This window comes from Symphalangus syndactylus, chromosome 5 (genome assembly GCF_028878055.3).
Source record: "Symphalangus syndactylus isolate Jambi chromosome 5, NHGRI_mSymSyn1-v2.1_pri, whole genome shotgun sequence".
NCBI classification, from domain to species: Eukaryota; Metazoa; Chordata; class Mammalia; order Primates; family Hylobatidae; genus Symphalangus; species Symphalangus syndactylus.
Window position 1 is genome coordinate 76239496 of NC_072427.2, and position 72089 is coordinate 76311584.

Genomic DNA, 72089 nt, shown 5'->3' on the forward strand with positions numbered 1-72089 from the left:
AGTACTGATGTTATAAGTAGGAAAAGCAATCCAGGGAACTGAATCCTAAACACTTACAATCTGCCCTGTTACAGAGATAAGTCTGCAGAGGCAATGTATGCATGCTGGATACTATACAGACAGGTAGGGTGGGGATAGGCAAAGTAACAAGTTAAGGGGATGTGGAAAGAAGATGGACACTAGAAAAAGCTGCAAGAAATGGGCAGAGGAAAGTATGGGGGAATATGCCTATCACTTTTATTTCAAGAGAATCATTCAAGTGTATACCCAGTAGTTGAATAAAAGACTACAAAACTGAGTGATTTTACTCCTTGCAACAAGAGAGAGGGCCCTCTCAGTGATCTATAAAGAACTGCAGAAAATATATTTAAAAACATTTTAGAGTACAGGTCTCACTCTGTCACCCAGGCTAGAGTGCAGTGGCACAATCATAGCTCACTGCAACCTCAAACTCCTCTAGAGACTGGGCATTGATATATTGCTCAGGCTGGTCTCGAACTCTTGGAGTCAAGTGATCCTCCCTTTTTGGCCTCTTGAAGTGCGGAGATTACAGTTGTGGGCCACTGTACTTGCCTGTAGGAAGTATTTTATAAAGGGAGTCAGCACAATATTCTTTTGCCTCACATTTTTATTCCAATATTCTTCTCATATTACTCTCAAGTTTAATAATTTATTATGTTGGGAAAATACACCAAAAAAATTTCAAGCACTGGGCATAGGCAGATCAAAACTTCAAACAGAGGTAGCATAATATGAATAAAAGATCTGGATAGGAAAACTAACCTCCAGAAATTGTCATTAACCATTGTCATTAATCACTGTCACTGATATTTGGACAATTGATTTTTTCTGTCTCCAAAACTTCTGATAGATAAGAAAGAGAGTTGAGTCATGTCATCTTCAGGAGCAAATAAAGATTGATGTAAAATTATGTGCTCCAAATTTCTTTATAAATGAGAAAAAATAAATCCAAGAAAACACCCATTTCTGGCAATGATGCTGAGAAACTCACTCATATGTTGTGCTTGGTGATGTAAATTTGTTCAAACTTTTTGGGAATAGTGTATAGTATGTTCTAGGAGCCTTAAAAATGTATCATTGAATACATGATGCTATATTTTGAAACGTACTTTAAGAAAATAATTTTTAAAACATGGGAACACTAGATGACAAAAGTATCCGTCACATTATTTTCAGTATTATAGAATAATACAACTTAAATATTAAAAATAAGATACTTACGTCAATATAATAAGTTTAAAGGAGTGTTATTTAGAGATTAAAATTATCTTCCAAAGACACCGTAGAAACATAGAATTGTGTATTCTGCAATATTAAATAAAAAGGCAAATACAAAATTAAATATATACAATAACTATGTAAAAAATGGCCACAAAAAGTTTTCTAGGAAAAAAAATTTTATAACCTTATCTTCCTATTGAATTTAAATATCCTAGTTTCAAAGCAGCACCTCCACCATCAAACAAGATCTCTAGAGGAGGCCGGACACGGTGGCTCATGCTTGTCATCCTAGCACTTTGGGAGGCCATGGTGGGCAGATCACCTGAGGTCAGGGATTTGAGACTAGCCTGGCCAACATGGCAAAACCCTGTCTCTACTTAAAAATACAAAAACTAACCGGACATGGTGGTGCTTGCCTGCAATCCCAGCTACTCAGGAGGCTGAGGTACTTGAACCCAGGAGGCCAAGGTTGCAGTGAGCCGAGATTGTGCCACTGCACTCCAGCCTAGGCAACAGAGAGAGTCTCTGTCTCAAAAAAAAAAAAAAAAAAAGAAAGAAAAAAAATTTCCCGAGGAGAACATCCCTGGGCTAGGCCCACTGATGTCTTATTCTTCTCACTGTGCATCCTTCATTAATGAAAGAAGTGTCCCCAGGGCCCTTCCCGTTGAATATAGCTGGCTGGTGGGTTTGCTAACCTTGCTTAGTTGATCCAATCTATGATGCCCACCTAGTCGAGCTTTCTATTCCCTTCTTATTGCCAGGCACTTTCAACTTCACCTCATTTACTACAGGGCAGTGTCATCACCAGTCCTTCAAGCAACTATCCCATAAATGAGTTATACAAGCTCAGATATCCTTGCCAGCAGGTTAAATCTGATGCTACTAAAAAATACGCAATGATAACAACCACTCCTCTATCCAGCCTTGTATTTTGGGTCTCCTGTGTCAACACCTTTATTCATTCTCATATATACTCTCTCTGTCCCTGTTAGTTCATATTGACCAGGACCCGGTGATGAATTTGGTGAATATTCCATTTCTTCCCATCCCATGCAAAAAGGGTACCTTCCCACTAAAGCCATGCTGCAAACAGATCCTAGTTATTGGACTAGAAATAATAAGAGGAGAAGGGGCAAGTTGTGAAGAGAAAGATAATTTATTTTGTGAGGCATCTACTTCATGTGAACTCTCTGTAGACACTCTAGGCACAGGGAGGCTGTTCTTTCTTAGTAGGCAGAAAGTGTCATTTCTTTCACCTTGGAGGATTCAGGTGATTTCTGGGGATACAGGTTCTCATGTGCATGACCTAATTGTCTTTATCTTGGGTCTCAGAGTCCCTTTCCTTCACTATTAGACCCAACTTTAACATGGACAACTTGCTGGAGCTGTAAACTGAGTATCCTTGTTAACACCACAATCATATTGATCTAATTTTAGGCCTAACTTCATTATAGTTTTGCCTCTAAGTGCAGGAGATGAGGGTCTCTTTAACCCTACCATGGAGGTCTTCTGACTTTCACAGTGTATTCTTTTTTTTTTTTTTTTGAGACAGAGTCTTGCTCCGTCACCGGGCTGGAGTGCAGTGGTGCGATCTTGGCTCACTGCAACCTCCGCTTCCCAGGTTCAAGCAATTCTCCTGCCTCAGCCTCCCAAGTTGCTGGGATTACAGGCACGTGCCACCATGCCCAGTTAATTTTTCTATTTTTAGTAGAGACAGGGTTTCACCATGTTGGTAAGGCTGGTCTCGATCTCGTGACCTCGTGATCCACCCGCTTCGGCCTCCCAAAGTGCTGGGATTACAGGCATGAGCCACCGTGCCCGGACCACAGTGTATTCTAAGGTGAAACCTGGATGAGCCTATCATTATCTTTATCAAGATTTTTATAGCAACTAGAAAAACTCAAACTCCATAATTCTTATAATAACCATTTGTCACCCTATTTTTCAAGCATCTGTGCTTCTCTTCCACCTGTATTCTATCATATTCCAGCACAGGTGAGAGTTAGTAATTGACACCCAAGTGTTATCACCACCCTACTTATCACCAGGAGAAGGCAGTTGCTGCCATCATTTTTCAGAATGCGATCACAGTGGTCTGCTTTCCAGGGTATTAATTGCATGAGTTTAGATTCCCCCAAAGGCAGATGCTAAGACAAGATTTTGGCCCATGTGTTTCTTTGAGAGGTGGACAGGAAGCACAATGCAGTAGTGAAAAGGAGAGGAAGGGAATGAGGTAAGAATAAGGGGGTTAACACTATGGGGAACTTAGTGGGAAGCTCAGCCCCACCAAAGACTGTCTCAGAGGTGAAGTAGAACATATCTTAATATCTCAGACTTATCCCACTGAAGTGCAAAGAAGCTGGCATACTTATTCACCAACTCCCATTTCTTATTGTTGAGGACCGTTCCTGGGACTTTAACTCCCTGGTACTTCTGATTGCTACCACTGCTGGGTAATTCTTGGAGGCAGAATAATGCAGAAAGCCACTGGCCTTGAATATGACCATCTGCAATTGCTTTTGTGGGTGAACTAAAAGGATATGGGTGGAGTAATAAACATATCTCTTATAGTTAGGGAACATCTTCAATGAAGAAACATTATAGTCTCATTTAACTCATATTTATGAGCACTCTGGGGTGCTTCACAGTATTTAACACCATAGAAATTGCTTAGCGATGGACTAAAAACATGTGACATAATCCTAGGAACCCCTGCAAGACCATTCTTTGAGAAATGAACAACATTAAGAAGGTATCTGAATTGCAGCTCTGAATCGCTCTCAAGATGTGAGGATGGTCTGTTGCTCAGACACCATATAATCGCTGAGAAATATTTGAGCTGGAAAAAGGTAAGTAGGTAAGCAAAAAAGAATGGATGAAAGTAAACAAAAGGAAGCATTTCAATACACTGTTTAGACTTCTACTCTCTAATACAGACATCTTTAGCATATGCATGTATTTATACGTGTGTTTATGTCAAATATATAAAACATACAAGCATAGATAATGCATATCTTTATCATAAAATCTTATATATATGCGCATTTGTGTACTTAAAAAAATTAACTTTGCATGCCTTTTGTTAGATTATAACATCTTATTTAAGACTCAAAGCCAACATGTGACCTTAACTGTGTCTCCTGAAGATTTATGAACTACATAAGGAAATTAACTGAATGGATAGATAGACACATAGATAGATAGACAGATGATAGATGATAGATAGATAGATAGATAGATAGATGATAGATAGATAGATACATAGATAGATACATAGATACATAGATACATAGATAGACAGCTAGATAAATAGATGATAGATAGGCAGAAGGTCTATAGTTATAGATCATTAAAATATAGAAAGGTGTTATGGCAGGTCAAAAGATAGCGTACATGGATTTTAAAGGATCATGTAAGTCTTTATTAAGACTGCATTTAAGCTGAGCCTTAAACAACAATTAGAACTTGGGTATGCAGAGAGGGGAGGAAACGGGGAGCAGCTACAGACTAGACAGTCTACGTGGAGGAAACTGCTTCAGCAAAACGTTCAAATAATATACCAACTAAAATAATAATAATAACAAGAAGCTTTGTATTTCAGAATTTATTGTCCTAGGAATTACTGCACAAAATCGGAGCTGAATTATGTCCTATGGTAAAATGCCCACCTCTGGTGTTTCTCTGCGTCTAGGACTAGGACAATTTAACAGATAATGTGTATAATTTCACATAATTACAGTAAAAGGTTAGTGCCGGTGAAATGGCCACAAGGGGTATTAAAATAACAAACGGCTAAGTGATGCTTCTTTGCTCCTTCTTCCTGGTGCACCCTGTTAGCTAATGGGGTAAAAAATCAGGAACAAAATGTTGTCCTTTGCTGGTTCTCCCCTCTTTGGCTGATTTCCCCTTTGACCTTTTGGGGTTCAGGCTGTTTCCAGACTTCATTTGCACGCTCTTTTCTCCTCCTTCCCTGGCTTAGCACTCAGTGTTTCCACAGCAGATTAATGACAGCTAATAATATCTGATATATCTGGACATTGCCACATAATGAGTTGCAGTCCCACTGGGTCCCAGAAGTGTCACCACTAACAAATTCGCCAGACCTGCACATAATTAGCATGTAAAGGGAGTGATCGTGCAGTAAATCTGTAGGGGAAGATGGATAGCCCAGGAGAGAAAATATAAGGGGAGAAAAATCCCTTCTTATCATGCCTTACTAAATATATGTTTCTTGGCAAGAATATTTTCTTTATAACAAACGGTGGACAGGTTATCTTAACAGTAACATTATTCCTTTCATGGCTGATAGGCAGAATTTCATTATGTCACTGCTAATGTTTCAATATTTCTGCAAAATGTCACCCTATGTAAATTAGGAGAGGTTAGGGTTTCCTTTGTAGTTTTCTTTAAAGATGCACGACCCCCTTTCCATTGCGGCCTGGTGCTCACTTCTCTCCTCTTTGACAGGCTAGAATTTAGTGAAGAGACCTATAGAAACTTTGCCCTTAGCTTACAAAAGCTAAATGAAATGTTATATATACTCAGAGACAGTGCCTGGAAAACTACAAATGGAATTTATACTAGAAAGCGAAAATAAAAACAGAGAAGGAATCCAGAAACCACAGTGTGTGTAGTATGATTACCAACTTGGAGGCATGTTTCGCACATGATACTGAGCATTTAGACCCACATGGTAATTTTAGGATTTGTCTCTTGCAATCAGAACAAAAATGGAAATGTTTCTGATTGTGTTTAGTGGGGCATGAGAGCTTTGCCCTGATCCTTCAAACCCAACACAGTAATCCACGCCAGAATAAGGCCTGCTACTTGAAATCCCCCAAAAATGACTATGAAAATAAACCTGTCGAAGGGGACACTTGCGAAATGTGGATGAACCCTTTTCCTGCAAGAGATAGGAAACTGAGCCAGAGCGCCCAGGTGAAAGTATGAAGAAGTTTTAACAACCAAGCCAGAAAAAGAGCGTTCATGCACTGGGCCTTGGGAAGACATGCTGTGGAGGCTGTTTACCTCTCTTTGACCTTTGACTTGTGATGTGTGGCCAGTGTCAGCCTCCTATTTTATACCTCACAATTATTCCAATAAACATAGGGATTGGGGGAAGAGGATCATTCCTTGAAGCAGGATTTTGAGAAGTTAGTCCCGGATGCTCAGGGCAATCTAGTAGACAGTCAGCGCTTGCAGCCTGATAATTACCCTGTAAGGTGATCAATAAAAACCCTGAGGGCAAAGACTCTTCTTCACCCCTCAATTCACTGCACTCAGATTTCTGCCCCCTCAATGCCCCTGAAAAGTGACATTGGTGACCTCCAAAACTGTCCCTTGTAGGTCTTTTTTTATTTGAATGGTCTATGTCTTCAATGGGCAATTCCATTCACACACATGATCTCCAATGTCCTTACACCAGCTGATTCCTAAATGCACACTCCCAAGACCCGTTCAACCAGTGCTTTACTGAGCAACTACTCCTAAATGGCCCAAAAGCTTTCTAGTCTTAATATGTCTAAAATTCAACTTCTGTGTCAGCCAACACAGCCCAACCTCAACTCTGTCTTCCTATATTGAAAAATGTGATGGTGTCGCAACTCATCCAGTGTCCAAAGGCCTTCAAGAAGTCATTCTTCCCTCACCCTCCTATTCAGTGATGCAATTTTCTTAAATGCCTTTCATATTCACCCCCTTTTCTTTGAGTCTTCACTTCTTTACGCTTTATTTATCTCCTAGATTATAGAACACATGCTGGCAGGTCCTCTGATTCAAGTCTTATCCTTTCCCATCCTGCTACCAGAATGATCTTTCTAAAACACAAATGCAACCACATTACTCATTTCTTGTAAGCCCTCCAATGAGTCCCCATTGCCAAAATAATCGAGGTCAAATCCCTAAATTCCTTAAAGTAGCAGACACAATTCTTTGCCTGGCTTCTGACTGACTGCCTTGCTTGCTTTATCTTGCTTGTTTGCTTGTTTTTGTTGTCAGATGTAGCATCTCAGTCCTACATCTGCATCTGCATTTTAAGAAGATTCCCAAGTGTTTTGAATTCACATTTAAAATCTGAGAAGCACTGATCTAGCACACTGGTTCTCAAGCCTGACTACATGTGAACTCAGCTGAGAAGCTTTTAAAACTTATGATATCTGAGTCCCATTCCCAGAGATTCTAATTGAAAGATTTGTTAGATATATCACAAGCTTGATTACCAAGGACAAGAAAAAATAATTGATACAACTGAATTTTATCAAAGCTAAAATTTTTTGGTATTTGAAAGATGCTATTAAGAGAATGAATAAAGGTGATATTTCTACCTTCATCAAATGAAAAGGTGATCAACATCATTATTTATTAGAGAAATGCAAGTTAAAACCATGATAAGATACCACTGTACCACTATTAGAATGATTAAAAGTAAAAAATACACATTTCACCAATTGTTGGCATGGATGTAGAAGAACCAGAATGTTTGTATATGGCTGGTGGAAATATAAAATGCTGCCACGATTATGCAAACAGTTCAGCAATTTCTTAAAACATTAAGCATACACCTACTATGAGACACAGCCGTTCTGCTTCTAGGTATTTACTCAAGAGAAAAGGAAATGCATGTACCTTCAAAGACTCATACATGGAGGATCATAGTAGCTTTATTTGTAATAGTTCAAAACCAGGGAAAACAAAACAAAACAAAATGTCAATCAGATGAAAGGATAAACAAGTTGTGGTATTTATGGAACACTCCACAGCACTGAAAAAAGAATGGACCATTGGTACAAACAACATAAATGGATCTCAAAGTAATCATGCTGAGTGAAATAAGCCAAACAGAAAAGAGTATACCATATGATATCACTTATGTAAAACTTTAGAAAATCGAAACTAATATATTGTGATATAAAGCAGATCGGTGGTTGCTTGGTGATGGGAAACAAAGAGAGCTGGGAGAACCTACAGAGACCTGATTAAACTTTTGGGGGTATCACCCAAAAGCTTCACCCACATGTAGTGAAGCTAGATGTTCACTAGCTTGATTCTGAGGATGGTTTGAACGGGGTACACATGTGTCAAAACTTACTAAATTTGTACACTTTAAATATGTGCATTGTCCTGCGCATCAATTACATCTCAGTAAAGCTGTTAAATCAGTGCTCATGGGCCCGGAGAGGTGGCTCACACCTGAAATCCCAGCACTTTGGGAGGCCGAGGAGAGCGGATCATGAGGTCAGGAGATGGAGACCATCCCGGCCAACATGGTGAAACGCCGCCTCTATTGAAATCACACAAAAAAATTAGCTGGGTATGGTGGCACGCACCTGTAGTCCCAGCTACTTGAGAGGCTGAGGCAGGAGAATTGCTTGAACCCAGGAGGCGGAGGTTGCAGTGAGCCAAGATCATACCACTGCACTCCAGCCTGGCAAAAGAGTGAGACTCCATTAAAAAAAAAAAAAAAAAAAGAGTGCTCATGTTACAGCCTAGAAAAATTAAATCAGCTATATCTTTTGCTCTAAGTATACATTGTTTTCCAGCAATAGAAAAATACATATTACATGTCTCCTTGAATTTCTGTCTAGGAAACTGCCCACGGGTAAAGATTTCAATCAGTTGTCACTCCCTATGTGAAGTCTTCCCAGGTCCTCCTTCAGTAGCTTGGATGGTTCTGTTCCTTATACCCTCCTGTATTTCTAACCGTTAAGCCACTTTATTAAGACGTTCATACATCTGCATTTGGTATTAGATAATGATCTTTTTGTGGAACAGACTTAGAATGATTCATGTAGGAATCAACATTTGCCAAGTGCTAAAAAATGTCAGTGCACAGAAAGAACTCAGTGACTTTGGCCTGGGCTACCCCATCTGTGAGTAAATAAACTCCAGTTATGTCAAAGGACAAAGAGTTGGTGGGTCAGTTTCAGGATATCATAGGGTCCCCTAAGTATTGGTGGTCATTAAGAAGACACATTTTATTGTGTTTTTTTAGGCAGCCTCCTTGCCTCAAAAATCAGTAAGATAACTAAATAATAGAGATTACTTATAGAGTAGTAGACTGTATAAGGACTTTTGTCTCTAGCTCAGTTCCCTATTCACTGTTCTTGAATAAATGAATACTGGCCTAGGCAGCCTTTATAATAAAAAGGCTCCCTATGTACCGTAATGTCTATATTCCTCCTATTTGTGAAGCTGAATGCCCTCCTTAGTTTTCTCTGCATATTTAAGTTTCAAGCATCTTTCAAGACTCAAGCCAAAGTCTACCTAGTCCATAAAGCCTCCCTCGGCCAGATATGGTGGCTCACACCTGTAATCCCAGCACTATAGGAGGCCAAGGTGGGCGGATCACCTGAGACTGGGAGCTTGAGACCAGCCTAGCCAATATGGTGAAACCCTGCCTCTACTAAAAATACAAAAAATTAGCTGGGCATGGTGGCATGCACCTAGAGTCCCAGCAACTTAGGAGACTGAGGTGGGAGAATCACTTGAGTCCGGGAGGCTGAGGTTGCAGTGAGCTGAGATTGCACCATTGTTCTTCAGCCTGGATGACAGAGCAAGACTCAGTCTCAAAAAAAAAAAAAAGCCTCTCTACTGCTGCCCATAATGATTTTCTTACTACTCTTGATTCTTTGGAGTAATAATTAATGTATAGGTTGATACTTATAAGCCACTTTTTTTAAAAAAGTTAGCCAGTCATACATGACAATAAATGATTCCTTTAGCAAGAAGGTTGAAAGCAATTTGAGATCAGGAAGTATGCATTACTGCATCTTCTGTCAAACCATGATGGCATCAAATGCAATGCCCTGCACATAGTGTTTTTGAGGAAATTTTAAATTTCCTTGCTGGTTTCTTAATTACATGTTCAAATAAATAAGCTGCTTAAAAATATTCAAAAGAGACAAAGACTGATGAAAAAGTCTGGATTAAAAAGCTATTCATTTTCTTATAATAAACAGATAGATATATAAACAATTTAGTAAGTGCATCAGTTATAAGGTGAAATCACCCTTCTTTGACTCTCAGTTTAAGAAAATAGCCAGGGGCGGTGGCTCATGCCCAATCCCAGCACTTTGGGAGGCTGAGGCGGCCGGATCACCTAAGGTCGGGAGTTCGAGACCAGCCTGACCAACATGGTGAAACCCCGTCTCTACTAAAAATACAAAAATTAGCCGTGCATGGTGGCTGGCACCTGTAGTCCCAGCTACACGGGAGGCTGAGGCAGGAGAATTGCTTGAACCTGGGAGGCGGAGGTTGCAGTGAGCCGAGATGGCGTCATTGCACTCCAGCCTAGGTGACAGAGCGAGACTTCATCTCAAAAAAAAAAAAAAAAAAAAGAAAAGAAAATAGGCAAGTATCCATCATATTCTTTCTGGTGGAGAAGAGAAACATTCATAGGAACTTCATAAACTAGAAAAATTCTCAAATCTTGAAATTGTTTCAAATTATTTGTAAAGTATTACCTGTTATCTGGTCTCTGTTGCCTAGGCAGGAGTGCAGTGGCACGATCTTGGCTCACCATAACCTCTGCCTCCCAGGCTCAAGCAATTCTCCCGCCTCAGCCTCCCAAGTAGCTGGGATTACAGGCGCATGCCACTACCACCTGGGTAATTTTTTGTATTTCTAGTGGAGACAGGGTTACACCATGTCAGCCAGGCTGGTCTTGAACTCCTGACCTCAAATTATCTACCCACGTCGGCTTCCCAAAGTGCTGGGATTACAGGCGTGAGCCACCGAACCTGGCCCTTTGTGATTATTTTCTAATAAAAATAGCCACCATTCATTGAATACTTATTTGTGCCAAACGCTGTAATAACCACTATGCATTTCTAAGCTTATTTATTCCTCGCACAATCCTATGAGAAGACTTCTATTACTATTCCCATTTCTCAGGAGGCATATTTATACTTGCAGTCTGAATTTGAATCAGTTTACCCATACTTGCTCTTTTTTTTTCATTATTTCCTATTCAGCTAGATTTGAAATTTGGGGTTGAACTTGACAGTCCCTTCTACCTCATACCTTACCCAAATTAATCCATTGCGAAATCCTGTCACTTTTATTTTCTGTTTTCAATATCTCTCAAGAACAGACATTCCTCTCCAGGCCCCCACAACCCCACGGGAGCCAGGCCGCCGCCGTGTCTCATCTGGATTGCTTTTCCCTACATCTGCTGGTATGCACTTCTTACTTCCAATCAGTTCTCAAAGCTGCATCCAAAGTAGCTTTTTTTTCCCCTCCAATCATACATTTGTTGATGAAAAGGCAAATTCAAATGTTTGTAAAATATTTGAAGTGATTTATTCTGCGCCATGTATGAGTGATGACTGGTCTGTAACACAGCCCCAGGAGATCCTGAGAACATGTTCCCAGATGGTTGGGATACAGCATGGTTTTCTACATGACATCAATCAATACATGAAAGATGTACATTTATTTGGTCCAGAAAGTTAGGACAATTTGAAGGGGTTGGAGAGCTTGGGCTTCTGGGTCATAGGTGCATTCAGAGATTTTCTGATTGGCAATTGGTTGAAAGAGTTATTATCTGAAGGCCTAGAATCAATAGAAAGGAAGGTCTGAGTTAACATAAGGGGTTGTAGAGACCTAAGTGTTGTCATGCAGATGAAACCTCCAGGCAGCAGGCTTCAGAGCTCTTATCAGACCCAAAAAGGTTGGAGACTCTTAGTTAATCCTCTCCTGAATCAGGAAAAAGACCTGGAATGAGAAGGGAATTCTCTGCAGAACATAGATTTTCCCTATAAGAGACAACCTTGCAGGACCATTTCAAAATTTGTCAAAGAAATGTATTTTGGGTTAAAATACTTTGATTTCTTTCAGGTCCTGCTAGGTGTCATGTTGGTGTCTTATTGCTACAAAGAGTTTGCTTCGTCGGTCTTAATGTCCGCTTTAATGTTAAGATTGGTCGGCTTCCTTCCAAAGGGTGGAAGGTATAATGAGGCATGTCTGGCCACCCATTCTCATCGTGGCTTGAACTAGTTTCAAGTTTACTATAGCATGCCCTCGGCCCAGAGGAGGGGTCCATTCAGTTGGTTAGGGAGCTTAGAATTTTATTTTTGGTTTATAAATGTGACAACATACCCCTTCTCTAACCTAGAGATGAAAGTTTGGAATGGGAAAAATATCTAGCAGCTTTCATGAAGCTCATTATTTTCATCATGATCATTACTATGGCCTCAAGAAAACTATATTACATAGATCATTTTGAAGCAAAAAAACAAACAAACAAACAAAACCAAACACTGCTATTCATCTTAGCATATAATGAGTTAAAAATTCCCATGATTGGACGGGCATGGTGGGTCATGCCTGTAATCCTGACACTTTGGGAGCCTGAGGCAGGTGGATCACCTGAGATCAGGAGTTCAAGACCAGCTGGCCAACCTGGTGAAACCCCATCTCTACTAAAAACACAAAAATTAGCCAGGTGTGGTGGCACGAGCCTGTAATCCCAGCTACCAGGGAGGCTGAGGCAGGAGAATCGCTTGAACCCGGGAGGCAGAGATTGCAGTGAACAGAGATCTCGCCACTGTACTCCAGCCTGAGCAACAAGAGTGAAACTTGGTCTAAAAAAACAAAACAAAACAAAATACCATGATTGAGGACAATTGAGTCCTCACTCATGGTAAAAAACAAGTGTTTTTTAAACACTTAGGACACATCAGCTCTTAACGCACAAAGTCTTCTCAATAATCATCTAAGACCTAAGACAAGTCCTTAATCCTGTTTTGCAGGTGAGGCCACAGTAGTTCTGCCTTGTTAAAGAACTTGTCTCTGATCACATAGCTAGCAAGTGGCAGAACTCAAGTAGAACTCAGAATGTCACTCAGTCTGGAGTCTGAATTCTAGATCACTATATGCATGGTCCTCAGCCCCACCTGACTCTGCATTCTGTTTAATAATAGATAATGTGAAGTCCCTGCTTTATCATCATGAAATAAAATTTATAGATAATATAAGTTGTCAAAAATGAAATTAAAATTAGTATTAGCTGTGAGTGAAATGTAAAAAAACAATAAAAGGAAAACATTGACAATAAAACAATGTGCACATTATTATGTAAATGTTCGGGCACAAGCTCGCTAGAAGACGGAACAAGGAAGTCAGATATTTGCCGCTGAAATTCCCTAAACATGACAGCTTTAAATAAGAATGACACAGAAGGGCTTTATTCGTAGCGTTATGGTCAGTGATGTGATATTCGAAAATAGTGAGAAAAACCTTGGTACTTTTCCAAATGAAACAAAGTGACCTCCTTTCTCAATTTTTGGGGCAAATGTGTTCCAAGAAACTTCAGTGTAAATTAAAACTGAGTAAAAGCAACAACAGCACCAACTTTTGGTTCATGTGTTACCCAAATTAGGATCTAGTTTCAGATAAACAGATGTTCATCTACATGAATTTTCAGCAAGACAAACGGAAGTCATGGGATACACAGGCACGTCCTTCTAGGGCTAGACTGAATCACACTGTGTCTTTTTTTTTTTTTTTTTTTTTTTTGAGACAGAGTCTCGCTCTGTGGCCCAGGCTGGAGTGCAGTGGCGCAGTCTCGGCTCACTGCAAGCTCCGCCTCCCGGGTTCACGCTATTCTCCTGCCTCAGCCTCTCCGAGCAGCTGGGACTACAGGCGCCCGCCACCACGCCCGGCTAATTTTTTTGTATTTTTAGTAGAGACGGGGTTTCACCGTGGTCTCGATCTCCTGACCTCGTGATCCGCCCGCCTCGGCCTCCCAAAGTGCTGGGATTACAAGCGTGAGCCACCGCGCCCGGCCCACACTGTGTCTTTGTAACTAAATCCTCTTGCTTCTGCTCACGAAACCCTACAGGTTGAGTATCCCTTATCTGAAATGCTTGGGACCAGAAGTGTTTCAAATTTCAGCTATTTTCAGATTTGGGATGCTCAACCATGTCAGCATCACTCCAATCATTGTGACAACCAATAACTCCCCCACAAATATCCTAAAAGTCTTGGGGCAGTGCCACCTCCATAGTCACTCTCATATGACCCTCATGAAGCATTTGTCCCTCTTGATAAAAAATAATCAAATTTCTTACTTTTTAACTCAGAACCACAGGCTCATCAATCATACAAACAGTATTGTATTATTTAAAATCATGATCATTTATTGTACAAATAGGACTAAGAAGGGATTCAAGTTTAACTAGAAATTGATATTATTAATACAAGAAAATGTACCTCTTTTTCAGAGACCACTATTACCTTTTATCGTCTAAGCAGCCTCTTTGGAAAAGGGTAAAGTCTAATACTCAACAGGCATACACAGCTTATAGAGACAGATAAGTTACTTAGAACTTTTAAAATGTTTTATGTTTTCTATTAAATATAGTTTTTGAGTAAATATATAATGTTGAAAGGTTGATTATTCGAGGGTGCTCTGCCACGCTTGACTGAATCAGTATCATTTGGTTTGATCCACAGAAAATTTCTTTTAGCAAAGTCATTCTTTCACAGATCATGTCTCTTTATATTTCCTAGCATGAAAAGCCATGTATCCATTGCTTTGAAAAATGATGTTGTCTATTGTTTCTGTTTTATATTTATAAGCATGTGTATGTTTATGTATGTATACTTCTACATCCATGTATAGCAAAACAAACTATGTAAATAATTGTGATTTTAGTGTATAGTGAAGAAATGTCAAAAACTTTATATAATCATTTTGAAGTAGAAAAGGCGGCCGGACACGGTGGCTCACGCCTGTAATCCCAGCACTTTGGGAGGCCGAGGCGGGCCATTCTCGACACCATCCTGGCTAACACGGTGAAACCTTGTCTCTATTAAAAATATGAAAACAAAATTAGCCAGGCGTGGTGGCGGGCGCTTGTAGTCACAGCTACTTGGGAGGCTGAGGCAGGAGAATGGCGTGAACCCGGGAGGCAGAGCTTGCAGTGAGCCGAGATCACGCCACTGCGCTCCAGCCTGGGCGACAGAGCGAGATTCCATCTCAGAAAAAACATAAAAAATAGCCAGGTAGGATGCATCTCTGGACGGGGTTGAATGATGGGGTTGAAACTGGGAAGAGGCAGGGAAAGCACCTTTATAAGACACGCCCACCAGCGCCATGACAATTGACGATTGCCAAAGCAACACCAGGAAATTACCACCCCTTGCAATGGCAACACCCAGAAATTAGCGTCTATTTTCTAGCTATTTCTGAATAACCTTCCCCTTAATCAGCGTGTCATTAAAAGGGAGTATGACTGCAAAAACTGCTCCTAGGCTGCTACTCTCAGTGCACTGCCTGTGGTGTAGCCCTGCTCTGCAGGAGCAGTCATGGAGCTATAACACTGCCATCCCCTCAGTAAAGCTGTTTTCTTTTGTACCTGGTTACCTCTTGAATCCCTTCCCAGTGAAGCCAAGACCTGCCCTGAATCAGCTTCATTTGATCCATACAACAGTCCTAAAACGTGAATATTAGTAACCTCCTGCTACCAACGAGAAACTGATACTCAGAGAAGATAGGCAGTTCCTCCAGGTCCTTCAGCCAGGACACAGGCAAACCACCTTTCCAAGCCAGCTACTGCTGGCTTTGCAGCATGTGGCTTTTCCATTAGGTTTCACAAATAAATTTAATAAGGTCAATTGGACTAGGGATACTAATTCATCTCACCAAAGGTAAATTAGAAGAAATAGAACTCTTACACTGGACCTTGAAACTCATGAAAGCACACCTGCTTGGATAATGTTCAACCACCCATTTCAAACTACCTGTAACGTACCTCTGAAGAACCAGAATGCTCCAAGCAAACAATTTTCAAACCAGTATTCTAGAGCTCAAAAGAGAAGCTAAGATGAATGATCTTATCTTTGGAAGTAAAAAAAATAAGCTCTTCACTTGTTAGAACTTTAAAAACTATAGTTATAAAGACTTTAAAATACAGAAAAAAACTCATTTAATAGAAAACATTAGGATTCCAACTTACATGTATTCAATGATTAAAAAAATACAAACTCATAGAAAGAAGAAGGATAAAAAGGTAAAACTCAAATTGCCAGTGTTTATGTTTCAAAAACTAGAGTAGTGTTAGTATCTATTACGTTCCATCCTCTCTTTACACTTTAAACTGACTTACATCTCATAGGAGTGCTCAGAAATTGATGCTATTTTGTTCATTTTGCAGATCCAGAATTTAAGACAAGGCTACTTATTTGTGCAAATATTACACAATGTAACAGAACTAGGGCATAAATCCAATTCTGCCACCCAAAAGTCTGTGCTCAAAATAACTTGAATTGTGAGCAATTGTCTTACCCTTCACTATTGTCCTGTATTTAAAGGAGATTATATTATATTTCTAATAAAAAATGACTTATAACAATGGGTTTATTTTAGATAAAATAAAAAAGAAACTCTGCATCCCATAACTGACTTGCAGGTGTGAATTACTTAGGTTCTATATGAAATGCAAAATAGAAGAGCATACATTCATCCATTGAATTTGTTTCATGGAGAAAATTTAGTTTAGTTAATTCTTGACAAAAAGTAGAATTGAAAAGAAACACCTGTTCATAGGTTGGCTAATAAGAAAACCATTTTTTACAAGTGCTAATTAATTAATGCAAGGTAGTTAGATAGTGCCTAGCACATCATAAGTGCTTATAAGTGTACTTTGCTATGACTGATTATAATTATATAATGGGAGCTCAATCAGTGGTTCTTGTTTTGAGGATGACTTTTCTGTGGTTGAACAGCTGTTGCCTATTTCTTCCCATCTGAAGAAACCATCTGTGTCCTAAATAAAACAATGATCCTTTAACAGATCCTAAATAGTTTTAAGCTCAAGCGATAAACTCATGGGAAAATTATAAGTCCAAAAGTTTAATTTGTATTCTATAGACAAAATGACTGATTGGCAGAATATTTTGCAGAATTTTGGCAAGTAGCAAATTCTTTGAAAAGAATTTCAAGATGGCTATGCCATCACATGGTTCTTAAAATACAAATGCACACAAGTGGGTCTTTCTTCTGGTAAAAGCCACACATAAGAAATAGACATATGATAATATGCTTGGAATGTGACCTTACAGTAAAAATGCCTTCTTTTTATCACCAGTTTGTAATTTTGAAAACAAAATGCACCATTTCACAACAGGAAACCACTGGGGATGATGAGGAGCATAAAATATGTTCAAACAAATTAAGCTTGTTCAATATGTTTTGACTCTTCCATTTTTGTTTTCTCCTCTTGAAGTACATGCTTTTTGTTTGTAGCTGTTGCACAGGAAAAAATGAGTGCCTTATGTGCGTGAGAGACCTGTCATATGATTACCTGGAGGAAATTAAAATGATGCACAATGTAATAAGGCAAATGGGATGTTGAGCAATTATTCAGGAAATCTGATTGGCCAACGTACAGGGTAGTAATTCCTTAGACATTCCATTCTCAGAGAGATCTTGTACTTCCCACAGAAATGTGAAAAAATCCCCTTGCCTATAGAACCGCCATGGGAAGTCAATGCAAATCAGTGTACTTCGTCTTGTTCTGCATAAAGGAACCTGAAGGGCAAAGAACATGTGTCACAAAAGCACCACGGGAGCCTATCATTATTACTACTAATAAGAATAAATGGAAACTTTGCATACATAAACAAATCCTAAGAGGTATATATTTTTCCTTAGCTTTTAAAATCAATGGTATCAGGGCATTTTCTTGGGATTAATCTACTGGGGTTTTTTGCTACTTTGAAATGAACAAAGTTGAGTCAGTCATTAATCCCCAAGAAATTCTGTGCCTCTCTGTCACTGGACTGACATGTGGATTGTTGCTCCCCTTTGGACTCAAACAAGGTGCTCCAAAAACTCTAGCCTGATCACAGAATTAAAAAACAAAACAAAATTTAAAAAAAAAAAAACAGCAAAGGTACTCCCAGCTTCTGGGGTTATATCGTGGAGTTCAGAACCTAAATAAAATTTACTAAGTACAGTTTTATATTAAGAACCTTTCAGGGCTTCTAGTAGCTGCAATTCCAACATTTTGTGAAGAGTAGATTTGCAGCTGTCAACCTGCCCAGGCACCTTTTGCTTCAGTAGGCAGTAGAATAACTCCCAGAGGATCAAAAGCAAACGCATTATGTGGCTTTTTGCCGAATGTGTATTCACTGCCAGGCATCGACCCTCACCTAGGGAAAAAGAAATCTCTATTATGGAAGAGTATATCACCAGTAGCAACTGTTCTCACAGAGGTGGACATACACGGGTGTGAGTATTGACTCATCAGAATATAGGTGTGGTGGGAGAACAATTATAATTCAGGTAATAGCTAAATGTGAATTTTAATGACGATATTCAATAGTCATTAAATATGGCATTAGACATGAGGATTAAAGGTTGGTGTTTCTATGTGAACATTGCATGAGTTATTTTAGTTCTAATTATTAGAAGAATAACTAGAATTAATAGATATATCTGTACTAGTAAAATTATTTAGTTTTTTTGATATTTCTTTGAATCCATTTGTCAGAGGCGTTTGAACCAAAACAACTCCATCTTGAATAGGGGCTAGGTAAAATGAGCCTGATACCTACTGAGCTTCAATCTCAGACGGTTAAGCTATTCTAAGTCACAGGATGAGATAGGAGGTTGGCACCAGATACAGGTTATAAAGACCTTGCTGATAAAACAGGTTTGCAGTAAAGGAGCCGGCCAAATCCCACCAAAACCAAGATGGCGATGAGAGTGACCTCTGGTCGTCTTCGCTGCTACACTCCCACCAGCCCCATGACAGTTTACAAATGCCATAGCTGCATTAGGAAGTTACCCTATATGGTCTAAAATGGGGAGGCATGAATAATTCACCCCTTCTTTAACATTTAATTAAGAAATAACCATAAAAGTGGGCAACTAGCAGCAGCACTCGAGGCTGCCCTGCCTATGGAGTAACCATTCTTTCTTCCTTTACTTTCTTGGTAAACTTGCTTTCACTTTACTGTATGGATTCACCTCGAATACTTTCTTGTGAAAGATCCAAGAACTCTCTCTTGGGGTCTGGATTGGGACACCTTTCCAGTAACACATTTATTAAAGATTAGTGAATTTGCATTTGTACTATTTTTCTGTTACATTGATGGAATAACTAATTTGGTTGTTAAAAGTTTTTAACTATAAAACCGTTTACATGAAGGAACTCACCTTGGAATCTGTGATTCTCCTCCCCAAACCCCATGAATCTTTCTCTCATGAGAGTTTTTTCTTTTGAACTAAAGTGCCCAGACACAAGTTCCCGCAAGAGGTCAAACACTAATAATGAGAATAGATGCAAAAGCTGAGGTCATAGACCGATTATTTTTTACATACCATTACTAAAAATGACAGTTTTGAAAGGATTTCACTTGTTGTTTTATCATTCAGGGTACGCCTACCAAAGGCAGGAAAATCTAAAAATTCTTGTTTCCTCAAAGACAATGTGGTAGAAGAAAGGAGATTTTCTTTTTTTCTTTTTTCTTTTCTTTTTTTTTTCTTTTTGGGATGGAGTTTTGCTCTTGTTACCCAGGCTGGAGTGCAATGGTGCGATTTTGGCTCACCACAATCTCCTCCTTCCAGGTTTAAGTGATTCTCCTGCCTCAGCCTCCTGAGTAGCTGGGATTAAAAGCATGTGCCACTACACATGGCTAATTTTTTTTTTTTTTTTGTATTTTTAGTAGAGACGGGGTTTCTCCGTGTTGGTCAGGCTGGTCTCAAACTCCCGACCTCAGGTGATCTGCCTGCCTTGGCCTCCCAAAGAGCTGCGATTACAAACGTGAGCCACTGCGCCCGCCCAGCCAGAAAGTAGATTTTCTGTGAAAGTAATTCACCTACCCCACACTCTATTTCCTACCTGTAGGATCTCTCTTGATTTTAGTTATATGCTCTAAAAACTTACTGATAGTACTAGCTTGGACTTCTTTGGCATTTTATAGTTTTCAAACACTTTCTTATGTAATCTCAAATATCCTCATCCCCATTTTTCTAATGAGGAAACTATAATGAGGGAAAACTAGAAAACTCCCTAACATCTACAAAAGTGAAAGGTGATTAGTCAGATGCACAGCATACGTCAGGTGAAAGTTTTTCCTGTAATTTTCTCATTAGACCAGGCTCCTTCTCTCACCTTTGGGAAGATAACAGTGCAGGACCCAGGCTTTTACGAACTTTCCTCCTACTCCAAATCTTGTGGTGGACGTAGAAAATGGGAACAGATTCATTAAAGGTTGAGGAAAAGAAAAATTGTTCAATGTTGTACGCATTTTCAAAAACAACTGGAAGCAGACAATTGGGAGGGTTACGTGAGACAAAAACAATAGACCTAAATTGACCTACAACTTGAAAAGAACTTAACAATTGCTCTAAAACCATAGTTATGACTAAAAGAACTTGAATATATACTTCCCCTGTTTTTTTTTTCCTTATTTTCCCCTTGTATTAATCAATGACATCAACAACCACCTGATTCTCAGGATAGAGATACTCATATTTTCTTCAATGATTTCCTCTTCTTCTGCTCCTGTTTATTGTACTTGGTCAGTTACCATGTATCTTAATCCATTCAGACTGCTATAAGAAACACCATAGACTGAGTGGCTTATAAACCACAAAAATTCATTGCTCACAGTTCTAGAGGCTGGGAAGTCTAAGATCAAGGAACTGGCAGATTCAGTGTCTGGTGAGCCTCTGTTTCCTAGATCATAGATGCTACCTTCTTGCTGTGCCCTTACACTGTGGAAGAAGGAAGGCAGATCTCTAGGGTATCTTTATTAAGGACACTAATCCTATTCAGGAGGGCTCCACCTCCATGACCTAATCACCTCTTAATGACCCCACCTCCTAATAGACTTGCACTGGGGATTAGCAATGTAGGAATTCTAGGAGAACAAAAATATTCAGGCTGTAGCACCAGGCTTTGCTATTTCTTGTCACTTATCCCTCTGACTTTGGAGACCCATTAGTAATATCCAGGATTAATCCTTCAGTATTTCCCATCTGAACAACTGAGGTAATCGTCCTGTGCGTTCGATGCTTCAAGTCTCCCACCAGTCACTTTCCTAAAGTCCAGGTCAAACCATGACGTGATATGGGAACTATCATGGCATGGTTTGACCTAGGGCAGTGATTTCCAAATGAGAGTGCATCAGAAGCAACAGGAGATCTCGTTAACACAGATTTCTTGGCCCAACCCCCAGAGTTTCTGATTTAATTGGTCTGAGTGGGAGTCTAAGAACTTGCATTTCTAACAAGTTCTCAAGTGATGCTAATGGTACTGGTCCCAAGACCACACCAGGAAAACTATTTACCTTGAAAACTACATCCTAATCCCCAACCCCAATTGACATTTTAAGCCTCAGCCCTCACTAAGTCAATTCATAATTAATATAATGGAGCCTAGTAGGGTACTTTCCATTTGTGTGATACGTCACAAAATTTAACACAGTAACATCGCTTATTTAGATAGCTCCAGAGTCAGATGTCTGGGATTCTAGAGCTGCCTCTAGCCTCTAATAGCAGTATGACCTTGAGTGGTTTATTCATTAGTTTTCATCTGAGCTTTCTCAACTGCACAAAAGAGATAATAGTAAGGACCGACCTAAAATGAGAATCAGTACTCAGTGCCTTGTAAGCATTCAATTAGCGCTGGCTGCTATTATTATTTATATTTGAGATGCCTTTTAGATGCCAAGCCTTGAGCCATTTTCCTTCAGATGTTTTAGTTCTAATTCTTAGCATACTTCTGTAATGTAGGTGTTGCTTCCCCCATTTTAATAGGGAAAGCTCACAGAAGTTAAAATTATATCTAATTTATCGAAACCATCATTCTCAGCAAACTATCGCAAGGACAAAAAAACAAACACCGCATGTTCTCACTCATAGGTGGGAATTGAACAATGAGAACACATGGACACAGGAAGAGGAACATCACACACTGGGGCCTATTGTGGGGTGGGGAGATGGGGGAGGGATAGCATTAGGAGATATACCTAGTGTTAAATGACGAGTTAACGGGTGCAGCACACCAACATGGCACATGTATACATATGTAACTAACCTGCACATTGTGCACATGTACCCTAAAACTTAAAGTATATAAAAAAAAAAAGATGTGTATTTTTCATGAATCTTGTTGACCATTTTCTATCTTTGATCTTGGCATTCCCCCATTTTTCATTCCTCATAATTCTGTACATCACAAGATCAATCAAGTAGAATTCTTCAATTTGGGCATTCCCTGAATAGTGCTTTGCTGCACTTCTGCTATAGCATGCCTTCACTCTGTCTCGGTGCCCTGTCTAGCCAAACCAGTATATAAGAAACTTTCTGGCAGCTTCATTTCCTGGGAAACCTCCCGCCTCTTACAGTGACTAAATGAGGATTCTGCTTAGCATCAGTTCTCAAATGCTTGATGACTTTGAAAACTAAATTATAACAAAAATATAAATTAAAACTAAGCTTTATATGGACTCTCCATTCACAGTTTTGATTCTGATAACCTGAGATGAAATTAACAGTGAAATTTTTTAAATGGCTAAATTCTGCTAAGTCATTTAACTTGAACATATCTAGTAGAATTCAGCCAATTCAAAATCAGCCATTGTGTCAGTGAGGGTTTATTTATCCCTTCCTCAATCTCTGTGTATGGCTAGCTAAAGTGAAAGCAAAGTGAAGTTAATCCCCAAAACAGCAATCTCTATTTCTAGTCTAGATATCAAAGATGAATACATATGTAAAAGTAAAAAATTATTGCCCGTAATTTTTTGGATGTATCTGTTGAAAGTGTTTGTTGGACAGTTGTAAGCATTTCTCTTGTTTTTAAGTAGCAGTAGATACATAATTTCTTCATATTTACTGCTTTAGGATACATGCTTTAAAAACAAAATTTTTGATTCTGAAAATTTTCAAGGCCGGGCGCGGTGGCTCACGCTTGTAATCCCAGCACTTTGGGAGGCCGAGGCGGGCGGATCACGAGGTCAGGAGATCGAGACCATGGTGAAACCCCGTCTCTACTAAAAAATACAAAAAATTAGCCGGGCGCGGTGGCGGGCGCCTGTAGTCCCAGCTACTCGGAGGCTGAGGCAGGAGAATGGCGTGAACCCGGGAGGCGGAGCTTGCAGTGAGCGGAGATTGCGCCACTGCACTCCAGCCCGGGCGACAGAGCGAGACTCTGTCTCAAAAAAAAAAAAAAAAAAGAAAATTTTCAAGTTATTATATCTAAAGAACTAGTTCAGAGTTCACCTCTCTCAAAACATATATATATATCTGTATATATATTAAATATATATCTGTATATATGTATAATATATATCTGAATATATGTATTATATATCTATATATGGATAATATATATCTGCACAATACATATCTGCATATCTGTAAATATATACATGTATATATGTAATATACCTCTGCTTTTCTATTCTAAACTCTAATTTAAGTCTTTGCAGAAACTCAGATGTCTTTACCATGGGATTTATTTCTTGTTTTTAAGATATACAATATAAACGTTATCTAGGATTTTGTTTTCTTAAGTTTTTGCTTACTTTCCACTGACTAAATTATCAGTCAATATTTTCTACATCCTTAATAGTAAGGAGTTCCTATGATAAAATCAATAAATAGCACACCCAAAACTTTTGCATTATGAAAAAAATAATATATAGGATCTTGTATCCCAATTAGGTGGAACAAATATGTTGCAATTTGTAATTATTGTAGCTATTACCATTCTTTTTAATGAATCCATTCTCAAATTAAAGTTCTCTTTGGTTTATTCACAGTATTGTAAGGACTGTTATAAAAAATGAGCAAGGCTTTCAACATTTATAATAAAAGCTGAATGACTAAACAGACCTACATTTTTTTTATTTGCATTAATGAGTTCATCCCCAAATATATATGCAATAATATATAAAATTAAGTTATAAATGTAGGGATGTGCTCCAAGTCACCAAGAAAATCTGCATGCAAATGCATAATAATCACAAATCTACAGTATTACAATATTAAAAAATACCCACAATTAAATTATCATGTGGAAATAATCATAATGTTATTGGAAACTCAATTATTGTGGCAACCCTTGTCGGGGAATTAGCAGAGTATGGCAAAGGCAAGTCAGGCCTGAATTCATCAAATATATATTATCACAATATTACATGTTCACTTCGATTCCATGCAAAGACAAACATCCTCTCTCTCACTAGTATCTGCTCAATGCATTTGTATTATTCATGAACAACTCTGTGATCTATTATACATACAAAACTGATTGTACGCTTCTTGCCTCAGGCTACAATGCAAAGACACAGAATTAATTTTATTATATACACATGCATGATAATTGTGAAGGATTCAGTCAAATACCAAACTCTGCTCCTGTGCTCCATTATTCCACTTTCCAAAAAACAACAAAAAAATAAAGGTCTAAGGTCAGCAGCAATTTCTCTTCATGACAGTGAAACTCTGTCATTTAAAGTAGAAAGTTCCTGGATATTAATGAGCCCTGAATTGTGAAAAATTGTCCACACTCCTTTCTACCAAAGCAAGCAAATAAGTTCATTATTGATACCATAAAACTTGAGTCCAAGTGACATAACTATTAGGAATATTTGGGAATTGCTCGTTGTAGTTACCTTGTGTCTGGGCGGTTCTCCTGCAGGGGTGACTGGGTGAGATTTTAAGATCCTTACCAACATATAGCAGGATTTAAAGGTAACATCAGTTTGCAACTTCAAGGGTGGTTCGTCCTTCCCTCTTTGACCACTTCCTCCCTTGTGCTAATATGAAATATTTCTGTTTCCTTTCCTAAATCGTAAATTCCATGAAGTCCTTTTTTACTTTTGATTTTTTCATCTTTCTGTCCCTAATGCCTTGCAGAGTGCTACAGACATACTGGAAAATAAATATTTATTTCATAAGTTCAAGATATTCCAGTACTGCTGTCCATCATAATCTTATTTTTTGAATGGTCTCTGCTGGCACTGCCCAACAGAAACATAATGTGAGCCACAAGTGAAATTTTAAATTTTCTGGTGCCTAGGCTAAAAAAAAAAAGGTTAAAAAATAATAGGTAATGTTAATCTCTTTTTTTTTCTCAGATGGAGTCTTGCTCTATCGCCCAGGCTGAAGTGATCTCGGCTCACTGCAGCATCTGCCTTCCTGTTTCCAGCAATTCTCCTGCCTCAGCCTCCTGGGTAGCTGGAATTACAGGCCTATGCTACTGCACCCAGCTATTTTTTGTATTTTTAGTAGAGACAGCATTTCACCATGTTGGCCAGGCTGGTCTCGAACTCCTGACCTCAGGTGTTCCACCCGCCTTGGCCTCCCAAAGTGCTGGGATGACAGGTGTGAGCCACAGTGCCTGGCCAGTAATGTTAATCTAATTATATTTTATTTAATCCATTATATTTAAATTATTACCCATTCAATATATACTCAATATGAAAAATTATGAGTGAGATAATTTACTTCAAAATTTGCTGTGTATTTTATATTGATTAATACAAGCATATATCAGTTAAGACTAGTCACATTTAATTGTTCGGTATCCACATGTGGCTAGTGGCTACCATATTGGACTATGCAAGCCTATTATCTGGTTAATGCACTGAAGCTAACCAGTTAAGCCAATTTATGTGTGTGTATTCAAGATGAGCTGATTAGCTACTGCTTTCACTTTTCAGCTGAATTTCTACATGTCATATAAGTATAGCCTCAGGATCAGATAACTTTTTTCTCTAATTAGAGCAAATAAAAATAAGAAATCACTTTAAACTGTTTGAAAAGGTATTACTTTGTTTTTGTTATAGGTGATTCTTCTAGAAATGGTAGATGAGAATGCCAGTCTTACACACACTAGACCCCACTTACATTATTTGAGTAAAAGGTGTATATGAAACAAATTGTATCAGAGCAAGTGAACATAATTTGCAGTCAGACAACTCTAGAGCTAAATGACATCTCTGCCTATTGGGCCATTTAGTATATATTTCTGAGCCCCAAGATCTTAATCTATCAAATGTAATAATATCTAGTTATTGGGCATGTTGTGAGAATTAAATGAGATACAATATGCTTAGTACAATATCCGCCATGTGTTAGGCACTCAATAAATGTTAACTATTATTATTTTTTCATCATTGTTTTTATGGTTACTTAAAACTCCCGTTCGAATCACCTAATTCTTTCCATGTAGGTCTTCATAAAAATTAGAATTTAAAAACCAGTCCTTCTGGTTCCCAACTGGAAAGACAAACTATGGCAAACTGAGTAAACTCCATGTGGAAAATCATCCAGGCACCACGTGCAGACTCTCACTTAAATGCTTTTTTTATGTTGAAGATGTTTCCCTCTCTACGTACAGACTGGGCAATACAATCAATAGTTTTTAGGGGATCCTTTTCAGTATTTTTATTGATCGGGACCATGATAAAGAAAGATCTGTTTGAGGCCAGTGAATAGAAAGTCCTCTGCTTCACTGAAGTTTCTTTGATAACACAGAGAGGATTTGGACAAAAGTTTAGAAGCATTCCATTTAAAACACGCATGTCCTGTTTTCCTGTCATATTGAAGTTACCATATACATTCAAGTATTCCTTTTTGTTTTAGTGTAGACGCACAATGAACATGCTCTGCACATTTCTAATGCAGTGACAATGGGTATGTTTTCTGCGTCTTCACCTAGTCTCACATATACAGAATAGATAGGTATTGACTGACTTTAGAAATCTAGCTTTCAGTTTTCCCAGCACCATTTATTAAATAGGGAATCCTTTCCCCATTTCTTGTTTTTGTCAGGTTTGTCAAAGCTCAGATAGTTGTAGATATGTGGCATTATTTCTGAGGGCTCTGTTCTGTTCCATTGGTGTATATTTCTGTTTTGGTACCAGTACCATGCTGTTTTGGTTACTGTAGCCTTGTAGTATAGTTTGAAGTCAGGTAGTGTGATGCCTCCAGCTTTGTTCTTTTGGCTTAGGATTGACTTGGCAAAATTGGATCCCTTCCTTACACCTTATACAAAAACTAATTGAAGATGGATTAAAGACTTAAATGTTAGACCTAAAACCATAAAAACCCTAGAAGAAAACTTAGGCAATACCATTCAGGACATAGGCATGGGCAAGGACTTCATGTCTAAAACACCAAAAGCAGTGGCAACAAAAGTCAAAATTGACAAATGGCATCTAATTAGACTAAAGAGCTTCTGCACAGCAAAAGAAACCACCATCAGAGTGAACAGACAACCTACAGAATGGGAGAAAATTTTTGCAATCTACTCATCTGACAAAGGGCTAATATCCAGAATCTATAAAGAACTCAAACAGATTTACAAGAAAAAAACAAACAACCCCATCAACAAGTGGGCAAAGGAGATGAACAGACACTTCTCAAAAGAAGACATTTATGCAGCCAAAAGACACATGAAAAAATGCTTATCAGCACTGGCCATCAGAGAAACGCAAATCAAAACCACAATGAGATACCATCTCACACCAGTTAGAATGGCGGTCATTAAAAAGTCAGGAAACAACAAATGCTGGAGAGGATGTGGAGAAATAGGAACAATTTTACACTGTTGCTGGGACTGTAAACTAGTTCAACCATTGTGGATATCAGTGTGGCAATTCCTCAAGGACCTAGAACTAGAAATACCATTTGATCCAGCCATCCCATTACTGGGTATATACCCAAAGGATTATAAATCATGCTGCTATAAAGACATGTGCACACGTATGTTTATTGCGGCACTATTCACAATAGCAAAGACTTGGAACCAACCCAAATGTCCAACAATGATAGACTGGATTAAGAAAATGTGGCACATATACACTGTGGAATACTATGCAGCCATAAACAAGGATGAGTTCATGTCCTTTGTGGGGACATGGATGAAGCTGGAAACCATCATTCTGAGCAAACTATCGCAAGGACAAAAAAACAAACACCTCATGTTCTCACTTATAGGTGGGAATTGAACAATGAGAACACATGGACACAGGAAGGGGAACATCACACACCAGGGCCTGTTTTGGGGAGGGGGGAGGGATAGCATTAGGAGATATACCTAATGTAAATGACAAGTTAATGGGGACAGCACACCAACGTGGCACTTGTATACATATGTAACCTGCACGTTGTGCACATGTACCCTAAAACTTAAAGTATAATTTAAAAAAATGAATAAATAAATAACTAAAAAGAAATCTAGCTTTCAAAAGCAGATGACTGCATGAGTATTTCTTGGAAATATTAATAGAGAATTTCAAAATGCCAAAGGCATATAAAAATGTCTTTAAAATAGTTTGTTCAAATGAGACATCTTTATAACTTATTTCAGCTCCTTTAGAGTGAACCTGACACCGTTTCCCCTGTTAAATTTTTGGCTCTCATATTACTGAAGAAAGTGGGCATTTGACAAACAAATGTGCAGGAATAGCAGGTGAGAAGGGCATAAGATCATGTGCAAATCTGTTTAAAATTAGACATTCAGTGTTGTAGAGTCAAAACTATGTTCTCCTGTGATTCTTACATGGGCACATACTTCATGGGTTTAACCATGGTTTGCTGTAGAGCATTTATAACACTTTCTGTGAAGCACTGTTGATACAATGAAGTTTTTTCCAACAAGTAACAGCATGATGGCGGCAAAGGTGAGGCTCTGGGAGGAATTTTAGGAGTTCATCCTTAGCATTTGTTAGCTCCATGGCTTCCTGACAAGCTTAGTTATTGCTTCTCTAACTTTCCACAAACTTTGCAGACCTGCTAATTTATTTTTTTTGTTGTTTTCTTTTAACTGGTTCTCCATATCCATGGAATTTAGCAGCTTGCCTTCCTTCCTTCCTCTCTCTCTTTCTTTCTTCTTCTTTTTTTTTTTTTTCGAGACAGTATCGCTCAGTTGCCCAGGCTGGAGTGCAGTGGCGCAATCTCAGCTCACTGCAACCTCTGCTTCCTGGGTTTAAGCAATTGTCCTGTCTCAGCCTCCCAAGTAGCTGAGATTACAGGCACATGCCACCATGCCTAGATAATTTTTGTAATTTTTTAGTAGAGGCGGGGTTTCCCCATGATGGCCAGGCTGGTCTCGAACTCTGACCTCAAGTGATCTGCCCGTCTGAGCCTCACATGTACTGGGATTTCATGCATGAGCCACTGCGCCTGGCCAAAAAAAAGTTTCTAATAGCTAAACTAAAAAAAGTTTTTAAAAAGAGATACATATCTCTTTCTCATCTATATGATATATGAGAGATACATGAGATATATATGTATATATGAGATACATATATACACATGTATGTGTGTGTATAAACATATGTATATATACATATATGTATCTCACAGATACATATGTATCTCCTACACATATGTATACACATATGTACACGTGTGTGCATGTATGTGTGTATATATGAAACTAACAGCATCCTGCCATATAGCTAGTGGTAACAGAGAAGAAATTTTAAATGCACTTTTATTGTTGGCCTGAGTTTTCTCTTTTTTCCTGGAAGTCTAGGCCAGCGTTGTCCATATGAAATGCAATGTGAGTCACTAGTATGAGCTATCTGTGTAATTACAAATTTTCTAATAGTTAAACTAAAAATCGTTTTAAAAAATTAAGGTGAAATTAATTTTTCGTTCTTTTTTTTTTTTTTTTTCATTTTTTTTAGCCAGGGTCTCATTCTGTCACCCAGGCTGGAGTGCAGTGGCACATTCATGGCTTACTGCAGCCTTGACCTCCCAGTCTCAACTGATCTTCCCCCTTCAGCCTCACAACTCCTAGTAGATGGGACAGGTGAGCACCATCACACCCGGCTACTTTTTAATCATGGCTTTTATTTAACCAAATATATCTTAAATCTTATCACTGCAAGAGGAAAGCAATATAAAAAAATTAGTAAGATACTTACACCTCTTTTTGTACTAAGTCTTTACAATCCTGTGTGTGTTTTTCCCTTACAGCACTTCCCATCACAGAATAGTCACATTCAAGTGCTTCTTAGCACACATGCCTGGCTGGTGGCTACCACACTAGACCCACAGTTCTAACCCAACTCTTTGGCCTTTCTTGGCCTGAACTGCAGAATACTGCTATTAACAAACGAAACAAAGCTCTGCCCCCACAAAGCCCTGCTGCTGAATGCTGACTGACATTTGAACAAAGAAAATGTCCTTATATTTAAGCATCAGAACTATTACTTTTCTAATACCTCGCAACCCTTGGGTCACTTCAAGCCATTTCTCATGATTTGCATTAGGTGTTCTTTGAGACACAACATTAATCCAGTAATAATTAAAATGATATACTGTACTATTAACATTCTCAGATCTTTAAAGCAAAGTGACCTATGCCTGCAGCACTGCCCAGGCTGGCTAATTAAACAGCATACAGTTGTAAATGGCTATTGTAAGCAGTTCCCTACTTAAAAATACAGCTCTGGGAAGTGCAGTTTATAGTGACAGGGGCCCTTCCAGGATTGATCAGCTTTAAATAGAAGCCGATGCAGCACATAGCAAATTTTACTTGAGAGGCTGGTATCTTGCTTTGCTGCCAATGTGAGGCTTTGGTTTTAACCCGGGCTCCTGTTGAATGATGGGCCCTGGGCTGTGTAAGCTGGACACCCTGTGGGGGCTGAGGTTGCAGGATGGATCCTCCCCTTGCTCTTTCTCATGTGAGTCAGCATTCCTGGGAGACGTAGCCAACCATCCCAACAAGAGGAACACTGGCTCCACTCCACCCAGCAACCTCTAATCTGCCGTGATGGGACCTAGAGCCAAGGGATTTGGGTGTGTAAACTCAAAAAAAACTTGGCTCCATTCGCTCTCTTTCTTTCTGCAACGATTAGAACTGAATTATTTGCTTCTTGTTTTCCCTTTTCCCACTTGTTCCACCATTCATATCTAAGTGAGTAACTTCTCAAGTATTTCTACACTAATGTTTCCTGGTTCTAAACAGCAAGTGATAATTGAGTGGTCTTAATCCCTTGAAATGGAACTGAAAATCTGGAGGTGGTTACATCAGCAAAGAGGGAGTGGCAGCCTTTTTTGCAGATTTCACTTCCTTTCAGGACCTTCCAGGGAAGACCTCAGATAAACTTTTTCAGTCCTAGGTAAAGCCTGAAAGTCAACTGAGTACAGCTGCCATTTTTATTTCACCTTCTTCTTTCCACCTGCCAATCACCCAGCAGTGATCTTTAAGTCATCAGACATCGTTGTGCCTACCTCAAAGGTGTGTACAGTGGTGTATACAGTGCCTGGCACAGAGATAGACTCAATGAGTGACTGAATGAATGATCGAGTAAGTGATTAAGTGAACTCACATTACTATCAACTCAAAGTCACACTTTCTGGTGATCTCTCCTGAGTCTTAAATTTGAATTTTGATATTTCAAATATTATATAAAAAAATGCTTTAAAAAACCCCAAAAACTACTAGATTATAGAAGGTAGGTTGTCCTGTGTTACTACTTCTGCTCTTCCTCAAGGTTCCCAATATTACAGTCAATAAAAATATGTTTTCTTATCTCAAGTATTAGGTGGAATTAAGAAAAAAAAGTACTGCTATATTAGAAAAGGAATTAGATTTGTGATTCAAAGATAAAATTACTGAAGATGAAATCTGAGTATGTGCTCTAAATAATTATTCCTCTAGGTATCCAGGTATTCAGAAATTCTATTTTTAACATCTGTCTGAATAAGTAGGGGGTTTGAGTTATCCCCATGCTTTTCAATCCATATAATTATAATTTACATTTACCTAGAGTTTCTATTTAATCTGAATAACACATACCCCTCTCCAGAGTATGATTCAGTGGACAATATACTAAACCTTTGGAGTGTTCAAGAGCATATCTTTCTAATGCCTCAACTTGCCCAAAGGAAGCATGAGCTGATCACCAAACAGATGCCCTGCAGTAATTAGATTTAAACCCGGGCTCCTGTTGAATGACGGAGGTTTACCACAGGTTTAAACCCCATCTGTATTTTATAAATACATTCTGGACAATCCATTTTGATCAGAACAGGTCTAATTGCAATAGCTGAAACTGTCAGAACTGTCAGGGAGGCCACATTCAAATATTGGAGGATATGGTCAAATCTAGAACAGACATTGTTTGTAGGTTATTCCCCCAGAATAGGTGGCTTTCCCTGCCAGCTACATTGTATACTTTAGAAAAGAATTGCGAGGTTCTAGTTGGGCTTCAGCCTAATACAGACTGAGATTGTTGTATAAAATGTGACTTACAATAGAAGTAAAGAGGTGAAGATGATTTCACTTATATGTGGAACCAAAAAAACTTGAACTCATACAAGCAGAGTAGAAAAGTGGTTGTCAGAGGGGCTGGGAAGTGGAAGGAATGGGAAGATGTTGGTTAAAGGGTACAGAATTTCAGTTAAACAGGAAGATTAAGTTCTGGAGATCTGTTATACAGCATGGTGACTACTGTTAATAACAAAGTATTGATACCTGAAAATTGCTAAGACAGTAGATGTTAAATGTTCTCACCAAAAAAAGAAATGACAAGTATGTGACATCATACTTAACTTTATGAATATGTTAACTTTATTTAGTCATTTCACAATGTTTGTTTGTGTGTGTACGTGTGCATGTATATATCAAAACTGCTTGTACACCACAAATATATATAATTTTTATTTGATCAATTAAAAAATAAAAGTGTAAATAAAAACTGCTGAAGAATAAGGAGACAAAGAAATGGCATTTAGGGAGTAGGGTGAAAAAGCACTGAAAAATCAATTTTTTCATTAGAATCTTCTCTAGGATACTTTGAGCATGGCGTTAAGTCCATTTTGCAGGACTCATAAGACTGTTTTATATATAGTATCAAAATATATACATAAAATGGGGTTAAAACAATGCCCAAATATTCAAGTCATAAGCACATAGCTTCTATTTTTTGGCATTAGGCAAACTTTTTATATAAAATCGATTAGGCAAGTGACCAAATAAATAGATGACTTTTCAAAGTAACTATTTTGACCTAATATAAACATAGGGCATCCAAAATGAAGCAGAATATGCGCATCACGGTGTTCTATTGTAAGGTATTTCCTGATTGGAGTGGTATTTGAAACTATATAAGTAAAACAGTTAATTGTATTCTAGATATCACCTCCCCTAATTTATAAGTAATAGCATTTATTTAGACTGGTTTTAAACTGTTATTCTTTTTTATGCAATTAGTTTTTACACAGGACATAAATAAAATTAGCATCTATACCATTAGGTATCTTAAGGAAAATGCTGAACTGCAATTTTCTTTGTTTCTTGGATGAAACAAAAATCTATATATATATACACACACACATATATATACATATATACACACACATATACATATATATACTGTGATTAGTATAATTAGTTGTGTGCACAGTCACAGGAATGTGGAAATTTTCTTACCATTATTTAATTATCTACATTTCTGATGATATTCATTGATCTACCTGTATCGATTCTTACTTCAATCTATTCTCTTTTAAATATCATCAAGTATATGACATTCAGATTATGCTAACTTTACTAACTCTAAGTTCTTACAAAGATGATTAATTTCTTCTGCATGAAAATTTTAGCCTCTAAATGTCGACTAAACCCCTTTGGACATATATTTCCAATGATGACTAAATGCAGTGATATATTTTATCTAAACAGAAGTTCAAAATAACTTCTATATCCCATAGCCCTTACCATCAGTCTTAGTAAAAGCAGATCAATAGAAAACAGTATAGCAGAACAGCAAACATAAATACTGAAACCTTATTTGTAGATGTTTGCTATAAATGTAATACCCACCGGACACAGGGAGAGATACTGAAAATAGCTTTCTTCTGTAATAAGTACACTGCTCCTTGGAAGAAAGGTAAACTGCATTATGAGATTAAGATCAACACAACGAAGTTACTTTCTAAGGGTCTTATACACCCAAGTTTATGTTGAGGAGGAAAATGTCCTTTTGGTAACTGAACTAAAAATCTAATGGACATGATGGATGCTTGATTGTATCCAAATGGCATGAAAGCATCCTAGGAATTCCATACAGAATTCAGTTAACTATTTTATGAAAGTGGGAGAAAAAATTGAAATAAAAATTGAATTTTAAAAAATTGAAATTGAAATGTGAAGTGAATTGATCAGCTACTGTTTGAGTCCGTTTTGCATTGCCATAAAGGAATCCCTGAGACTGAGTAATTTATAAAGAGGTTTATCTGGCTCACAGTTCTGCAGACCATACAAGCATGGCACCAGCATCTGGTTGGCTTCTGATGAGGCTTAAGTAACTTACAATCATGGTAGAAGACAAAGGGGGAGCCAGCATATCACATGACGAGAGAAGAAGCAAAAGGGAGATGCCAGGCTTTTTAAATGACCAGCTCTCCCGTGAACGAACAGAGCGAGAACTCACTTACTACTTTGAGGACAGCACCAAGCCATTCATGAGGGATCCTCCCCCATGACCCAAACACCTCCCACAAGGACCTACCTCCAACATTGGAGGTCACATTTCAATGTGAGATTTGGAGGGGACAAATATTCAAACCATATCAGCTATTTTGGAAACATGTAGCTCAGAACATTATGGTGATTGGATTATAACATTTCGGCTCAAATATAAAACATGGGCTACTATGAAATCCAGGCATATCACCATATAAACAGAAGTCTCATCTTGATTTCAAAGATTTTTTTCCTGCATTAGTAGCCCATTATTGTTCTGTATGTGTCTCAACCCTTTGTCTTCATGTGTCAAATTTACAACGTTGCTAAGAATATGACTCACATCCTTAAATACCACATATTCATGAAAAAATCCTCGGAAAGTAAGTCATTCAATAAACTATTGGGGGAAATTTTTAAACTTAATAAAGAATACATTTTTAACAGGATAACTTGTCTCTCTTTGGACTGCCATGATTCTATCTCACAGACTTCCACAGAAGATATCAAAGATTTTAACTGAATAAATAAACAAAAGACAAGACAGATAAACTGACTTCTCAGGCCCAAGATAGTGGCCTGTGTAACAATTTGGTCTTGGAGGCCTGATGTGAAAACCTCTTGCAGCCTCTGGGTAACGATGACTTCATTCCTGTCTCCCCCATAGCCATTCTCAGCCTTTCATCTTGTGGGCTTTCCCTATGCACTGCACCTAATCGGCAAATCAGTGGGGTTTTCCATTTCTGTCTCTTCTTCATAATTTTTTTCCCCTTTACTAATCTATTCAGTTCTCCAGCCCACTCATATGATTTTGCATGATAAAGGTACAACAGGGAGACTATTAAAATAGCAGCAAATACTTTCTTTAAGCCAGGTGTATGTCATGTTTTGACACGTATTGTCTCTCTTGATTATCACCACAACCATCCCAGGTAACTATTATTATTTTCTTATTAATCCCATTTTACATGTATAAATGTTACACCAAAGAAACATAACTTGCAGGATAATCAAAGAAGGATTTTATTTTGATCTTTCATGTGTATTACATGGGGCTTGTTTTTCCCCTATGCTTGGATGCAATTTTTGACAAGTCCTCTGGTTTTTCTGTTTACAGGCAAATAATGAAATCAGTTTCTGCTCAGCGATTAAAAAGATCATCTCCACATAATGGTACCATCCTCACATTTAATAAGTAAGGGCTTCTTGCCATTGTCCAGCCCAGGCCTCTCTAGTAAGAGGGCTGGTTACTCTCCCCTCCCCTGCCTTATACATTACCTCCTCTTCTCCATCCCACCGAGCTTGGTTTCAGACCCTCCACGATGGGAGAGAGGGAGAAGTTTGGGCAGAAGGGAAAAGAGCAAAACATCTTATTAGATTAATATTGCTGGGAAATTGCGTTGGTTCTTGTTGAACTTGGCAGATATTTTATGTGACTCTTTTGTGGGTCATTTCTAGTGCCTCCTCTTACATTGTTAAGGATTCGTCTTCAGCAATTATGTTAATTTATGCAAATACAGCTCTTCCTGTTTGTCACATGGTCACAGTGTCCCTAACGGTCTAGATCAGTGGCCTTGCCTGTGTACACAGCCCCGTAGAATCTCAGGCCTACTGTCATCATAATATTTATTACACAACATTTGAATTTAGTGTTCTTTGTTCATTGGAAAGCTCTCTCCAACACAATCTAAGATAATCTCAGCCCAGCTCTTTCATGTATGCAGCCACATCTGGGACAAGGAGTAGAATTCACGGGACCCAAAGCACAATCCAAAAATTATCTTCAGCTTTTTTTTTTTTTTTTTAGTGTCAGAGCTAGATGGTCAGAAAAGTGCTGCAAAACTGGTTTTCCCACGTTTTTTGCTTTGGTATGTGCCATTTATTGACTGGAAACACTACTAAAATTGTTCTTCGTTAACATTCTATTATTGTTTAAAACATCATGAAAAAGGTAATAAAGATTAAGTAGTTTTAAAAGTGACAATACATTTTCTAGCTTTTGTCTGATCAAAGAGAACTGTCATTTTGAAACAGGATTCACTCCCGGAAAATTATCAGTGTTTTGCCACTATCGTTTTTCTAATTCAAAACAAAACACAAACCTTCTAACATGTTATATCTTTAAAGCACTGGAAAGATGACATTTCATATCAGTAACAAACTGGACTAAACAGTAGTCAGTACTGGCATTCATGAAACAAAAAGACATAGCCTATTGGAGGTTAAGCTGTACTATCATTCACAATGGATGAGAGTCCCCATCAGCTCAGTCAACTATAATCCCAAATATAATTTTTTTCTTGCAAATATTTTTATAAAAAATTGGAACACATTGGTACATTTCTTAGAACATAACCGAAAAAAAATGACAAAACTCTGACTGGTTTCTAACATCCTGGAAAAATATAGGCATTGCTTCGTTAAGGTTGTGTTTGTGTCACAAGACAGATTCAATATCCTGAGCCTCGGCAAATGATCTACACATGTGAGTGCATGTGAGTGTGTGTGTGTGTGTGTGTGTGTTGGGTGTGCATATCTACTTGTCATATGAAAACTGGCAACATACCCACCAGCAATTTGTGTCAATCTAAAAATGAAGAACAGAATAAAAGTGTGGACAAGAGAAACATGACTATCTAGAAATTAGGTGGGCAGATCAAGCCTCAAATGCCTTCCTTGCTTCAAACATATGCACGTGGCAGATAAAAAATAAAAAACGAGAAAAACTAAGAGGACATAGACAGAATCAAAAATACAATAAATATCTCTGTTGCCAGAAAGAGAGCAGAAACATAAAATGGTGAGGGGCAAGAAATGAAAAGTTGAATGCAGGTCATGGCAACTGAGAGTTTGTCTGAAGGAAAATGGAGACTAAACTTCAAATAGAATGGAAAAGAAGAAGAAAAAAGCCTCCTCACAATTTGAAACCTGAAAGCAAGACAAAAAGTCATCACTAATCTCTGTCTGCAGCCATGACTCTTGGAACATCATACGTCAAGAAACCAAGTGCAGATTTTCAACCAGGAGCTAAGTCAGGCTGCCCTCTGAGCTCATTCCCGAGATATGTGATCTCCCCAGCCTGGCTTTGAGTCAGGAAAGGTGGTTCTGTGACTTGACCTGATTCTGGATTAGGCTATACATATAAACAGAAAATAGTTGGACAGGGATGGCTTAGCACAGAGAAGGGGAGTAAAGGCTGTGGGATGGTTCCACTCATCACCAGCATATACACCAAATTTCTAAGGCATGTGAATAAGAAAGTGAATAAAGTAAGTTAAAACCACTTGGAATAAAAATGTGTTATAGGTTAAATGAATCTGACCAGGCTTTTGCTACATGTATTAAATGTTCAAAAGGAAAATATGAATTTTACTTATTTTTTAAAAATTGTAAAACAAAACCAGTCACAAGTAAATCAAGAACAGGTAAAGATAATAATAACATAGTTTGAAATACAGAAAATTAAACTTTAAAATAATAAAATAATAGCAAGAGCTATCAATAAGAGCATACTTTATGCCAGATAATTTTCTAAATGTTTTGCATGAATTAGTATGTTACTGCAACTTAACAAGGTAGATACTATTATTATCTTCATTTAAAAGTGAAAACAACTCACTTTGGGAGGCCGAGGCAGGCGGATCATGAGGTCAGGAGATCGAGACCATCCTGGCTAACATGGTGAAACCCCGTCTCTACTAAAAATAGAAAAACTTAGCCGGGCGTGGTGGCGGCAGCCTGTAGTCCCAGCTACTCGGGAGGCTGAGGCAGGAGAATGGCCTGAACCATGGAGGTGGAGCTTGCAGTGAGCCAAGATCACGTCACTGCACTCCAGCCTGGGTGACAGAGTGAGACTCCATCTCAAAAAAAAAAAAAAAAAGAAAGAAAGAAAACAACTGAGGTACAGTGATGAAGTTACTTATCCAAGGTCATATACCTAGAATGTGGAAGAATAGTCTGGCTCTAGCATTCATAGAATATTACATTCGAACAAGAAAAAAGGCAGGACAGACCATAGTTTATAGACGGCAGAAGTGAGAATTATTGAATTCCAAAAAATTCCAACGAGAGCTCAGGACAGAGCTAAACAGGCAAAATTTTAAAAAGCGGGAGAAGAGAAAGTAGAAGATCAGTTGAGAGCTTCCAACCTTTGTCTTATAAGAGAACTAGAAGAGAGGCCGGGGGCGGTGGCTCACGCCTGTAATCCCAGCACTTTGGGAGGTGGAGGCGGGTGGATCACGAGGTCAGGAGATCCAGACCATCTTGGCTAACAAGGTGAAACCCTGTCTCTACTAAAAAAAAAAAAAAAAAGAAAAAATTAGCTGGCCTGGTGGTGGGCGCCTATAGTCCCAGCTACTTGGGAGGCTGAGGCAGGAGAATGGCATGAACCCGGGAGGCGGAGCTTGCAGTGAACAGAGATCTCGCCACTGCACTCCAGCCTGGGCAACAGAGCAAGACTCCATCTCAAAAAAATAAAAATAAATAAAAATAAAAAAAAAAGAACTAGAAGAGAGTGTACAGAATGGTAACGAGGCAATACTTCTAAAAGGAACTGCTGAGTTTTTTTTTTTTTTCAGTATTTAAGAAATATATAAGGTCTTCAGAACACAAGGCTATTGTAAGTACCCAACAGAAAATAAATAACTAAATCTGTATATAGACATGCTGTAGCAAAACTGCAGAACATAAGCAAAAGAAAAACATATTAATATTCTAAAGCAATCAGGGAGAAATTTTACCTACATTAAGAGGACAATGAGAATCAATATCACTCTTGTCAGCAACAAGAGAAGTCATGCATTAAGCAGGAATACCTTTAAAATACACAGAAAAAAATAAGTTTTTAACTTTGAAAACCATTTTAAAATCAGACAAATTGCAATTACCAGATGGAAAAAATTGACATTTTAAGATGTTTGCCTAGAGGTCAGATGTGCCAGGCTGGGCCTGAGACATAAGAACTAGTTTCAGTGGGATTCTACCCAAACTGTACATGGTAGATCATTCTTACAATCACCGGGATCATTCTTACAATCACTGTCCTTGAAAGCCCAGAAGTCTACACTGTCACCTGGAATTCACCTGGAGTTTTCTCATACAACTCCTTACCCAGTTCTTTAAGTAGCCTTTTACATGTTTTGTCTTCTGATTTGAGCAGATGGAAATCTAACCTCATCTAGGTTGCAGCTGATTTTCTTCATCACTTGAAAGTTTCAGCTTATATTTTTATACACTGATTTCAGAGTTTACGCTCATTTTCTTGTTTTTTTTTCTTCTTTTTAATTGTTTTGTTTTGTTTCTGTTTCTTAACTTTTCAATGTTGGTTAATTTCTTTATATGTAGGGTCATTTGGGTTATACTAAGAAATGTTTTTCCTGCAAGGTTGCTAGTTATCCCTTGATAATTTTTTTCACCATTGTGTGGTGGAGAAATGTAAGCTCATGATTATTTTCTTGTGGTATGAACACTTATGAGATCTACCGTCTTAAAACATGTGTAAATGTGCGATACTTTATCATTGACTCTAGGTACAATGCTGTACAGCAGATCTCTAGAGCTTACTCATCTTGCTTAACTCAAACTTCAGCCCCATTGATTATTAATTCCCCATCCCCCGCATCGTGTCCCAGCCCCTGGCTACCACCATTCAATTTCTTTGATTCTGTAAAGTTCACTTTTTTATATATCCCATATAAGTGGAATCGTTCAGTATTTGTCGTTCTGTGACTGGCTTATTTCAGTTAGCACTATGTCCTCAAGATTCATCTGTGTGTAGCATGAGTCAGAATTTCCTTCCTTTTTGAGGCTTAATAATATTCCATTGTATGTATACACATTTCCTTTATGCATTCATCTTTTGATGGACATTTAGTCTGTTTCCATGTCTCAGCTATTGTGAATCATGCCACAATGAATATGAAGGGATTAATATCTATTTGGGATCCTGATTTCTATCTGTCTGATTTTAAAATGTGTTCTTTTAAACTTAGCTAAATAAATTTACAACTCTGGGAACCTTTAGAATTAAGTACAGAAGTCATAGAGTATGAAAACTCTTATTAATATTTTTATATTCACTTTAAGATAATTTGTGTTTACTGTTTAAAATGTTTATCATGTCTTTAAAATGTGGCATATTAAGTCTTGTGACTTTAAGGTCTTAGGTGTGGGAAAATTTTGCAAGTTTATAAACACTATTGCAATGCTTTAGCTAATGTGTTTTTCTACATTTATATGTTTAATTTATTAGCTTTATAAGAGTTACTAAAGTGTTCAGAAAGTTTTGTTGCATTAAAAATCTTCACTTTTGGACATTTGAAGGCTAAAATGTTGAGTATTTTAAACTTACGCATAAAAATTTGATCTTTAAGGCAATTTAAAAATCTGCTTATTAATGAAACAAATTGTTTAGAGAAATTTAATCTGTTCAAATTGAATTAATCAAATTTTAATCCAAAAACAAGCAAAAGAAAATGTTACTTTTATAAGAAAAATACTTAACTTTAAAATAAAATGGCAAAGTATGTAAGTTAAACTTAAAGGTTTAAATAAACCAGGTTTTATATAAATGTATAACTTCAATAAATCAAATGTTAGTTCTAGAAAAGAAAGCTATTCAAGATGAACTATCATATAAACATAAGAGCAGCTTTCTTTCTCTTCTTTCTTATCTTTCTTGAAAAAGTCAGTCCTAAAGACATTAGATGGGACCAAACAACACAAGTATCCACACCATGTGTGGGGTAAGAGACAGAAAAGGAAGGTGGTGCACAGGTATCAGAATCTGAGCAGAATAAGGAGAGGGTGGACACGAGGGTTAGGAGCAGCCCAGGATAAGGTACCAGTATCCTAGCAGGGTGGGCAGACTCAACTGACACGGGATGTCAGAGGCCAAGCAGAGTAAGTAGGATGCCCACGTGGAGAAGTAAGTGGGCTTGGGGTGTCTGTGCCTAGCAGGTTGAGGATGGTATCTGCGTCAGGAGGGGGCAGTGATACCTGTAAGAAATTTATTACATTGAGGGGGATTAAACAAGAAAGTAAATTTATTGATTCTACTGTAAGCCATGTTTCTCACTATTAAAGAGAGTTCTAAATATGGAAAGAGAAGGCAAAGATGAACCTCATGGTTAGGCTTGGAATGGGACCTATACTCATGGCTTTCTAGGTAAACTGGTAAGTAAAGGCATTTTTCAGTTCTCTATGTCATGGTTTGATCAGAGAAACAGAAGTACCAAGAGTCATATGGAATAAAGAATTTATTATAGAGATGAGGCAATCATGGGTTCTGGTTATGCAATTTACATATGGTTTTTACTTTTGCCTCTGTTGCTGGGCCAGGAGTCAGCAGAACAGGCAGTCAGGAAAGAAACATGATTGTGAAGTGGGGACAGCAAGGGAAAATTGGAACCCTGGGGTTTGAACCTATGCTGGTGTCCCACTGCTTGCAACGCTGATGAGGAGGTGATTTGTAGGAGAAACTGATGCCCATTGTCACAAAATCAAACATGTACCTGGCACAGTTCCAACAGGAGCTGGAGAAGCTGTGCATTCTCCTGCTGGCTCATGTCAACCAAGTGAGAAAGCAAATTTGTGAGAATGTTCACAAGCTACAACAGCACCTGACAGGACACTGACCTTTCAATCATAAACGTGGCGGCTACTTCCCGTTTGCCCTCCAGATTTCACCCAGCTTTCTCTTGTGGCCAATTCTAGCTCAGAATCATACCGGCAAAGGAATCTGGGAATCAAAGTTCAAGCTTAGCTAAGGTGAAACAATACAAAGCTGCCACAATCATAAAATTTTTAAAAAGTCACATTATATGAAGAAATATGACAGATACCACTTTAGTCAAGTGATCGTTGTGATCATCTGTAATAGGATAAATCTAGATTATGTAATGCCTGATAAGATGCAATGAGAATACAGTATCTCTCCCATAATATTTTTGTCAAAGCTTTGTAACCTGAATCTACTCTAGGGTATATCAGACAAACCCAAATTAAGTGACATTCCTCAAAATAACTGGTCTATAAGACTAAAAAGTGTGAAAAATATAAAAGTCCAGGAAAGCATCCAGAACTATTCCAAATTGAAGGAGGCTTAAAAGTGTGACAACTGAATGCTATTGATGATTCTGAACTGATTTTTTTTCCTATAAGGAACATTTTTCTGATAATTAGGAAAACTGGAATGGAACGCTGAGATTTAATGGTAATATATCTGTTTACTTTCTGATTTTGATGACTTACTGTGGTCATTCACGTAGGAAAATGTCTGTTTATAAAAATAAACATTAAAGTGTTGAAGCATCCGGTTGGCTATATGCTGTCAAATGGTCCAGGAAAACAATCCTTGGCACTATACTTTTGCAAATTTTTAGTAAACTCAGGAGTATTTCTAAGTTAAATTAATAAATGAAAGGAAAAAAAGCAGAGTAGTAATAAACATAGGAAACATTTATTGCATGTTTGCCATATGCCAAACACTGTCCTAAACCCATTTTATGTACTATCTAAATTTCATTTTCCCTTATGACTTAGAAATGATCATTATTACATGCTTACACTAAGATGCAGAATAAGTAACATCCCAGTATCATATAGCTAGTAATTATGGAGACAGACCTGAGTTCAATTTGTCATCACAGACTACCGATAGTTTTCATATAAAATGACTAAGAGGAATTACCACAATCATATTCTGAGAAAAGAATGTGATCAGGATAAAAGGGAATATAAGTGTGGGATAAAAGAAACACTGAATACAGAAATGAATAGAATAAATTGATAAATCTAAAGAAAAGCAATTAAAAATGTTTAAAATAGCAACATTGTTTTTGATTTGGAGACTTTTCAACATATGATTAAAGAGTATCAAGGTACTTCTGATCTTAATAACAAAATTAAAAAGTTGAAAACCCAAAGGTTTTATAAAAAATTGATAGTTAAACATGAATATTAAAATAAGTGACCCCTTAAAATCAAGGAAATACAATCTACAGCTTTGGAAATGGGAAATGAAAAGAATAATTAAAAATTGTTAATTTTAAAAAGGGAAGATAACGAGCAATGAGAAAAGAAAATGTGAATCAGCAATTGAATAAATAATGGTAAAAATAAGTCCAGATCTATTTATCATACAATAAAAGTAAATGTGTTAATGTATTGAATGACAAAGGCTTGTAATAAATTTTAAATCCTAGCTCACTATGCCTCTTAGGAAAAATATACCTAAAATAAACCTACACAAAGTCTGAAAATAAAAGAATAAAAAGAGAAAAAAACAGATAAATTCCAAACAAAAGATATATGATATGGAAAGATTATAACAGGACAAAGGAATTTATAGAAAAGGAATTGATTGTAATAGAATATAGATAATAATTATAAATAAAGAACTAATATATCTAAAAATTATAATGGTTATCATCTGGGGATAGTCATAGTCTAGTAACATAAAAGCATAGCTTCAAAATATAAAGCAAAAGTGACAAAATAACTCTCAATCATAGTGAGAAATTTTAATACACATTTCTCAGAAATTACAGTTCAAATACATTAAAAAATTGATAAACAAGAAATTTGAGCAATGTAATCAGTACATTTAATCATGTGATATATATATTAAACAAATATAAATATTTATCTTTTTCTAGTACACATAAAACATTTATGAAATTAATCATGTATTAGGCCACAGTGGAATCTCAATACATTTCAAATAACTATCATACAATATATGATTAATTTTAAACACAAAAGTTTAAAAATAATTTAAATGTCCATGACATTTGAAAACTTTCAAAAGGACTTCTACTCAACTTATGGGTTAATCTCAAGGAATACAGTATATTTTGAACTGAACGAGAGTGAAGGAGAAGTATAGCTGAGCTTAGCAATACAGAGAAAGTGTAGTTTAGGGTTTATTGTATACCTTGAACATCTTTATGTTTTTTTAAAGAGACAGACTGAAAATGGGGGAGTGACATATTGAGAAAGCTATGAAGCAATGAAAGATGGACCTAAAGCAAGTAGAAAGAATAAAATTTTTTAAGTGCTAACAAAAAATTAAAAACACAAAATCCATAGAAGTAGTTGCCTATATTTTTGAAAAAGAAGTAATAAAACACAAATTTCAAGCATGATTAATAAACAAAACAAAAAGTCACAACACAAAAGGCAATTAGTAAGTTAGATTCAGTAGATAGTTTTTAAAAGTATGCCAGTAAATATAATAAATTTGACTCCAAATTAGATAAGGAAAAAGAAAAATATATAGGCCATCCCCTTGTGTGAAGATACATGCAGAAATCCTAAAAAGTTATTAGCAAATCAAAGTCTTCAGTGGTGGAAAATAGAAATACTTCAGTTGAATAAAGTTTATTACAATAGATAAAATGAGGAGGCGGGAGGAAGGTAAGGTTCAAAACTCCACCTGTTTGGTACCACGCTCACTACCTGGGTAACAAAATCATTTGCACCGAACTTCAGTGACACACAATCTACCCATGTAACAAAACTGTACTTGTACTCTCCAGTGTAAAATAGAAGTTGAAAAGAAAAAAAAAAGAAGACATAGTTTCCAAATTAATCTCTAAATTAAACTGAAGTCAATAAAATACCAAAAAGCTTCTGTTTAAAATAAGATGGTGACAGAAGATGAAAATGGCCAAAAAAAAAAAAAAAAAAAGACACCACTGGAGAACGGCAAGATGGGAGAAATTTGTGACGACAAGTAAGATATACTTGCAAGTACTATATTATTAGCTCAATTACTAAACAAGGATAAAACAGAAACTACAAAAACAGACAACGGTACATATGTATTTACATATATACATATATGTTTATAGTATATATGTGTGTATATATATGTTCTATACACATATATATGCATGCATGTATATACACAGTACATACATATACATATATACTATATTTATACATATACATATATAGTATACTGTACATTGCACTTACATATATACTAATGTGTACATATATATATATTTATGTGTCTGTGCTCTGTTCCAGTGGTTTAAGTGTGTATATGTGTGTATGTGTGTGTGTATTTATATATATAGATGTCCATCTCCCATGACAGAAGTAAAATTATAAATTAATATGGAGATAATGGCTGATGCACTTAATAGTAATGCAAATACTTTTTAATCTGTAGGAAATAAAATTAGATTTTGAATTCATATCCTGCACAAAAATGTGTGAATTTATAGCTTAAATACAAAGACAAAGTTTACATTCCTAGAAGGAAATATAGAATAATATGTTAATAAATTAAGAGTTAAGGAATAATTTCTTAGGGACCCTAAAATACAGGCCATGAAGAAGAAACCTAGAAAAGTTATTAAATTAAAATTAAGATTTTAAAAATATATAAAATATATACATATATGTTCTGTATATGTATTCAAACATCTACACATATAAATAGGGTAAAATATTAACAAAAAGTCTAAGTAAAATGTGCAGATGTGTTCTTTGTACTATTTTTATTCTTAAAACATTTCTATATGTTTGAGATCATTGTCAAGTAAAAGTATTTTAAAAGACAATATAAGGAGACTAAAAATAGTAGCTACAGACTAAAGAAGAAAAACAATCTAGGGCACAAGGAAAAGATTATCTAGAATATATACAGAAATGTAATAAATTACTAAGAGAAAGAATCCAACATATAAATGAGCAAAGCATGTGAACAGGCAATTCATAGGACAGAAACATAAAATGATCATTAAACATATGAAAAGATGATCAATTCCACTAATCAAAAAGGAATTGCAAATTAAAGTGAGATACCTTGTGTTTTTATCCAAGTGATAAAAAGTTAAATATTTTGAAAAAAGAAAGCTAAGAGTGTTGAAAAAATGGAAGTCTCATGTGCTTCTGGTGGAAGAATAAATTGGTACAACCACATTGGGGAACAATTTGTAGTACGTGTATGTAGGAGTCAAGTTATTATTGACAGCAGAGTGTCCCAGACATTGTTGAAAGGGGGAAATACTTTCTTTGAAAATGAAATGCTGCCTATCTGGGTTGACCTGCTGGGGCTAGTTTCAGAGACTGGCTGTTTTCTGCACCCTTTCTTACAAAATAGTCCTAGCAGTACAGATGCTCTCAACCACTGCCTCAGTGCTGAAGCTACACATCAGCTAGATCTACATCAGATAATGAGATGGAAGCCAATGACTCAGTAAGCCAGTTGGTTGTTTCCAAATATACACACCTTTGTTTTCCAGAGTAAAGTTTTACACAAAATGATTTCAACACACGTGATGGCAGAATATCAAAACAACTCCGACAGTGACATTTGGCTAAAGTGATGAGAGGTGGGATTTTAATGTGCAAGCTTGATTAAAATAATAAGTTTCATCATTGCTACTTTGTTTTGATAATTTAAGTGCAAGTGAAAAACAGCAGAAGGTATTGTTTCTTTGGAAGTAGCTCTCATGACTCAATGCTTTAAACACTCTGACTCCTTGAAGTTTTCCCTTTGTGACAATTTCTCACTCTGTAACAGGCAAAGCACTTTTTGAGTTTTTGCAACAGCCCTCAGACAGCAACTTACCCCTATTCCTGTGAAAAAATGTTTGTTGAAAATTGCAGTTCTCACGTATGTCTTTTTCATGTCCACTAATGCCTGAGTTTGCTTTTAGGTATGCTTCTCCGGGGATAATTTTATTAAAATGAACTTATATGAAGTGTTATGTCATTATTTGCTACTCATTTGAGTCAATCATTCCTTTCAACCACAGATTTCATCGAGTGCCAACAAGGTGACTTGCTATGACCCCAGTGCTGGATACAATAACAGCCAACATTTATTGAACATTTATTATGTGGCAGGCATTGTTCTGACAGTTTTATGTGAATTACCTCATTCATTCTTTCCAAGAACTCTATGAGGTAGACAGTATTATCCCATTTTACAGGTGAGAAAACAGTTGCAAAAGGTGGTTGAATCATTTGTTTCAGGTCACTCGGCTAGCAAGTAGTAGATCTGAGCTTTAAACATGGACAGGCTGGCTTTAGAGAATGTACTTCTAGCTAGTAAGTGATTTTGCCTCTTCTAAAAAGCAAATCTATTTTATGTCATCAATATCAAAAAGCAAAAGTAGGCATGGTAGATTTTGCAACATACTATGTAATAATTTTAACAAGTGTGCCATTTTCATAGTTACAGTTCAGCAAAATTATTGAACCCATTGCTTCCCTTTAACCTTTTTTGAGTTCAATATAGAAAAAAAATGGCATTGGAGATTAACGTTTAAAGGTCAGACTTGTGGGTCTTGACAATTACTAAACTGTGGAGGTTTCAAAATATGGAGGATGCAGAGTCAAGATGTTCTAAGGAAAGAAACTGGCTGAGGTTTAGACAGTTGAGCAAATGCATCAGGGAAGCAGGCAGCCCCGAACCAGGCATAGTGAGGTTCTGGCATAGTGTCAAATACTGAGTTTCAGTAACTGGTCACTTTTCTCAGTTCTTGCTTTGTACGTCTGTTCCTTTAGGATTCGGGTCTTGCTTCTGCTCCCAGTTCTTGCAGGGACTACTGTATGGTTGTTCAAGGGTCATTTACCTCATTTGTGTTACCTCATGTTATCCTCATAGTTTTCAATGGTAAGAAGCAAAGATGATGTTCATTTTTCTGAAGAGTACACTGGCTTTCAGAAGTATTATGAAACTTACCCAATATATCATCATTAAACAAAGACAGGACTTAGAGCACAGCCCTGTAACCTAGGACTCTGGACTATCTCTAGAAGGCCCATCTAATCATTCCATCTTTAAAGGAAAACATAAAAACAGCCTTGGCACAGCTCCCTTCTTAACTCTGGACCTTGGACTGTCCTTGAGTGCTCAGATCTCAGCTTCCTGTCTTACTGTCAAGGTTGAAATTAAATTGCCACAGCCAATAACGTAACCCTATACCCTCCCTAATCGTCTAGATTAGAGGAGTCTCCTGTGTACACTGCCCTGTAGAATCTCATGCCTACTGCCGTCATAACATTTATCAGAAGGCATTTTAATTAATTGTTCTTTTTTTTCTTTTGAGACTGAGCCTCACTCTGTCACCTAGGCTGGAGTGCAATGATGTGATCTTGCCTCACTGCAACCTCAGCCTCCTGGGTTCAAGCTATTCTCCTGCCTCAGCCTCCTGAGTAGCTGAGATCACATGCGTGGCTACTTTTTTTTTTCTCCTGTATTTTTAGTAGAGACGGGATTTCACGGTGTTGGTCAGTCTGCTCTTGAACTCCTGACCTCAAGTGAACTGCCCGACTTGGCCTCCCAAAGTGCTGGGATTACAGGTGTGAGCCACCACGCCCGGCCAATTGTTCTTTTTTATGTGTCTTCATCCTGAACTATAGTTCTTTAAGGGCACAGATGATGACAATAATGATTTATTTTTTATTTTATTTTTATTCCCAGTGCATAGTAGAGTTCCTGGCATAGAGAAGTTGCTCACTAAATATTTAGGGGGAAAATCTATCATTTTACGTTTGACAATGACTCTCACAATATTATTATATTTGACCTTCAGCATATGATGAACAGCTCTCATTCCTCTTGAACTTGTGACTGGCAGTGGTATATAAGGAGGGGCAGTTCACAGCAGAATACACGAGAATGTTTGGCAAGATCGGTCCAAGCATCTGAGTTCCTCTAGATTGCTGAGAGACGGAGAACTAAAACAAATGTTTCAGTACTAGTGGGTTAAAACGATCCTCTTCAAATTGTGTGTAAATTGCAATGCTGTGTGATGTAGTGTTGGTATTTGCAATTTTTTATAAGAATTCAGAAAAAAATACTTCATGCAGAGAAGTGTTTAAATGATTCCTACAATGTCTCTATACATTTTCACCAAAAGCTGACAGCTTTAACATTTAAATAAAGTAATTGACATACATAATAAATAAAATGAAATGCAGAGAGAGCATACTGCTCTTGCCTAATAAAGAATATTGTGAATAAAAAGCAATATTTTTTTTAAAGAAGGAAATAATGTAGACCCAGAGTTTAACACAGTAGCAGAGATGAAAACAATAGTAACTCCTCTTATTTAGTAAATAGTTAACACACACTTTTAAACTTAAAACTATTTACAATGTTTACTTGGTAGTTATTTAAAGCAAAAATAACCTAAAATAACTATTAGTTATTTAAAATATATGAGAATTTAATATTGAAATAGAGCATTTTTATAGAAAACTTTTTTTAGATTTTGCATATGATTGAAGGAAGAACTCTCCTCCAAATTCCTCCACCAAAAGTTTTTTGTGTTTTGCTTTTTGTTTTTTTGAGACAGAGTTTCACTCTTGTCGCCCAGACTGGAGTGCAGTGGGTTGATCTCGGTTCACTGCAACCTCCGACTCCTGGGCTCAAGCCATTCTCCTGCCTCTTCCTCCGGAGTAGCTGGGGCTACAGGCACCCGCCACCAAAGCCTGGCTAATTTTTGTATTACTAGTAGAGACGGGGCTTCACCATGTTCGCCAGGCTGGTCTCAAACTCCTGGCCTCAAGTGATCTGCCCACTTTGGTCTCCCAAATACTGGGATTACAGGTGTGAGCCACCACACCCAGCCCAAAAGTTTACTATTGATAGGTATCTTGAAGAAAATCAGGACTAAAGCATTTTGATTTGGACAGTCAACTATCTGTACAGTGTGTGCATAGCATTCTTTGTTACATTGTCTATCTGCTTGGTGTGCATGTGTGCTCACGCATGTGCGTGTGAGTGTATGTGTGCATGTGTATGTGTGTGGGAGTATGTTTTTATTTTACAGTGAGTGCACCAAGAATTTCCTGTCGGTGCCAGCACACAGCAAAAGGCAGTTGGAAATGATGAAAGGTTTATTTGAAAGCTAACTCAGTCATTCATTAAGCTGTGCCCATTATAAATTATTCAGCCTCTCTGGACCTCAATTTCCCCATTTATAAAATGGGAAAATATAACAATTAGTAATAGTACATATAGAGTACATATAATACATAGTATACCATATATACATAATAAATTATAGCTGTGGATATTATCATTGTTATTCTTATTCAGTTATATTTGGCTAATTGCTCAGCAATACTTGGGCTATACTCTTAGCCCTGCCTTTACTAATCCTAAATATTAAAGATTAGACTTGACACACTTTAGTTCCAAGATCTGTGACCTTCTACACTGCCTATATCATAGTCACCAACAATAATTATTTACTGGAATGGTTAGATAGTGCTTTGTGTTTGCAGATTGCTTTCCAGCATTTAAAACCCTTTAGTCTTACAGCAACTCTGTGGTGTTGATGTCACCTTGACCATTTTGCTTATTAGGAAGTTAAGGCCTGGGAAAGTTAACAAAAAAAACCTTTTATCATTTGGTCAGGGCTGGAGCAGGGATCAAACACAGGTTTGGGACTATAAAGCTCTACCCTTCCCATCATTCTCTATGTTGGTCTCTAAGCCAACAACAGGCTGGGTACTATGTTGTGCAGACAGAATGTATTATTCAAAGTAGAATATATTGGTGGGGAATGGAGTGCTATTACTAATTATCCTGAGACAAGAAGAGCAAGTCAGGCCAAGCAGAATACAGGATCACACTGGTCAGAATATAAAAACAAGGTGTATCTTCAAACTCCAGCTTCCTTAGCAAATAACTTGGGAGTTAGAATATAACTACAAACAACAAAAACTTTAAGTAGTTTAGAAGATGCAGGTAAGTGATAGCAGTCATAGCTATCCAGACAAGAAAAATATATGCCTTAGGTAGAGGGATATGCTTTACTCATTTCTAAGATCCTTGCACTTGGTACAGTGCTTTGAACATAGTAGAAATTCGTTAAATGTTTATTAAATTGAGTCAGACTTCTTTGAGTTGAAGTGTTCAGAGAAAATGAGGGGGGGAAAATTATAGCTGAGGTTTATGTAAAGTCTTTTCCATTGGCTCATGGTGGCAATAAGCTTGTGATTTATGTGACCTTCCCTAAATAAGTCACTAGTGTGATTCTTGAAATATTATTGTGCATTAAAGCTACAAAGCACAATGCTTACTAAGTTATGATTAACCACATTGTGGGGAATGACTGGGGGCAAAAAATGCAGAGTTAAGGAGATTCATTTCCTGTTTAAGCAAGAAATATCTTTCAAAAAATTTTCATTTTTTGAGACGAATCTCACTCTGTTGCCCAGGCTGGAATGCAGTGGTGAGATCTCGGCTCACTGCAACCTCACCTCCTGGGTTCAAGCAATTCTCCTGCTTCAGCCTCATGTGTAGCTGGGATTACAGGCATGTGCCACCATGACCAGCTATTTTTTTTTTTTTTTTTTGTATTTTTAGTAGAGACAGGGTTTGCCATGTTGGCTAGGCTAGTCTCAAACTCCTGACTTCAGGTGATATGGCCTTCTCAGCCTCCCAACGTGCTAAGAATACAGCCATGAGCCACCATGCCTGGCTCCTTAGAAATATTATTAACCTAAAAATAATTGACTGATTTCATTAATCTTGGTAGAATAGGTTCTATGATTGAAATAACAGGTTGCATTCAATCTAAATGCCCCACACTGAATTCTTGAGTAAGCATAACTATAATATTTTGAGGATGCTAATTCATATAAAGTCTTTCCTTTTACATACAACTCATTCCTGATGTCATCCCTAGGTAGATACATCATGGTGTGCTCAATAATACAATACTATTCTGTTTTTCTGGTGAGAACAACTAGAATTTATTTTGACGTGGGAGTTGCCACACTTCATAAAATCTCTGAATGAATTCAAAGTGATATGTATAGAATCGGTGGGCGTGTCAGTTTGGTAGAAAAAGAAATCTAAGTGACATACTTGGCTTCCTGGTTGTTTAAGACATACATCCTTCAATTTACTGGGCTTCAGAGATTGGGTCTGGGAGTATGTGCAAGAAGATCCATGAGGTATTAAGACTGGTGGATGAGGAACTAATTCTGACATCTGGGGCCAGTGTCAACCACCTCTCACTGAACCTTCCCTGGCCCTGCTGCTTTGATTGTAGTCTGCAGTGATTCTCCCCAGAAGAAGAGCTTTTGGGATTAGAAGGGAAGTATGATGTAGTGACTACAAGTATGTACTGGAATCAAGGATGCTGACTTTCAGGTCGTCTGTGCCACTGACTAAATGGAAGTCCTTGGTCAAGTCACAGACTTTTCTGGGCTTCTGGTCTTCATCTTCAAAATTAATGCTTGGTATAAAGCATGCCTAAGGCTCTTCATGTCCCTAATGACATTTCCTTATCCACTTTCTGCAAATATTTGCCATCTTTCTCTGAGCTAAGTGGTATCAGAAGGTACATGAGTGCACTCATCCTCACAGCTGGCTAGTAAAGTCACGAAAATCCACCATCACTGCAAAATTTTTCAAAACAAAGGCTTCTTCTCAGTTTTTATTCCTCCTTCTAAACTTTATTGTATGCAACTTTGCCCCAGTCCTTTTCTGATTTTTAACCAACCTCAGTTGTCCAAAAACCAAGATGCTGGTAGTTTTCAAAGGTCTAGAGGGTTGGAGAATTGTTAAGTAAAAAGTCAATTTCATTAACTGCAATTTTCTGTATCTTTACTTAAGAAAATGCTTGTGTTAATTGACTAGAAAAGTTCTGCTCATACATTAAAATTTATTAAGAGAAGGCTGCATAATTGTTAAGTGACCACAAAGATTCCAAAGGCTAAGGTGGAAAGTTTTCTCGACTGCCCCCTCCAGTAGGAGTGAAGAATTATAACATTTTACTAACCAGTCTGTGCAATGAACTGTCGCTGGAAGATCAGACACATACACGTAAATACCTTTCAAGAGGAGAGAGAACAGCGAGGACTGCATGTTCCAACTGAACCAAAACACATGCAGATATAGAATGACCCATTCAGCTGAGGATAAGATGGAAACACCTCAAACACCAAGACGATCATAGGAAAGGGTATCCAGCCATGCCTTGGCTATGGCTAATAGATTTCCTGTTAATGATTAAGTCAGAGGAATCCATGGAGTGCAAGGCCTCAGTGGCTTCTCAAATCCCAGAATGAAGCATTTGCAGGTGACTTGAGGTCTGTTAATGATCACTGAAGGTAAAAGCTGCTTGTTGATAGTTCCCTACTTTTTCTTGTGAAATTACTTAGCTCCTCTGGGATAACTGTATAGAACTTTAGATAAAAATATTAAAATTCTATTTAGATGTACAATGTTTTAATGCAAATTTTTAACCATAAAACCAACCGCTCCATTCAGTTAAATTAATAGAATTACAAAAAAGATGTAATGATAGCAATTAAGTCTTGAAAATGCAAATTTTATAGTCAAGGACAATTACCTCATTTATAGTATATTGGAATGGTGCCAGATGAAGGTAATTTAGATCTTCCCAGCTCACAGTTACATCATGATGGATATCTTCATTTTATTAGCTCAACAAAGATGGGTGAAAAGTTACACAATGCATAAAAAAAAAAACTAAAGAGTATTTGACCTTTAGTATAACTAGAACCAGAATTCATTCACTAATTTATCAAGTATCTAATGAGTACCAATTATCTAAAATATTAGTGATATATTTTGTATGCCTTAGAGAAAAAAAAAGTCCTTATTTTCACATCTAGAAAACACTGGTTTGTAGAGAGATCAGATTTCTTCAAAACCAGGCCAGGGTTTTGGTGCTTGGTGAGTATCTTTACGTGCAATGCCGATGACCTAATTTTGTATTGATTGGAGTGATACCAAGTCTCCCTGCAAAAGAACAATGGGTTTTTCACTAATTATCTTCTCTTTTATTTGAGCCTGCATCAAGTAATTGTTGCTGTCTTCAAATCATGCGGCTGTGAAAGCTGGACTACCTAAATGATTATTTTTGTCATTTTGAGATTTTACTATGTACTATCTTATGTTCCATACGTTCACATTATCATCTTGGCTGCCATTCATTCGTACAACATCCAGAAGTTTACCATTTACATATTACAGGAAGACAAGTAACTTTACAAAAATTTTTAAAATAGATTTAATAATAAGAATGTAGGCTTTTCAAACTTCTAATTCTATATTGTCTTAATGCAAATTTTCTGCTTATGTTCAAAAAAAAAATCTGCATTGCTCATGATCTCCCCTTTTGCCCTCTACAGGGCACTAGATCACACTCTTGATGATAAAAGGAGTCAAATTGAAGCCCTACTTGCTGATGTTAAAATTTCCCCTTGAGTCATTATCTTTGGAGAGAAAATTTCTCCCGTCTAAAGGAACCAGTGACTATGAGGAGCAGGCAGTTCGCTTCTTGCCACGTTGTTCCTAAACAGAGGGAAAGCAATGTGCTTAGGGGGTTTTGAAGACTGACTGCTCAAGTTCAAACATGGCTCAGGCACTTCCTGAATATGTAATGTTGGGCAAATTATTTGTTTCTGTGCCTCAGTTTCCTCATCTGTAATATGGGGATAATAATACCTACTCCACAGTGTAGCTGTGAAGATTTTAAATAATAATAATATGTATAAAGCAGTTGGAGAACAGATACAGCCTATAGCAAGCACTATTAGCATTAGGGGTTTTTTTTCAATATTTTATAGCAAACACTATTAGTATTAGTTTTTTTAATACCTTTTTTTGGAACATAATCCCCAATAATGATTCTGTGCTACTGCCCCTGGATTTCTTCCTTAGTCCCATGACTCAAATGGGCAAGCCTCTATTAGGACCATCTAAGAGAGAGATGCAATCCCCTTACAAGATTCAATATTGGCTTAGCGTACTTTTAAAGAGGCTGATGCCATTGATTCAATAGATGTCAAAACAGAAAGTAAAACTCTTCAAAGTCAGGATAACATAACTTTGTAGTTTTGCTTTCTTGCTCACTTTTGGATAATAAGCCCCAAACCAAAATATCAAGAGTTTATTGTAATGAAAGGCCATAGAAACACATACTAGACAAATGAATATACAGAATAGATACATGGCCCTTCTTTAGTCTATGGAAAATATTTTATTTTTGTTGAATGCCATATATAGTAAGAGTCATTAGGATTTTTTCCCCCTAGAACTTACATAGCAGCTATAACAGCCAATAATGCTTTTGAAATTCAACCTTTGTTTCTAGTGATGATGTCTAAGTCTTTGTAGATTTACTGTCTTGGTTCATTCAGCTAGTAGCAGAATGAGAATTTTCACAAAATATCCACCTGGGTAATGGTGGCAGTAGTGGTAATCCTCTATCTTCTTTCTCTCCCTGATATTTATATGTATTTATTTATTAGGGTAAGTTTCCTAATGTATAAAAATGTAATGTAAGAGATGATTATAAATCTTTGGCTATATACATGTTCAAATAGATATTTAAAATTAGTTGTCCCTGATCCTCTCAACATAGATATTAATTCATCAATAAGTCAACTGATAGTTTGTGCCATAACCTCTAATAGATCTGGCTTTGCCCTGGAAGCCCATGCAGGCTAAAATCAGAAGCCAACTCTTTGCCTGGATTGTACTTCTAAAAGAGTTAGATTTTGAAATGCCTTATAAGCATTTTAAATATATTTGTGTTGATGTACACAACTGGTTTGGTCATTATTAATGAACTAATCGACTAAATAATGTACTAGATAATCAGTTTGTGGAGCCTAATAATAGTATCAGCTCTAGATGTGAGTATCTCTTGGCATTCCTGTAGTCTGATTTACGAATGGTATGCTACACATCAATCTTTACACACCCATTCAGAATAAATAAGCAAGATGAAAGGAGATTCACATATTCTTTGTAATAGATAAGTCTTATGAGGTAATGGCTCTATGATGGTTAATACACCCTATTTTCATAGCACTATGATAGACCCTAAGACTTAATTGTCCTGTTCAAAAGAGAAATAATGCAATGTTCCTACTTAAAATGGTTTCTTATGCAAAGGCATAAAATTTCTGGCATTAGAGAAAACAAAATTGTATCTGGTACTCTAGCTGCTGTGTCTCAGTTGTAAAAATCGTGTCTGTGATCTTAATAGGATATTGATTAGTTTGGAAGCTATACAAAGCTGAATTGCATTTCTTGGTGGAGTATGAAAGGTCACTGATTACTCAATAACTTTTCAAATACAAGAAATGCTATTTAAAAGTATGCTTGAATGATTGGGTTGTACTATAAGAGGGAAATGGGGAAATGGTACTAATGAGAGGTGACAGCGTGCTGGCAGTCCTCACAGCCCTCACTCGCTCTCGGTGCCTCCTCTGCCTGGCCTCCTACTTTGATGGCACTTGAGGAGCCCTTCAGCCCACCGCTGCACTGTGGGAGCCCCTTTCTGGACTGGCCAAGGCCAGAGCCGGCTCCCTCAGCTTGCAGGGAGGTGTGGAGGGAGAGGTGCGAACGGGAACCGGGGCTGTGCATGGTGCTTGCGGGCCAGCTGGAGTTCCGGGTGGGTGTGGGCTTGGCGGGCCCCGCACTCCCAGCAGCTGGCCGGCCCTGCCACCCCGGGCAATGAGGGGCTTAGCACCCGGGCTAGCAGCTGCGGAGGGTGTACTGGGTCCCCAGCAGTGCCAGCCCACCAGCGCTGCGCTCGATTTCTCACCGGGCTTAGCTGCCTTCCCATGGGGCAGGGCTCGGGATGTGCAGCCCGCCATGCCTGAGCCTCCCACTCCCTCCTGGGCTCCTGTGTGGCCCCAGCCTCCCCCAGGAGTGCCGCCCCCTGCTCCACGACACCCAGTCCCATCGACCACCCAAGGGCTGAGGAGTGCAGGCCCACCACGCGGGACTGGCAGGCAGCTCCACCTGCAGCCCCGGTGTGGGATCCACTGGGTGAAGCCAGCTGGGCTCCTGAGTCTGCTGGAGACTTGGAGAACCTTTATGTCTAGCTCAGGGATTGTAAATACACCAATCAGCACCCTATGTCTAGCTCAGGGTCTGTGAATGCACCAGTCGACACTCTGTATCTAGCTACTCTGGTGGGGCCTTGGAGAACCTTTATGTCTAGCTCAGGGATTGTAAATACACCAATCGGCACTCGTATCTTGCTCAAGGTTTGTAAACACACCAATCAGCACCCTGCATCTAGCTCAGGGTTTGTGAATGCACCAATCCACACTCTATATCTAGCTACTCTGGTGGGGCCTTGGAGAACCTTTGTGTCCACACTCTGTATCTAGTTAATCTAGTGGGGACGTGGAGAATCTTTGTGTCTAGCTCAGGGATTGTAAACACACCAGTCAGTGCCCAGTCAAAACAGACCACTCGGCTCCACCAATCAACAGGATGTGGGTGGGGCCAGATAAGAGAATAAAGGCAGGCTGCCGCAGCCAGCGGTGGCAACCCACTGGGGTCCCTTTCCACACTGTGGAATCTTTCTTTTTTAGCTCTTTGCAATAAATCTTGCTACTGCTCACTCTGGGTCCACACTGCTTTTATGAGCTGTAAGACTCACCGCGAAGGTCTGCAGCTTCACTCCTGAAGCCAGCGAGACCACGAGCACACTGAGAGGAACGAACAACTCCAGATGTGCTGCCTTAACAGCTGTAACACTCACTGCGAAGGTCTGCAGCTTCACTCCTGAGCCGGCGAGACCACGAACCCACCAGAAGGAAGAAACTGCGAACGCGTCTGAACATCAGAAGGAACAAACTCTGGACACGCTGCCGTTGAGAACTGTAACACTCACCGTGAGGGTCTGTGGCTTCATTCTTGAAGTCAGTGAGACCAAGAACCCACCAATTCCGGACACACTACTTTCATAAATGTAGTTAGATGTTAAATTCTTATATCATTTTCTATTCAGGTATATTTAACATTCTGTACTATTTTATATACTAGAACATAAACCATGAAATTAAATTGTAACTGCAATTTTACATGTTATCCGTGTGATATCTAACTTACAAGACAGATAATTCACTTGTTTTTAGGTATTAACTGAGTTTGTCCCTACAGCCATCTTATATTTAATAGCATTTATTTTCTGTGATCATAAATGTAAGTTACTTTATATTATAGAAAACGTAAAAAATACAGAACTATATAAAGAAGATAACAAATTACCAATAATTCTGATATCTGATTAACTTTCCTCTTTTTATTTATAAAACAATATAAAATCTTATATATTTGCTACAAGTTATAAATTCAGGATCATTTTATAATAGTTTTAATGATAATTTTCCCCTTTTAACTGGGAATGCACTTTTAGGAATAGTAAATATTCTTGAAAAAATGATTCTTAATAACTGCATATTATTCTAAATTATGGATACACCATAAAATATTTAACCTGTTAGTTTGTGCTTATAAATACCTCCGAACGCTCCTGTTTACGTGACCTATAGTTTTGTTAAGAGCCACGTATGATGGACGTTGGCATCATCCTCTTTGATCCCGTTACTTTCTCCTTAACATTGCCAGTGATTTCCTTCACTCACTTCCTCTTTTGGCATTACAGGTTTCTTTCTAATCACTGGCACACATGCCCAAGCCTAGCGCTCACTATTTGCTCAAACAAGGATCCACCTTTGATAGATTGAATAATCTCAATCTGATTTGGCAAAATAAAGAAACCTTACTGAGTCTCTTGCAAGGACTGGCTAACAGCATCCCAATCCATCGTTAGAACTCAAACCATATTTACCAAATGTGTTAGGATGTTCTTGCATTGCTATAAAGAAATACCTGAGGCACGGTAACTTATGAAGAGAATGGTTTAATTGGCTTACATTTATACAGGCTGTACGAGTATAGCACCAACATCTGCTCTGCTTCCAGTGAGAGCCTCAGTAACCTTCCAATCACAGTGGAAGCTGAAGGGAGAGCAGGCATGTCACATGGCAGGAGAGGGAGCAAGAGAGAGAGGTGGGAGGTGCCACACACGTTTCAACAACCAGATGTCATGAAAACTGACTCGTCACAAAGGGCATGGTGCTAACGCATTCATGAGAAATATGCCCCCATGATCCAATCACCTCTTACTTGGCCCCACCTCCAACAGTGGGGATTACATTTCAACATGAGATTTGGTGAGGACACAGATCCAAACCATATCATCAAATATATTGATGGCTGAATTACAAGAGGCAGGACGGAGAAGATAGAAAGCTGTGCATGTAGAGAGAGTGGAGAATTTGAGTAGCAGATTAGGAAGACAGAAGAAAAACAGGTGATATAAAAATAGAAAGAATACCACAGGAATGGGCAGAGGAAACAGAAATAGGGTAGAATACATGAGAACACGGTGGAGGATTTGGGTGTCAGAAAAGAAGCAGTGTGGAAATTAATTGATACTCTGCACTACAGCCACATTCTATGCCATGGGCAACACAGCAAAAGTATCATTCATAATTGGTACTCTCTGGCTTGTGTAACCACACACTGAGACAAAAGAGACTGCTTTCATATCAATTATTTTGCTTAGGGTACTGATATCATGATATACCTATTTATGTACATTTGATCCTTATGCACCTTTCAGATGTTGATAGATGTGTAGCATCTGGAATTGGAAGGTGATGGACATGCTCTGTGTGCCAATCAGAATCTCGTCGAGCACTGGATTCAGGTCTGAAGTCAGACTTTTTAAGAGGGAAGTAGACACTGGAGGAGATGTACCCTGGAGGATGGTCAGCACAGTGAAGGGACCTAAAATACAATCACCCACAGACAGGTAAAAAGAAAGCTTGGAGAGGGCATGATTCTACAGTTCCTAATAGGTGACTACTTTTGAAGGCATGCCAAGTAGAAGAGGAGCAGGCTGGCCCTGTTTGGCCTTAAGGAGAAGAGATGTGGAAACAATGCAGGATTTTCAGGAAGACAGATTTTGTTTTGTTCAAGGAAAACCTCATTAGCAGTGGAAATGCTTGAATTTGTGATTGGTTCATCTTTCAGGAAGTGAGACCTTCCAAATCGGAGGTGTTTAAATACACCTTAGAGAACAATTGGTGGGGAATTTGTTGCAGAGAATCAAATACCTGCTATTCGGTGGAGATAGATTATCTTTAAGGTCTCTGCCAAATTTATGATACTGTAATTTTATGCAGATCTCTGTCTAGATGGAGCAGAGAAAGCAAATGCAAATTTGTATTGATGTGGCCAAAATTGCTTTAACAAAAGTTATATATTGAAATCATTTTAGTTTCAATACCATCAAAAATTTTACTTTGATCTTTCATAAGAAAACACCTGTAACAACTGTAATGTTTTTTTTAATGTCACTTATGTTTTTAGTCTGAATATAACGCATGGTTTTCTGAACAGACAAAAATCTCGCTTTCTTGTTTTTGTTTTGTTTTTTGTTTTTTGAGACAAGGTCTGGCTCTGTCACCCTGGTTGGAGTGCAGTGATGCGATCTCGGCTCACTGCAACCTCCATCTCCCAGACTCAAGGGAGTCTTGTGTCTCAGCATCCCGACTAGCTGAGATTACAGGCATGTGCCACCACACCTGGCTAATTTTTGTATTTTTAGTAGAGACAGGGTTTCACCATGTTGGTCAGGCTGGTCTTGAACACCTGGCCTCTTGTGATCTGCCCCGCTCGGGCTCCCAAAGTGCTGAAATTACAGGCATGAGCCACAGCACCCGGCCAGAAATCTTACTTTGTAACTGCTAAGATACATGATTGAAAATATCCCTACCCTTGAGTCACTTATATACATAATGCATTTAAATCATGAAAAGGCCTGCAAAGACTGCTTTGGAAGCACAGAGAGTTAGAACTAATGGAGCCCAAAAGAGGAAGGGAGTTTATAGTGGACCTGTCCCACAGTTGGGTCTTAAAAGCATGAGTAAAAGCTTGGTGAGTGAAAAAAAGTGGAGGACTAAAGAAAGTTCCAGGAAGCAAGGAGAGTATGCAAAAGAGAAGCTGTAGAGAGTTTGCAAGTCTCTACAAATAGGTTAGCAGAGCTGAAACTTACAATGGAGGTGTGGCAGAAGAGAGTGAGATATAGTCACGTAGAGGAAGGCCTTTATGCTAGTCTAAGAAACTTGAATTTTATACTTTATGTACCTGGAAGCTATTGACATGAATAAGGGAGATTTGACTTTAGCTCAAACATTGATATTTGATATATACATTTAAATGAACCAAGAATGTAGTCAAAGAAACCAAATAGGAGGCTACCGCAATAGCTTCAAGAAAGATCTTAAAAGCCCAAGTTGGGCAGTGGTAATCTGTATGAAGAGAATGTGAAAGGATTAAATATGTTTAATATAAAATCTTGGTCACTAACTTTATTAAGCAGTGGAGAGATGTAGGAGTCAATGATACTCCAGATTTCTTATTTGGGTGACCTTTTTAGATCCACCAATTGAGACGGGGAGCATAAGACTAAGAACACGTTTTGGGGAAGGAAATGGATTTATTCAATTTTGGACTTACTAACTTTAGAGTGCTTTGGAGCCCTTTAAGTAGTTATGTCAGGCAGGAAGCTGGATACGAAGATTTATATCTAAGGAGAATGATTCTGCTTGAAGGTATAAATCATGTTTTATCTACATATAAATAATAACTAAAGCCATGAGTTTGTCCAGGGAGAAAAAAAAAGGAGAGAAAAAAATAAAGGAAAAAGAAGTGGGCTGAGGGAGAAATCAAAAGAAATCTCATGGTAAAAAATGGCTAAGAAGAAAAAACTCACAAAAGAATAAGAGAAAGAGTGGTGGAAGAAATTGAAGAATAAAAAAAAATCTGATATAGAATCAAAGGAATAGTTCCAAAGAGGGCTAATCTACAGTGGTAAGTGAAATTGACAGTCTAGCAAGTAAAGAGCTAAAAGTGCCATTGAATCTGAGAATTCAATGGTTGCCTTAAGGAGACTGGTTTGTATGGATTAGTAGCTAGAAGAAACATTGCTGTGTTGACTATCAGATGAGAAGCAACAAATTAAAGCCCTTAGTTGTAGAATTCCTCCTCCTCTGTCCATGGTTGAGAGGTTTCTATGAGAAAAGGAGCAGAGAAGGGGCACAGCTAGAAGGAAATCCAAGGTCAACGGAACAGTGGTGTTTGTATTACTTTGCTTTTTGTTTTAGAATGGGGAGTATTTTAGCATGTCTCTGGATCCTAAAAAATAAGATCTAGCAGAGCAAGAAGGGTGAAATCAAGGAAAAGATACATGACAACATACAGAAGATGGCATTGGCTTTGAAGGGCAGAAGGGAAACCACACTTTCTCCAACTCCTGGGCTCTATGTTCTAATTCAGCTTACTCATTACAGGTAGATTTGCGTATGTGTGTTGATGTGTGTGTTGATAAAGTACTTATTTTTTCCTTTGGCAATGATCTGGGACTGAATAAAAAGTTCAAGTTTATCACTTTCCAAAATTCTTAGCTATAAATCTTCAGATTCAGGGATTTTTAAAAATCTCATTTTTTTTTAAAGTAAGACATTAAAAACAACTCTAAAGATAAGTTCTATCTTTTCATCAGCATTAAATATTTTTTGTCAACTGCATAAAATCCCTGAGCCTTACTCCTTTTACTTCTAGAGCAGCGAAGCTGTAAAATCTTGCTTCCAAGATTAATTATACAAAAATGTGGGTTCACATACAATAAACATGTACAGTGGTATGAATAATAGTTAACCAGAAAACCTTTCTTGCAGTGAATGGACTCCTTCCATTGTTACTATAAACGTCTATACTGTAAGTACAGAATGCTAAGTTTATAATCACAAATTTGAGAACATTCTTTTTAAAAAGGATTGAAATACAAGTTTTATGAAAATTGAAAATAATGGCTCTATGTAGAAAACTGGATATGCGGAATAAAATGGAATCTGGACTTCTACAATAAGAACTTCTTTATTATGTCTTTTAAATGATGTTTTTAATTATGCAAGTAATATGTGAATTTATTTTTATAATAGCTTTCCGTTTACAAACAGCCCCCACCAATTCATGTGTATACTCAAACTCATTGAAAACCAATGACTTTCATTCCCTATTTCATTTTCACTGAGTCCTTTCTGGTTACACCATTAGGCTGATGTAATGATTTTATCTATAAAATGGTATAGTGGTCTATGACTTTCTATTACCATTTCTCCCTTCTTCATATTTCTATGTAACCCTTTTTTTCTTAAAGTCTTGGCTAGAGGAATCCACTGGTTTGGCAGAATTTCTTTTTAAACAGTTGCAAATACTTAAACTACTTGTAGAATTAGATACCCCTATACAGTGGTGTATACTTTTTATTTTCATGTACATGTGTGGAAGTCGGTTCACCTTAGAAGAAAATAGTGGGTACCTGTGAGGGACGCCCCAAGCCGCTATGAAATCAAGATACGCAGCTGCATCCTCACGTCTGAAGGTGCTCTGCTCCCTTCACAGCTTCTGTAAAGTGTTCGCCAGATCTCTTTCTTTAAACTGACTTTATTTTTATTTTCTTTGAGACAGAGTCTTGCTCTGTCACCCAGGCTGGAGGGCAGTGGTCCGATCTTGACTCACTGCAGCCTCTGCCTCCTGGGTTCATGCAATTCTCCTGCCTCAGCCTCCTGAGTAGCGGGTACTACAAATTGCACCACCATGCCAAACTAATTTTTGTTTTTAGTAGAGATGGGGTTTTGCCATGTTGGCCAGGCTGATCTAGAACTCCTGGCCTCATGTGATTTGCCCACCTCAGCCTCCCAAAGTGCTGGGATTATAGGTGTGAGCCACTGCACCCAGGTGCTTTAAACTGCCTTTACATGTTGATCCTATTTGTGAGAACAAAGACACTATCCTAGCCACAACTAAATACAACTAAATAAAGACATTTTGCAAATAATTTGATAAGGAAGAGGCTGTATAATTATTATGTAATAAAAACCGTTTTATTTTATATATTTATGTGATTGAGATAACCCTGCAATTTGGACAACTTTTTTCCTTTTAGTTTAATTATTTTCAAAATATCCTTTCAGTAAAGGATACAGTAAACACTACTAACTTTTTCTGACCAGCCACAGAAATTTGCCCATCTTTTTATTGTGGCGTTATCATATTATATAACAAATAATGTTTAAAAGTTTATCTTTTTGTCTGGACCATGAAATCCTCAGGAACAGGGGTTGTGTTTTACTCATATTTGTCTATTCATTGATTAACTAAATGGACCACATTTAACCACCCCCTCCCTGTCTCCTTCAGAGTCCAATTTAAGACTAGACAAGCTAGACAATGTAGAGTCCTGAGAGCTGAGAATAGATGAGGCTATGGAATGACCAGCAACAGCCAGAGAGAAACTGAGCCAGAGTGTAAGGGTCAACTATGTTCAAGCATATATGAGAGTTAAAGCTAGATGGAAACCGTATCTATTTTTTAATTGCACTGAGTAAGTCTGGAGTCAATAACAGGAGCTGAAATAAGAGGACAAAAATCACCCTTAATGTGATGGGCACAACCTATTCAGCCCAGTGAATATAAAGCAGGCAGAAAAACGTGTAAAGGGGAAACAGGCCTAGCCTCGCTGCCTACATCTTGCCCTTGAACATTGGACTCCAAGTTCTTCAGTTTTGGGACTCAGACTGGCTCTCCTTGCTCCTCAGCTTGCAGACAGCCTATTGTTGGACCTTGTGACCATATAAGTTGATACTTAATAAAGTCCTATATATATATATATATATATATACACACACACATATATACACATATACACATATGTGTGTGTATATATATGTGTGTGTGTGTGTGTGCATGTGTGTGTGTGTGTGTGTATACATATATCCTATTAGTTTTGTCCCTCTAAGAGAACCCTAATACAGATTTTGGTACCAGGAGTGGGGTCCAGAACAGTGGAAGGCTCTGCAATAGGTCCAGGCTGCTGTGTAAGCTGTTCTGCCACTTGGGCCATATGACCAAGCTGATTCAATGGTGCTTGAGGTGTCAGTGGCAGATAGGGATGCTGTTTGGAGCCTTTGGCAGGCTCCCATAGATGAATCAGAGCAGAGACCTCTAGGAGTTTGGAGGAAGGCCATATCATCTTCTGAAGATAACTACTCTCCTTTTGAGAGACAGCTCTTGGCCTGTTACTGGTCTTTGGTGGAAACTAAACATTTGACTACGGGTCATCAAGTCACCATGCAACCTGAACTGCCTATCATGAACTGGTTATACCATTAGGCGGATGTAATGATTTTCTCTATAAAATGGTGCTTCTATGGGTGCTTTCTGACCCATAAAGTCATCAAATGGGTTGTGCAGAGCAGCATTCCATCATCAAAAGGAAGTGGTATATATGTGATCAGTCTTGAGCAGGTCCTGAAGGCACAAGTAAGTTACATGAGGAAGTGGCTCAAATGCCCATGGTCTCCACTGCTGCCACCCTGCCTTCTCTCCCCAAGCCTGCACTGATGGCCTCATGGGGAGTTCCCTATGATCAGTTGACAAAGCAAGAGAAGACTGGGGCCTGGTTCACAGATGGTTCTGCATGATATGCAGGCACCACCCAAAAGTGGACAGCTGTAGCACTACAGCCCCTTTCTAGGACATCCCCAAAGGACAGCAGTGAAGGGAAATCTTCCCAGTGGGCAGAACTTCAAGCAGTGTACCTGGTTGTGCACTTTGCATGGAAGGAGAAATGGCCAGATGTAGTATTTTATACTGATTCATGGGCTGTAGCCAATGGTTTGGCTGGATGGTCAGGGACTTGGAAGAAACAGGATTGGAAAATTGGTGACAAAGAAATTTGGGGAAGAGGTATGTGGATGGACCTCTCTGACTTGTCAAAAACTGTGAAGATATTTGTATCTCATGTTAGTGCTCAGCAACAGGTGACCTCAGCAGAGGAGGAGTTTAATAATCAAGTCAATAGGGTGACCTGTTCTGTGGACACCACTCAGCCTCTTTCCCCAGCCACCTCTGTCATCACCCAATGGGTCCATGAACAAAGTGGCCATAGTGGCAGGGACAGAGGTTACTCATGGGCTCAGCAACATGGACTCCCACTCACCAAGGCTGACCTGGCTATGGCCACTGCTGAGTGCCCAATTTGCCAGCAGCAGAGACCAACAATGAGCCCTAGATATGGCATCATTCCTCGGGGTGATCAGCCAGCTACCTGGTGGCAGGTTGATTATATTTGACCTCTTACGTCATGGAAAGGGCAGAAGTTTGTCCTCACTGTAATAGACACTTACTCCAGATAGAGGTTTGCCTATCCTGCACACAATGCTTCTGCCAAGACTACCATCCATGGACTCATAGAATGCCTTATCCATTGTTACGGTATTCCACACAGCATTGCTTCTGACCAAAGCATTCACTTTAGGCTAAAGAAGTGCAGCAGTGGGCTCATTGTTTATGAAATTCACTGGTCTTACATGTTTCCCATCATCCTGAAGCAGCTGGATTGATAGAACAGTGGAATGGCCTTTTGAAGTCACAATTACAATGCCAACTAGGTAACAACACTTTGCAGGGCTGGTGCAAAGATGTCCAGAAGGCCATGTATTCTCTGAATCAGCATCCAATATATGGTACTCTTTCTCTCATAGCCAGGATTCACAGGTCCAGGAATCTAGGGGTGGAAGTGGAAGTTGCACCATTCACCATCACCCCTAGTGATCCACTAGCAAAATTTTTGCTACTTGTTCCTGTGACATTACATTCTGCTAGCCTAGGGGTCTTAGTTCCAGACATAGGAATGCTGCCACCAGGAGACACAACAACGATTTCATTAAACTGGAAGTTAAGATTCCAACCTGGACAGTTTGGGCTACTCTTACCTTTAAATCAACAGGCTAAGAAGGGAGTTACAATGTTGGCTGGGGTGATTGACATGGACTATCAAGATGAAATCAGTGTACTACTCCACAATGGAGGTAAGAAGAGTACAGGCCCTGTGGCTTTGCAAGGTACAGTCTCCTCCCAACTGCTTTCACAGGCTAGCACTGAGCATCTGCAGCTATTCCAGGTGCATGGTGCAAGCTATCAGTGGATCTACCTCCACCACCTTCTGGAGGATGGTAGCCCTCTACTCACAGCTCCACTAGGCAGTGCCCCAGTGAGGACTCTGTGTGGAGGCACTGATCCCGCATTTCCCTTTTGCACTGTCCTAGCAGAAGTTCTTTATAAGGGCTCTGCCCCTGCAGCAAACTTCTGTCTGGACATCCAGGCATTTACATACATCTTCTGAAATCTAGGTGGGGGTTCCCAAACCTCAATTCTTGTCTTCTGTGTACCTGCAGAACCAACACTATGTGGGAGCCACCAAGGCTTGGGGCTTGCGTCCTCTGAAACAATGGCCTGAGATGTACCTTGGCCCCTTTTAGCCAAGGCTGCAGAGCCTGGGGCACAGGGCACCAAGTCCCATGGCTGCAAACAACAGGGGTGCCCTGGACCTGGCCCAGGAAATTATTTTTCCCTCATAGGCATCCTGGCCTGTGATGGGAGAGGCTGCCATGAAAGTCTCTGATATGCCCTGGAGACATTTTCCCCATTGTCTTGGAGACTAACATTTGGCTCCTTGTTACTTATGCAAATTTACGCAGCCAGCTTGAATTTCTCCACAGAAAATGTTGTTTTCTTTTCTACTGCATTGTCAGGCTGCAAATTTTCCAAACTTTTATGCTATTGAATGCTTTACTGCTTAGAAATTTCCTCCACCATATACCCTAAATCATCTCTCTCAAGTTCAAAGTTTCACAGATCTCTAGGGCAAGGGTAAAATGCCACCAGTCTCTTGGCTAAAACATAGCAAGAGTGACCTTTACTCCAGTTCTCAACAAATTCCTCATCTCCATGTGAGACCACCTCAGCCTGGAGTGTATGGACAGCAAAGTCCAGGTGAATGGTCAAAGCCATTCACCAAGTCTTTAGGAAGTTCCAAGCTTTCCCACATCTTTCTGTCTTCTTCTGAACCCTCAAAATTCTTTCAACCTCTGCTGTTACCCAGTTCCAAAGTTGCTTCCACATTTTTGGGTGTCTTTAGAACAGTGTCCCACTCTCTGTAGCACCAATTTACTGTATTAGCCGATTCTCATGCTGCTGACACATGATTTTTCTTGGCCATCTTGTCAACCAAGAATCTCCAGAGCCAGCAATGACCCACTGCTTCCTGGGACTCACTTTGCCCCAGACCTGCTGCTTCAGGAGCCTCACCCACTCAGCTCAACTGTGTAATAACTTGTACCTGTGTTTGGCAGTTCCCAAGCCCTTGTCCCATGTCCAAGAAGAATGAGGATACACTGACAATTCAATGGGTGAGGATTGGTGGAGAAGAATTTTATTGAGTGATGGAATAGCTCTCAGTGGAGAGAGGATGCAGAGGGTGGTTTATATCCCAGTGTGGCCAAGTCTAGAGCTTTTTATGGGCTCAGAGTAGGGGAGTGTGTGCTGATTGGTTTGTGAATATGCAAAAACGTTTAACACTTAAAGGTGGACACGACAGTGTAGAAAACCAATTAGAAAAGGATATGTATCTGCACAATAGGTGAAGGGTGGGGACCAATCAGAGGAAAGTACATGAAATGAGAAGACAGGTTCTCAATCTGGTCTATGGATCTACCAGGACTTGTAGCTAGGCTTTAAATTGTCTTAGGCTTGAAGGTGGGGTTTCACTGGGTACCCGCCCCTGTCTGCCTAGGCATTTGCCTACCTCCTGCTGCTATCACTGCTATGAATAACTACCCAAGACTGGATAATTTACAAAAGAAAGAGGTGTAATTGACTCACAGTTCTGCACAGCTGGGGAGACCTCAGGAAACTGACAATCATGGCAGAAAGGGAAGCAAACACATCACATGGCAAGAGTAGACAGTAGTTCTGAGCAAAGGGGGTAAAGCCCCTTATAAAACCACCAGATCTCATGAGAACTTACTATCAGGAGAAGAGTATGGGAGTAATCACCCTCATGGTTCAATTACCTCTCACCTGGTCCCTACCATGATACATGGGGATTATGGGAACTACAGTTCAAGATGAGATTTGTGGGGGGGACAGAGTCAAACCATATCACACATGTATGTGCATGTGCCTGCACACACACACACACACACACAGAGGAAAATATTGACATGAAGGAAGCTATGATTCCCTGCTTATATTAATATACGTAAAACCCATTGGCACAATTTATGGGGCCTTCAATGCTATTCCTTGTCTGATCCAAGTCCAGGACACCTCTAGCTTTATTAATGATAATGATGATCATTATTTTCATTATCATTATTGACTGATAGTAGCAGTGACTAGAGATAAGCCTGTTTGCCCAAGAAGCCATGGAAAATTATGTATAAACCTAATAATATTCAACATTGACTTGGAAAGAAGTGCCTTGCCGATAATAAGGGATGATATAGTTATGAATTTGACTTGAAAAGTCATTAACAAATATATACATTCTATGAGTAGACAAATATTCCCAAAGCATCATTCAGAAGCAGTGCAATTATTGTTCTGAGGCATGAGAAGGCAGCCAGAGAACTGATGTCATTCTCCCTGTCACTTTCTCAGGAAGGTTAAACAGCATTCTATGAGCTCTTCTCGGCTGATTTATTAAAGGTTTTTTGGAGAAAACGATGGGAATTCAGGAACCACTGGAATAATGGGTGGGAGAATTTGCAGAATAAGATTGCATCCCACACAGAGGCACAGAGAGCAGAGGTTAAGAATGAAAAGGACAGACAAAAGACCTCACCTGAAAGGAATGATGACAAAGGGTAAGGACTGGGCTATTTCATATAAAGTTAAAATGTCATGTTTTTATTACACCAAGGAAATAAACTATTACAGACAGCTGACTACAGATGTTTATAATTAGCACAGTACTTGGCTCTCATTTTCCTGGATTCTGCCCCATTCTAAATAAACCTGGATTGTTTTCATTCTCATTAGCATCATAGAACTCATTCATATTGAGGAGCCTATTAAGACACTCAGATACATGTTACTTCTAGATCTTATATCTTCTAAGCCATTTGCACAGAGTGAGGATTTGATGTTCCCTAACTAGGTAATAGGATTACTATATTTTGAAATGTTCCTTTTGGGACAATCCTTACGCAGTTTCCTGTTCCCTGTCAGGATGGTTTAACCTATACAGTAAAAAGAAGGGTTGCAGCAGGTTTAAATATTTAAAAGTAAAGCTTATTTGAGCTGCATAAAGTAATTGCTACCTGCAGCAAAGAAAGCATAAGTCAGGCTCCATTTTTTACCTGAGAAACCTTGAAGAGCTGCTTTTGTCACTTGTTTGTATTATTTTTAAATGCCTTCCAAGTTTATAATGTCTTGGAAAACATAACGTTTATGTATGGAGAGGACTCTGACCAAGGTTTCTCATCCTCCTCTTGTTTGCTGGGCCTGGCTTTTCAGTCTTCTTGCAGGACTTTAATGAGCAGGGAATTATTCACAATTAATGACAGCCAATCACTACAGTGGGGAATATATACTTATAAAATGATGACAAATAGCCACACCATGTGATCAGAGTATACAAATTACACCATAAGCAGAAAGTAGTTATGGTTGATTGGAGCAATTAAATGTTTTCTTCTTTAAAAAACTCCAGTGAGAATATTTTAGAAAATGGCTTTTTAATCATCTGTAGAACTGTTAAAATTATTGTCTCCTAATAGTTGTAAAGTACGCCATGTTTAGAATTAACTGTAATCTCTTTGCATAGCCATGGGATTCTTCCCCCAGAAACCTGTTTACTTGAAACTTATTTTTAATCACAGACTTAACATCAACTCATTCCCATTCTGAAGGAAATGTCAATAATTTTCTAAGATTAGAAAAGAAGACACTGGGTTTCCATGAATGAGTAACAACTACGCAGTCTGCGTAGCCAGATTAGGGAAAACAAAATTCTAAACAAATATGCTTGTTATCTTGCAGTTGGACTCTCCCCACCAGATCAGAACTTGGTCAGGTGCTGGAAGGCATCCTAATGACCTCCTAAAAAGTAACTAGGTTACTCTCCAGGTCCACTATGGAATGGAAGCCAAGGAAGCCACCTGGTTTCACTGAGAATGGATTGTGGAACCTGGGAAACCTGTGAGAAAAGGAGGCTAATGAAGAGAAGATGTTCACATTGACTTCTGTTTTTTTTTCTTTCTTTCTTTGTTGGGGAGTGGGAAGAAGACAGGGCAGGAAGTGCTAAGGCCATTAACAGGTAGGGCCAAGGGGAAATCTGTTGTCTCACTAGGGCCCAGGGAAAATGTCTGACCTCTACAGAGATTGGGCCATTTCATCTTTTCTACTCAGCTTTGCGATTTGAGAAAGCTTAGGGAATGTGCCTGAATGGATCCCATAGCCTTGGAGGAATGTCAGGAGACACTGAGAAGCAGAACATAGCTAGGCAATAGGTACACATGCCTGGTAAGTACCTAGTAGGAGAGAGGGAAAGCACCCAGGGGATGCAGATTGGATTCTGACCCTGGATGTGCCAGTCCCATGGACATTCAGACACAATGATCAGGGTTTTGCAAAAGTGCTGGGTATCTTCA